Source organism: Macrotis lagotis, chromosome 5 (assembly GCF_037893015.1).
Source record: "Macrotis lagotis isolate mMagLag1 chromosome 5, bilby.v1.9.chrom.fasta, whole genome shotgun sequence".
Lineage (NCBI taxonomy): Eukaryota > Metazoa > Chordata > Mammalia > Peramelemorphia > Peramelidae > Macrotis > Macrotis lagotis.
This window is the reverse complement of record NC_133662.1, coordinates 133,639,553-133,711,641: the sequence shown is the minus strand read 5'-3', so window position 1 is coordinate 133,711,641 and position 72,089 is coordinate 133,639,553. Positions and strand designations below refer to the sequence as shown.

The following is a 72,089-nucleotide window of genomic DNA, read 5'->3' as shown; positions in this document are numbered from 1 at the left end:
AAACAAAGGACAAAGATCACTTTATAGTTGTAAAATCCCTTTCTGATTCTGAAGTGTTGAGGACTCAGTGACAGAAAATCAAAAAGAAGGTGTTATGAAGCACAGCTTTTGAATTGGTATTCTAAATGATTAGTGAGTGAAATTGGCAATCAATGAACCTTGCACTGAAAAATTCTAATAGTTTTATTCTTGACAGTATTGCCATAAATCAAAGGAGAAGTCAGATTAAATTTGCATCTAAATTAAAATAATTTAAAGAAAATTCATAGTTTCTTTGAGAGGCAAATTAAAAAGAAGGCTTTATAACATATTCAAAAGCAACAAAAATATTTACTTTCTTAATCTGTTCATCATGGATTGTCGGGCTCATGATAATTATTTCTGGAGTCCATCATGAAAAAAATGGCATATTAAGCTTCAACAGTTACATCAGATGACACAATAGAAGTCTATGAAGAACTCAATAAGACTCTAAATCAAAGCACAATTGTCTTTGATACTTAGTGACTTCAATGAAAGTGAATCTTTATAGATGAGGATGAAAAAATATATATTGCAGAACATTAGTCTTAAATTATGAATGAAAGTGGCCAAAATATGTAGCCAAAATATAACTCCTATTGGTATGCATATACATATATATGTATAATATTATATGGAAATACATTATGTATATATAGATATAGATATAGTTACATAGCTATATAGTAAAAGTAGCTTTTTGGGGAAATGATGCCCAAAGTTCTAGACATGGTGAATATCAAATTACATTATGAAAATAAAATTGATTACATTTTAACTAAGAGGAAATGATTCATTAGTTATGTAAGGGGTCATTCCAAAATCAACAGTATTTTCATAATCAACCAACATATTTGGAAAAATTTAATATTTTGTAGAGTTTGAGGAAATAATAAAAATGCAAACAAAATGTGGAATGCAATTACAAGTAAAACCTGACAAATTTAAGCAACTTAATAGAGATGAAAAATTAAATGATGATAAAATAAATGGCATAGAAAATGATTATAATTATTTCTGAGAAAAGTTAAATGCTTGTATATTAAATCCCCTAATGAGGAGCAAGAAAAAGACAAGAATTACTTAATAACTAAATATATAAATACTAGTTAAACAGAACATTTGGCAGCCAAAGGCAATACCATTTTAGAGTACAAAATAATTTTCAAAATCTTATGTAAAAGGATAGCAAGCAATACTTCACAAAACAGAAGATTGGTGGAAAATAATATAACAGATCAAGGAAAGTTAGGAAAATAGTGATGAAATTCAGTATGAAAAAGTAAAGGTAAAGAATGTCAAGGGAAATAATAAAAAAGGGCAAGAAAGAATTCTACCATATTTCAAGTGAACATAAAAAGGAGTATAATAGAATTACCTTGTAAAGTTTTTCATCAGAACAGTTTAATGTGGGTTGAGGAATACAGAGTTTAGTTGATGAAATAGATTAGGTAGAAAACAGTAAAGAAGTGAATAAACAATAGCAAAAATCCAAAGACTTCAGTGACTGAGAAAAGAACTTATTATTTGAACTTTAGTCAAATGCAGGGAAAATGGAAAGCAATATGACTAAAATTCCAGTAAATTAACCTCTCATACTGTATAACACTAGAAGATTCAAGCAGATACATGGCTTTGACATTAAAGGTGACATCAAAAATAAATTAGAGGAAGAAATCACTTTTCATATTTATGGGAAGAGTAAGGGTTGAAGATGAGAGATGGAGCTACAGACAATAAAGTTGACAGAAAAATATAGGATGATATTAGAGATAGAAAGATCAAAGGAGAGGGCTTTTTCATGGTGGGAGAGATATGGTCTAATTTGTAGGCAGTAAGTAATGAGCCAATAGATAGAGAGATTGAAAATCAGTCATAGACTGGGAAGGATTGAGGGGATAGTCTGTTGGAGAAAATGGGGTAGATTTGGATTGCTTATGCAGTAGGAGGGTTTAACTGAGTAAAACTCAAAAGTGAGATGGGGCAAAAAAAAGAAATAGAAGCAAAAGGTATATGAGTATTGTCTGAGAGGAAGAGGAGGGGAATATTGAGAGCTCATTTCATATTACCCAATTTTTCTGGGAAATATGAAGCAAGTTTTTGAGCTGAGAAAAAGAAGGAAGGCTGAACCAGTAGAAGTAGAATTCTGCCACATTTATTATCTTTAGCTTGATTGCATAAAATACTACTCAAACTTCTATCCTACAATATGACTAATTCTAAAAGTTTTTTGAAAGATTTAAAAAAGAGATAAAAATTATTCTATAACCTTCCTAATCATTAATATCAGCTCCTTTTTCAATGCAAAAAGCACAGAAACATATTCTGGCCAGTAGAATTTCCCAGTATGGTGAAGATTTAGGTTAGGGTATTCTGTATAAATCTTGGGATTCTTAAGAGACTCCTATTTATAGATACCATTATGACAATTTCATCAAACTGTGTAACTTTGCAGAGACTCCTGTGTAACCTGATCGTTAACCACTCAAAAATATTTGGCCTAAACAGTCACATGGGAAAGAACAAGTGTATGAAAAATATCTTTTAGACAATGAGATAAGACTAAAATGAGAGACTTCTGGTCAAGATGGCAGAGAGAAGATAGGCACAGTTCTAAAATCTCCTAATCTTCCCCCATATATGATATGAAACAAACCCCTTAACCCAAATCTGCTCAATAAAACCCAGAAGGAAAAGCCAGGAGAAAAACATCTACCTCAGGATTCATCTTCCACAATTGTGGATGAATACAAGTGCAGAGGGCAGACTCTGCCAGGAGCAAGGTACTAGGAGAGCCTGGGAGCCTGAAGGAGCCATGGGATTGACCTGATTATCTATGGGCAGTCCAAGAACCAGACCAGCCTGATCAGCAGTGGGGCTAGAGCCTAGTCAACTGTGGAAACTTGGATCAACTAGGGAAGCAGAGGCATTGCAAAAAGGGCTAGAGGGAGAGTTCTGGTGTGGGAGAGTTGCATTCATCATCCCTGGGCTCCTCTGGTCAGGAGAAACTCAGAGGCCACACCTCCATTTCAGCTGAAGCCTCTTCCCAGAACGAATTACAGACTACCTCTAACCCAGGATAAGGCCAAGCAGCAGGACCACCTAAGCTGACAACAGGGAGAATGATCAACTCACCCCAGTGTATAATACACTATTGATCAAAGACAAAAGTATTTAACAGATTCAATCATTCCCTCCAAGCAAAGGGAGAGGATTTCAATCAAGGTCACAGAAACTTCAGAGAAAGCATCCAGCACCCCTCACAGGCCAGATGAAGATATTACATGAAGTGAGTAGAACCCTCTAGGTATCCCAATACCAAACCTCTGTGAACCAGCCCCTCTCCAACTCAAGGTCTTAGTAAAATGAAGAAAGGCCAGTGGAAAGGAGGGTCCAGAGAAAAATTTTGGAAAGTAAAAGAACCTAACTCACAGAGAACTAGAACCTCTGAGGAGAATATGACCTGGTCTCCAGCACAGAAAGATTTCCTTGAAGAAATAAGGAAGGAGTTTAAAATCAGTTGGCGAATTTGGGAAAAGAAACCCAAGAGAAGATTAACACCTTGCAAAAAGAAAACAAATCATTGGAAAACACAATTGGACAAATACAAAATGAGAATAATTCTCTTAGATCCTCAGCTGGAAAAATACAAAATGAGAATAATTCTCTCAGGTCCTCAATTGGGCAAATGCAAAAAAGAAAATAATTCTCTCAAAACCTCAACTGGTCAAATGGAAGTTGCAAAAGTTAAATGAAGAAAAATCTTCTCTAATAAAAAAGACTGGAGTCTGTGGAAACTAATGACTTCATGAGACAGCAAGAGCCTGTTTAAAAAAAAAATAGAAAAATGAAAGAAAATGTAAAATATCTCATCAGCAAAAACCACTGACATTGAGAATAGATTGAGTAAGGACAACCTGAGAATTATAGGTCTTCCTGAAAACATTGAAGAAAAAACATTCTAGACTTACTATTACAGGAATTAGTGATGGAATATTACCCTGATATCATGGAACCAGAGGGAAAAGTAGTTATTTAAAGAATAAATCACCCCTCCAGAAAGAGAACCTAAAATGAAAACACCAAGGAATTTTGTGGCCAAATACTAGAACTATAAGATAAAAGAAAAAAATCCAGCAAGCAGCCAGAAAGAAATATACCAAGGAGTCACAGTAATGATTATGCAGGACCTGTTTGCATCAACATTAGGGGATTGAAGGGCCTGGAATGAGATATTCAGAAGAGCAAGGGAGCTTGGAATGCAGCCAAGAATCCACTACCCAGCAAAATTGAGCCTTTACTTTCAAGGTAAAAGATGGACATTTATCAAAATGTAAGACTTGCAAAAATTCCTGATGGAAAAATCCAAAGCTAAATATAAAATCTGGACATCAAACAGGAGTTTCAAGAGGCACATGAAAAGGTTAAAAAAGGGGGAGGGGGTAAAGAAAAAATCTGCTTTCCAATAAGATGAAACTGGCTATAACCCAGCATGGGAAAAAAGAGCCTCATAACTCTTAAGAATTGTAACTCTAGGGGGTGGCTAGGTGAGTATCTGAGTTCAAATCTGGCCTCAGACACTTAATAATTACCCAGCTATGTGGTCTTGGGCAAGCCACTTAACCTGCATTGCCCTGCAAAAAAAATCCTAAAACAAAAAGAATTGTAACTCTATTAGATAGAATATACTTAGCCAGAAGAGATGGATATTCAGAATTTTCTATGACTCAGAATTATTCAAAAGCACTTCCACTTTTAAAAAGGGAACAAGAAGGAAACAGAAGAAGGGAGGAGATTAAATGGGGTAAATGTCACTAAATTAAGAGGGACAAAAGACTTGCGGTAATAGAGGGGAAGAAGGAAGGAGAAGAGAAATACGTGAATCTTCCTCTCATCAGACTCGTATTTTTTTCCATAAAAGATTTTATTTATTTGAATTTTACAATTTTCCCCTAATCTTACTTCCCTCCCCCCACCCCCCCACAGAAAGCAATTTGCCGATCTTTACATTGTTTCCATGTTATGCAATGATTGAAATTGAGTGTGTTGAGAGAGCAATCATATCCTTAAGGTAGTAACATAAAGTACTAGAGATAACAAGATCAGACAATAAGATAACAGTTTCTTTTCTAAATTACAGGAAATAGTCCTTGGGCTTTGTTTAAACTCCACAATTCTTTCTCTGGATACAGATGGTATTCTCCATTGCAGACAGCCCAAAATTGTCCCTGATTGTCACTGATGAAGTGAGTGAGTCCATCAAGGTTGATCAGCATCCCCAGGTTGCTGTTAGGATGTACAGTGTTTTTCTGGTTCTTTTCCTCTCAGGGCTTTCTCAGTATCAGTTCATGCAAATCCCTCCAGGCTTCCCTGAATTCCCATCCCTCCTGGTTTCTAATAGAACAATAGTGATCCATGACATACATATACCACAGTTTGCTAAGCAGTTCCACAATTGAAGGACATTTACTTGATTTCCAATTCTTTGTAACCACAAACAGGGCTGCTATGAATATTTTTGTACAAGTGATGTTCTTACCCTTTTTCATCATCCCTTAAGGGTATGGACCCAGTAGTGTTAATACTGGATTGATTTTTGTTGTACTTTGGGCATAGTTTCAAATTACTCTCCAGAAAGGGTGGATGAGTTCACAGCTACAAATAGGAGTCTCTTAAGAATCCCAAGACTTATACAGAATCCCCTCCCTCCTCCCACCTCCTTTATGTCCCCCCTTTTAAGGAGGAGGTGTTTTTAAATCATTCTGAGTCATAGAAAATTTTGAGTATCCTTCACTTCTAGCTCAATACATTCTATTTAATAGAGTTATAATTCTTGAGAGATATTAGAGTCTTTCTCCCAAGTAGGGTTATAGCCAGTTTCATACCATTGGATTGCAGTCTCATGGATAAGTCATGAGTGTCCATAACTTCTGGCTAGGTACATTCTCTCTCTGTTAGAATTACAATTCTCAAGAGTTATGGGAATCTTTTTCCCATTCTGGGATATAGACAGTTTCATCTTATTGGATAGTATGTTTTTTCCTTTACCCCATTTTTTTACCTTTTCATGTGTCTCTTGAACCTCCTGTTTGGTATTCAAATTTTATAATCAGCTCTGGTCTTTTCATCAAGAATTTTTGGAATTCTTCCATTTCATTAAATGTCCATTTTTTTCCACTTTAAAAAGAATGCTCAGGTTTGTGGGATAGTGGATTCTTGGCTTCATTCCAACCTCCCTTGCTCTTCAGAATATCTCGTTCCAGGCCCTTTGATGCCTTAATGTTGATGCTGCCATGTCCTGTGTAATCCTTACTGTTCCTCCTTGGTATTTAAGATTTTTTTCTTTCTGACTGCTTCCAGGATTTTCTCTTTTATCAGATAGTTCTGGAGTTTGGTCACAACATTCCTTGCTGTTTTCATTTTAGGCTCTCTTTCTGGAGAGGATCGATGTATTCTTTCAATAACTACTTCACCCTTTGGTTCCATGAAATCAGGGTAATTTTCCTTCACAAGATCCTCTAATATGAAGTCCATTCTTCTTTCTCTCTTCAATGTTTTCAGGAAGGCCAATAATTTTCAGGTTGAGCTATTCTCTAGGTCAGTCATTTTGTTCATGAGGTATTTTACATTTTCTTCTATTTTTTTCTATTCTTTGGTTTTATTTAACAGGCTCTTGCTGTCTCATGAAGTCATTTGGTTCCACAGATTCCATTCTTTTTTTAGAGAGGAGTTTTCCTCATTTACTTTTGGCAAGTCCTTTTCCAATTCATGTATTCTATTTTTGAAAGAGTTTTCCATTTGACCAAATAAGGTTTTGAGAGAGTTATTTTCTTTTTGCATTTGCCCAATTGAGGATTTCAGAGAATTATTCTCATTTTGTATTTGTCCAATTGTATTTTCCAGTGATTTGTTTTCTTGTTGCAAGGTGTTAATCTTCTCTTGGGTTTCGTTTCCCAAATTTTCCACTTGATTTTTAAACTCCTTCCTTATTTTTTCAAGGAAGTCTTTCTGTGCTGGAGACCAGATCATATTCTCCTCAGAACTTCTAGGTCTCTCTGAGTTAGGGTCTTTTCCTTCCAAGATTTTTTTCTATGGATCCACCTTTCTGCTGACCTTTCTTCATTTTGCTCAGACCTTGAGTTGGGGAGGGGCTGATTCACAGAGGTTTGGTGTTGGGATGCCTAGAGGCTTTACTCACTGAGTTCAATACTTCCAGTTGGCCAGTAGGTGGTGCTGCTTGCTTTCTCTTTAGTGTCTGTGACTTTGATTGAGGCCTACTCCCTTAGCCTGGAGGGAGAGATTGAAGCTGTTAAATACTTTTGTCTTTAGTCAATGTTGGGTTCTAACCTGGGATGAGGTCAACCCTTTCCCTATTCTCAGCTGAGTTGGTTCTTCTGTTCACATAACCTGTGCCTGGGGCAGAAGAAGAATATATTTGTGTCTGTTCTGGGAAGATGTTTCAGCAGTAATGGAGGTCTGAACTGAAATTTCCTCCTCACCAGAGGAGCCCAGGGATGATGTACACAGCTCTCCATCACAGGACCTTTTCCCCCAGCCCTGCTGGCAAGCTCCAGAGGGTCAGCACCAAAAGCATTGCCTCTACTCCCTAGTTGACCCAAGCCCCCCACCCCCCTGCCCCATGGTTGACCAGGCTCTAGCCCAGCTGATCACTGATCAAGCAGGTCTGGCTCTTGGGCCCTCAGGCTCCTAGACCTCCAACCCTGCTGCTAATCAAGTTGATCTGTGCCAGATCTGCACTCTGTGACTGGACTCACCCAGGACCACAGGAAACAAATCCTGAGGTATATGTTCTTTATCCTGGCTTTTCTTTCTGGGTTTTATGGATTGGATATCTGTGAAGAAGTTTGTTTCATATTATAGATGGGGAAAGATGATGAGACTTCAGAAATGTGCCTGTCTTCTCTCCGCCATCTTGGCTGTAAGTCCCCCCCCATGAGACTTGTCTTAAAATTAACTTACACAAACACTCAGTTAACTTAAAAAACATCTTACCTTTCTAGTATTGAAAGGGGAAAAGAGGAAAAGAGGAAAAGGGGAAAAGGTAAGGGGGGTTGGAGACAGGGAGGGGAGAAAAAGGAGAACTAACAGAAAGAAGGGAAGGGAAAAGAATAAAAGTGAAAGGGGAAAGGGGAAAACAAGGGGAAGGGGTGGATATAGGAGGGTAAACACACTGAAAGGGGTGGTATTCAGGAACAAAATATTGGGGAATATGGTTAAATGGAAAAAAGTGTAAAAGACAAACAGAGGGAACATAGCATGGAAAGCAATAAAGAGTTAGTAATTATAACTTTGAATTTGAATGGGATGAAATCTCCCTTCAAACATAAGCAAATAATAGAGTGGATTAAAAGCCAGAATCCAACAATATGCTGTTTAGAAGAAACTCATTTGAAACAACGAGATGCATATAGAGTAAAGGTAAGGTTGGGGCAAAATATATTTCGCTTCAGCTGAAGTGAAAATAGCAGGGGTAGCAGCTGCAAAAATAGATAGCATTAAAAGACATAAAGAAGGAAACACTAAATCCTCCTAAAAGGTACCATAGACAAAAAAAGTGATTTCAATATTGAATATATATATATATATATATATATATATATATATACCCAATGAGATAGCATCCAAATTCTTAGAGGAGAAGCTGAAAGAAATACAGGAAAAAAATAGACAGCAAAACTCTACTAATGGGAGATCTCAACCTCCTTTTAGATTTAGATAAATCAAATCATAAAATAAACAAGAAAGACGTTAAGGAGGTAAATAAATTGTTACACATCCTAGATATGATAGAATTATGGAGAAAATTGAATGGGGATAGAAAGGAATATACCTTTTTCTCTGCAGTACATGGCACTTATACAAAAATTGACCATGTACAAGAGCAAAAAAACCCTAATAATCAATTATAGAAAGGCAAAAATAGTGAATACATCTTTCTCACATCACTGTGCAATAAAAAATCATATGCAATATTGGGCCAGAGAGACATAGACCCAGAAATAATTGGAAACTGAATAACCTCATATTAAAGAATGAGTGGATCAAAAAGACAAATTATAGAAAGAATTAATTATTTTACCTAGATAATGACACTGAAACTACATACAAAAACCTATGGGATTCAGTCAAAGCAGCTGTCAGGGGAAATATTATATCTTTAAATGCTTACATGAATAAATTAGAAAAAGAGGAAATCAATGAACTAAATATGGAACTAAAAAAATTAGAGAAAGAACAAATTACAAGCGCCCGATTAAATACCAAATTAGAAATTCTTAAAATTAAAGGAGAAATAAATAAAATTGAAAGCAAAAAACTATTGAATAAATAAAACCAAGAGTCTGTTTTATGAAAAAAAAAACACAATTAAATTGATAAACCTTTGGTCAATTTCATTAAAAAAAAAGAAAGAAGAAAACCAAATAGAGTATCATAAATGAAAAATGTGAACTCACCACTAATGAGGAAGAAATTAAAGTAATAGTTCATAATTATTTTGCCCAACTGCATGCCAATAAATTTAACAATCTAAATGAAATGGAAGAATATTTACAAAATTATAATTGGCCCAGGTTAATTGAAGAACAGATTAAATACCCAGACAACCTTATCTCAGGAAAAGAAATTCAACAAGCCATCACTGAACTCCTTAAGAATAATCTCCAGGGCCTGATGGATTCTCAAGTGAATTCCACCAAATCTTTAAGGAACAATTGGTTCCAAATCTATATAAACTCTTTGGAAATATAGGGGAAGACAGAATTCTGCCTAACTCTTTCTATGACACCAATATGGTGCTGATACCTAAATCATGAAGAGTTGAAACAGAGCAAGAAATTTATAGACCTGTCTCCTGTAGGAATAAATGGACTGTTCCTTAGAATAATCAGTATCTGTCTGAAACCATCAACAAGCATTATATTCAATGGGGAGAGGCTAGAGGCATTCCCAGTAAGATCAGGGGAGAAACAAGGATGCCTGTTATCACAACTACTATTCAATATCATATTAAAAATGTAAGATTTAGTAATAAGAGAAGAAAAAGAAATTGAAATTGGAAATAGGAAGGAAGGGACTTCTGGCCAAGATGGTGGAGAGAAGACAGGCACAGTTCTAAAGTCTCCTGATCTTTCCCCATCTATCATATGAAACAAACCTCTTAACAGAAATCCGACCCACAAAATCCAGGAAAAAAAAGCCAGGAGAAAGAACTTCTATCTACCTCAGAATTTGTCTCCCTCAGTGGCCTTGGACAAATTCAAGCAGCTGAGTCTGGGCGCACAGGGCAGATCAGCCCCAGATCATCCGGATTGGTGGCTGAATTGGATCCAGGAGTCTAGTAGCCTAAGACCCAGACCTTCTGGGGCTGGGTGGCTGGGGCTTGAGTCAACTAGGGAGCAGAGGCAAGCTAAACCTCTGGAGCTTGCAAACAGGGCTGGGGGGAGAGTTCTGGTGCAGGAGAGCTGCAGACACACCATCATTGGGCTCCTCTGTTCTGAGGAACTCTGAGTGCAAGCTTCCATTGTGGCTGAGGCCTCTTCCCAGAACAAACAACAGCAGACTACTTCTGCCTCAGGCACAGGTGTGTGAGCAGAAGAACCAGCCCAACTGACAATAGGGAAAGGAAAGACCTCACCCCAGAGTAAAGCCCACCATTGATTGAAGTAAAAAGGATTCATTAGCTCCAACCCCTCCCTTCAAGCTAAGGGAGAAGGCCTCAATCAAGGTCACAGACACTCTAGAGAAAGCAACCAGAACCTGCTTCTGGCCAACCAGAGAAATTGCACTCAGTGAGTAGAGCCTCTAGTGATCACGAGCCCCTGTGAACCAGCCCCTCCCCAACTCAAGGTCTTAGCAAAATGAAGAAAGGTCAATAGAAAGGTGGATCCATAAAAAAATTCTTGGAAAGGAAAGACCCTAACTCAGAGAGAGACCTAGAACCTCTGAACAAAATATGATCTGGTCTTCAGCACAGAAAGACTTCCTTGAAGAAATAAGGAAGGAGTTTAAAAACCAACTGGAAAATTTGGGAGAGACAATTAATACCTTGCAACAAGAAAACAAAGCCTTAGAAAATACAATCAGACAAATACAAAATCAGAATAAATCTCTCAGATCATCAATTGGACAAAAATACAAAAAGAAAATAATTCTCTCAAAACCTCAATTTGTCAAATGGAAAGCTCTTTCAAAAGTAGAATTGACCAACTGGAAAAGGAGTTGCAAAAAGTTAATGAAGAAAACTCCTCTAAAAAAAAGAATGGAGTCTGCAGAAACTAATGACTCTATGAGACACAAGAGCCAGTTAAATAAAATTAAAAAATAGAAAAAATAGAAGAAAATGTAAAAGCCTCATACACAAAACCATTTACCTTGAGAATAGGTCAAGGAGGAGCAACCTGAAAATTATTGGACTTCCTGAACACATTGAAGAGAAAAAAATCCTGGACTTAATATTACAGGATCTAGTGATGGAAAACTGCCCTGATATCATGGAACCAGAGGACAAAGTAGTTACTGGAAGAATACATCCATCCCCTCCCAGAAAAAGATCCTAAAATGAAAACACCCAGGAATGTTGTGGCCAAATTCCAGAACTATCAGATAAAAGATAAAATCCCTGAAGCAGCCAGAAATAAACAATTTAAATATCAAGGAGCCACAGTAAGGTTTACACAGGACCTGGCTGCATCAATCTTAAGGGATCCAAGGGCCTAGAAGGAGATATTACAAAGAGCAAGGAGCTTGGAATGCAGCCAAGAATCTACTATGCCACAAAGCTGAGCCTTCTCTTCCAGAGAAAAAGATGGACATTTAACAAAATGGAAGAATTCCAATAATTCCTGATGAAAAGACCAGAGCTAAATAGAAAATTTGGACATCATACAGGAGGTTCAAGAGACACATGAAAAGGTAAAAAGTAAAAGAAGGGGAGTTAAAAGAAAAAAAAAACTGCTATCCAATAAGTTCAAGCTGGCTATATTCCAGGATGGGGGAAAAGATTCTCATCAATTTTGAGAATCATAACTCTAACAGAAAGAATATACCTAGCCAGGAGTGATGGACATTCAAGATCTATCCATGAGATTGCTATCCAATGGGATGTAACTGGCTTTAACCCCACTTGGGAGAAAGACTCGAATAACTCTCAAGAATTTTAACTCTATTAGATAGAATGTACTCAGCTAGAAGAGACAGATACTTGGGATTTTCTAAGACTCAGATAGAATGAACTAAAAAAGCACTACCTCCTTTAAAAAGGGTACAGGATGGAGATGGGAGGAGGGAGCGGTTGAATGGGGTAAATCTCATTACACTAAGAGGCACAAAATACCTATGGTAATAGAGGGGAAGAAGGGAGGAGATGAGAAACATCAGAATCTTCTTCTCATCAGACTTGGCTTAAAGTCAACTTACACATACTTAGTTAACTTACAAAACATCTAACCTTTCAAGTATTAAAAGGGGAAAAGGTGAAGGGGGGACAGAGAAAGGGAGAGGGAGTGGGGAAAAGGGAACTAACAAAAGAAAGGGAAGGGAAAAGGGAAAAAGGGAAATGGGAAAGAAAGGGGAGGGGTGATATAGGAGGGCAAACACACTGAAGGAAGTGGTATTTAGAAACAAAATACTGGGGAATATGGATAAGGGGAGTAAGGGGAAAATACAAACAGAGGGAAGGTAGTATGAAGGGCAATAAGGAGTTAGTAATTATAATTTTGAATGTGAATGGAATGAACTCTCCCTTAAAATGTAATCGAATAGCAGAGTGGATTAAAAACCAGAATCCTACAATTTGATGCTGACAGGAAACTCATTTGAAGCAGTGAGATACATATAGAGTAAAGGTAAAAGGTTGCAGCAAAATATATTTTGCTTCAGCTGAAGTAAAAAAAGCAGGTATAGCAATCCTTATCTCAGACAAAGCAGCAGCAAAAATAGATAGTGTTAAAAGAGATAAGGAAGGAAACTTTATCCTGCTAAAAGGTACCATCAACAATATAGTTATTTCAATACTGAATATATATGCCCCAAATGGGATAACATCCAAATTCTTAAAGGAGAATCTGAAAGAACTGCAAGAAGACATAGACAGCAAAGCTCTACTAGTGGGAGACCTCAACCTTCAACTCTCACATCTAGATAAATTGAATCATAAAATAAACAATAAAGAAGTTAAGGAGGTAAACAGATTGTTGGAAAAACTAGATATAGCAGACTTATGGAGGAAATTGAATGGGGATAGAAAGGAATAAACCTTTGTCTCTGCAGTACATAGAACTTATACATAAATTGACCATGTACTAGGACATAAAAATCTAATGATCAACTGCAGAAAGGCAGAAATAGTGAATACATCTTTCTCAGATCACAATGCAATAAAACGTATATGCAATATTGAGCCAAGGAGATATAGACCCAGAACCAATTGGAAACTGAATAACCTCATTCTAAAGAATGAGTGGACCAAAGAACAAATTATAGGAATAATTAATCATTTTATCCTAGAAAATTATAATAATGAAACAACATACCAAACTATGGGATTCACTCAAAGCAGCTCTCAGGGAATATATTATAGCATTAAATGCTTACATGAATAAATTGGAGAAAGAGGAAATCAATGAACTAAACATGCAACTAAAAAATTAGAGAAAGAACACATTAAATATCCCCAATTAAATACCAAATTAGAAATTCTAAAAATTAAAGGAGAAATTAATAAAATTGAAACCAAATAAAACTATTGAATTAATAAATAAAACTAAAAGTTGGTATTATGAAAAAAACAATAAAATTTAGAAACCCCTGGTCAATTTGATTTAAAAAAAGAAAGAATAAAATCAAATTGTTAGTATCATAAATGAAAAAGGTGAATTCACCACCAAAGAGGAGGAAATTAAAGTAATACTTCGGAATTATTTTGCCCAACTCTATGCTAATAAAATTGACAATCTACATGAAATGGATGAATAATTACCAAAATATAAGTTGCCTAGGTTAAAGGAAGAGGAGATTAAATACCTAAACAACCCTATCTCAGGACAAAGAAATTCAACAAGTCATCATTGAACTCCCTCAGAAAAAAAATCTCCCGGGCCTGATGGATTCACAAGTGAATTCTAATAAACATTTAAGGAACAATTGGATCCTATTCTATATAAAATCTTTGGAAAAAATAGGGAAAGATGGACCTCTGCCTAACTCTTTCTATGAAACTCTTTCTATGGTGCTGTTACCTAAACCAGGAAGAGTTGAAACAGAGAAAGAAAAATTATGGATCTATCTCCCTGATGAATATAGATGCAAAAAATATTAAATAAAATATTAGCAAAAGGATTAAACCAAGTTATCACTAGGATAATACATTATGATCAAGTAGAATTTATCCCAGGAATGCAGGGTTGGTTCAATATTTGGAAAAATGTTACTATACTCAATTATATCAACAACAAATCTATCAGAAATTATATGACCATATCAAGAGATGTTGAACAAGCTTTTGACAAAATACAGCATCCATACCTACTAAAAACACTAGAGAGTGTAGGAATAACTGGACTGTTCCTTAAAATAATTAGCAGTATCTATCTGAAACCATCAACAAGTATTATATTCAATGGGGAGAGGCTAGAGGCATTCTCAGTAAGATCAAGGGTGAAACAAGGGTGCCCATTATCACCACTACTATTCAATATTGTATTAAAAATGTTAGGTTCAGAAATTAGAGAAGAAAAAGATATTGAAGGAATTAGAAGTGGGAAGGAAGAGACAAAACTCTCACTCTTTCCAGATGACATGATGCTCTACCTAGAGAATCCCAAGAAATCTTCCAAAAAATTATTGGAAACAATTAGCAATTTTAGCAAATTTGCAGGTTATAAAATAAACCCTCATAAACCCTCAACTTTTCTATATATGTCTTAGCAAGATACAGAAGGAAGAACTAGAAAGAGAAATCCCATTCAAAGTAACCTCAGACAATATAAAATACCTGGGAGTCTATTTGCCAAGACAGACTCAGAAACTTTTTGAAAACAATTATAATACACTTCTCAAACAAATTAAATCAGATTTAAATAACTAGGCTAATATCAACTTCTCATGGATAGGTCTAGCTAATATAATAAAAAATGACAATTCTACCAAAACCTGTTTAGTGCCCTACCAATCAAATTTCCAAATAATTAGTTTAATGAATTAGAAAAAAAATTAAGTAAATACATATGAAGAAATAAAAAGTCAAGAATTTCTAGTAGTTTAATGAAAAAAAGTGCAAAAGAAGGGGGCTTAGCCCTACCTGATGTAAAATTATATTATAAAGCATCAGTCATCAAAACTGTTTGGTATTGGCTAAGAAATAGAGTGGTTGACCAGTGGTATTATGAAATGGAATAGACTAGGTGCAAAGGCAGGAGACAATTATAGTAATCTACTGTTTGATAAACCCAAAGAGTCCAGCTATTGGGATAATAACTCCCTCTTCAATAAAAATTGCTGGGAAAATTGGAAGTTAGTATGGAAGAAACTTAGATTAAACCAAAACCTAACCCTCTTTACCAAGATAAGATCGAAATGGTTGCAGGACTTAGACATAAAAAACAATACTATAAGCAAATTAGAAGAATAAGGACTAGTTTACCTGTCAGATCTATGGAAAGGGGAGCAGTTTATGACTAAGGAAGACTTGGAGAACATCACCAAAAACCAACTAGATGATTTCGATTACATTAAATTAAAAAGCTTTTGCACAGATAAAACCACTGTAACCAAGATCAAAAGAAATGTAGTAAATTGGGAAACAATCTTTACAACTAATGATTCTGACAAAGGACTAATTTCTAAAATATACAGAGAACTTAGTCATTTCTTAAAACAAAAAACCATTCCCCAATTGACAAATGGTCAAAGGATATGCAAAAGTACTTCACAGCCGAGATCAAAGCAATTGAAAGCCATATGAAAAATTGCTCTAAATCATTACTTATTAGAGAAATGCACATTAAAGCTTCTCTGAGGTACCACCTCAAGCCTCTCAGATTGGCCAATATGACCAGAAAGTATAATGATCATTGTTGGAAGGGTTGTGGGAAATCTGGGACACTATTACAATGCTGGTAGAGCTATGAACTCATCCAACATTTCCAGAGAGAAATTTGGAACTACACCCAAAGGGCAAAAAAAATGAGCATACCTTTTTATCCAGCAATACAACTACTATGCCTATACTCTGAAGGGATGATGAAAAATGGTAAAATCATCACTTGTACAAAAATATTTATAGCAGCCCTGTTTTTGGTTGCAAAGAATTGGAAATCAAGTAAATGTCCTGCAATTGGGGAATGGCTTAACAAACTGTGGTATATGTATGTCATGGAACACTATTGTTCTATTAGAAACCAGGAGGGAAGGGAATTCAGGGTAGCCTGGAGGGATTTGCATGAACTGATGTTGAATGAGATGAGCAAAACCATATAAATATTGTATACCCTAACAGCAACATGAGGGTCATGATCAACCTTGATGGACTTCCTCATTCCATCAGTGCAACAATCAGGGACAATCTCTGGCTGTCTGCATTGGAGAATATCATCTGTATCCAGAGAAAGAACTGTGGAGTTTGAACAAAGACCAAGGATTATTATCTTTAATTTAGAAAAAAAAACTGATATCTTATTGTCTGATCTTGCTATCTCTTATACTTTATCTTTCTTCCTTAAGGATATGATTTCTCTCTCATCACAATCAATTTGAATCAATGTATACCATGGAAACAACAATAAGATTGGCAAATTAGGTGGCTAGGTGGCACAGTGGATAGAGCACCAGCCCTGGATTCAAGACTGCCTGAGTTCAAATATGGACTCAGACACTTAATAATTACCTAGCTGTGTGGCCTTAGGCAAGCCACTTAACCCCATTTCCCTTGCAAAAACCTAAAAAAAAAAGATTTGCAAATTGCCTTCTGTGGGGGGGGGGGGGTAGGGGTAGGGAAGCAAAATTAGGGACAAAAAATCATAAAACTTAAAATAAATAAAATCTTTATTATTTAAAAAAATAAAATAAAGTCAGCGGCTAATCCGAAAACAACTCTAAAATTAAAAAGCAAGGTCAATAAAATATCAGACTACCTAAGAGAACCTCTGGAACTCCTTTAAACTTTTCCCTGAAGAGAAGGCTCAAATATTTAATTTTCATACTCTAACCATGTTGTATGACTTTGAGTCCTGAAACATCAGTGTCTCTGAGAATTTAAAACTTGGTACCACCCTAAGGGCAGTGATATATATATAATAAATAATGAGCTACAAAGAGAAATAATCTAGAAAAACACCATCAAATAAATTATGATTCAAATAGAAAATCAGCTGGTCATGTGTTGAGAATGAGTGATAATCACTGATTGATCTATTTATTGGATTTAATGTCTATTGGCAAATTGGATCCCTGGAAGGGAAATTACTATTTTGATTTAAGAGTTCTAAGGCTAATACTAAAGGCTTGCTTCTTTGAATATTAACATTCTCAGATCTTCATTTGATATTACTCAGTTATTATCCCAACATCAATGAGCTAAAGAAACTCTTTTAACTTCTAGAAAGTGTTGTTTATTGAGAATGTATTGTGAGAATAGTAGTTACAACCTTCCCTCCCCAATCTGGGATACTTGCCCCATGCACTGTCCCTGGAGAATGTAGTCTCCAAACTGAAGAACAATGGAAGTGAGGTAAAAATGTAGAGACAGCATTGACTAAGGGCTATCTCTTAATTCCTGGCCCTCAAATGTTTCTTCTTTATTGAATCTCCATGAGATTTTCTTTTGGTGTAGCTGCTTTTCTGCTGGGTTTGATGGCTTCTAGATGATCTGCTAGAGCCCTGAAGCATAATTCTTCCCCATAAAAAAAGGATCTTGCCAAATTAAGTCATGATCATTTTCAGGGAAATAACTTTCCTCATTAGTCTACTACTTCAGGGGAAGCAGTTATCAACTCCAAACCCAAGTAGAGCTTCTTTAATGGCTCCAATTGAACTTCATAAATCACTATTTTCCTCTGAACTTCTGTGTTAGAATACTGATTTACTCCAAAATTCAAAGGAATTCTCAAAAACAATTAGGGGAGAATATAAAGTGAGGCTAAGAAAAAATTATCACTGATCTATTTGACAGCTTTCCCATCTACATTAAATTTTTATGAGGATAATGTACACATGCATATAAAAATATCCTTTATCAAAGGAACTGGCAAATTTTTGCAAGTGATCTTCCATTATACATTAAATCTTTACCTCTCAAAATTAAACAAAGGATAAAGGTGCCATAAGATTTTATTGTGCTTATTTTTGTTGACTATAAAAGTGAATGAAATAAACAAAAAAACTTTGAGTTTGGTTAAGCAAAATGTCATCTAAAAGGCTTCATGCAAGATGATTGCGTGTTTTCATCAAAATTCTAGATCACTTGAAAGATTTAACAAAGGCAATAAACTAGAATACTATGACACTCAAAGTTTAATGTAAAGCAAAACATAAGTCATAGAAATTAAAATGATTCATGCAAATTGAATTCTAACAGCTTCTCCTGAGCCATCAGTCATTTCATCTTTGAAATCAGTTTTGCATTATCATATCTATACTGTATAATAATTGGAGGCAGGAAAGAGATATCTGTTCATATCCTATAGAACTCTCAAGAAAGGCCAAACCTAAGCATGCTCCTTGCTACCCAACACCCTCCCACACTCCACACCCCACATATAATGGATGTCAATGAATTTGTTGAAATGAATTTTTTTCTCCTCATTCTGAATCTCTTGCTCTAGAAAAACATTATTAGAAACTTTTCGTTAGGCAAAAAATAAGGGAAAAACCTTTGGAAATTAAAAGAAACCAATTTGATTAAAACAAATTCTGTGATCAAATGACAGGTGGTCTGTGCCACAAAAACCTCATGTAACACTTCATTGTTTATTTATTTGAATTGTAAGAGGGGAATGAAGCTTTACCTTTTTGAAACCCAAACTGTGTGCAGTATGGAAATTTCCTTTTCTAAAACAACTGTGACACAATATTTATGAGAAAACTATTTTCATGTTTAGTACAAGGTAGTAGAATTTATCCCTAAGTGGAATCATGTTTATGGTTAATGGTTTGGATTGCACTGTATCTGACCTTTACTCATAAGAAAAAGCATGAGTCTCAGCTCTTTTCATATCCCCATTCTTCTAAAGGATTTATCAGCTAGCCAGTATCAGGCAAAAAGCAAGGAGATTTTATAAAGCTGAACTGCTAAAGAAGGTGTCAGGGAGTCAATAAATTGGCATCATTCTTAACCCAGATATAACTGGGATTTCTTTGGTGGCTGTGAGTATATAATAGCATCTGAGGGAGCAAGCTGAAGAGTATAGGATTGCCTCACACACATATGGCAAACTTTCCTGAATTTCACCCAGATTTTTCTATATGGCCCATTAATGAAGATAGAAAGGAAAGAGTTGTGGAGCAGACTGGTATAATTCATTTGCACACTAGATATGGTTGTTATGATGACCTTTTCCCCAAGGTTCAACTGTATTCAATAAATTTCCATCCTGATTCTTGTCAAAAATCCATGTAGAAAATCTGGGCATTAAATTGTTTTTTTCCTCTTTGTTCCTAAGTCATCTGAGCAGTTCTGGAACTTAACTAAGAGCAGAGATCATATATATAGTATAGAGACTGTCATTAGAGTGGACATTTACATAGTGCCCTGAATAGCACAGAGGGGGTTTCCTTACAACAACCTTACAACAACAATTATTATTTCCCCGTCACAGAAAAGAAAATTGAATTTTGGCAAAGTTTCATGACTGGCTTAATGAAAACTCATTTGATTTTTTAACCCAAGTTATAGATTTGGAAAAAAAAAACATACATTTTAAAAGTGCATAAAAATGGAAAAGAAAAGAAGGAAACATAATCAGCAACAAGTTATTAAAGGTAGAGAGATAGTGAGAAAGCCATGTCTAGGTTTTCCTCTGTCTTACAGAAAAGAACAGTCACTAACCGGAATTTCATTATACTCAGCTGAAGACTAACTAAACCTTTGTAGAATTCCATGAATATTCAGCTCATGATATATGTTTCACAAAACAAAATCCACTAGTTCCTTTGAATGTAGATGACAAAATTCAACTAGCATCAGTTGGCATCAGTAGATATATGCATTTATCAAACAATATAAATAACACTAAAATCCCTCAAAAATAATATAATTACTTTCTATTTTCTTACATAGTCATAAAGCTACAAAAGGCTTTAACTTATCATCTAACTAATTTTTATATTGATTAGAAATACATTTTATCTATCCTCCTTCCATGCCCTCCTCCTGTTCATAATTTGGATTCCCCTGACATCTCTGCTAATCATCCAACATACACTTCACTTCAATTTTACACCTTGATTCAATAGCCCTCACATATACTTTTTATTTTCATGTCTCCATGATTTTCCTCACATTTTCCATCTGTTTTTCCTGAATATACTTAGTTCTAACCTATAAAATACAGATTATTTCCAACTTTCAGAAACATCTTTCAATGGTTCTCCAACTATTCTCACCCACCTCCAAATTTAAATAAATTCATTATTTTCTATGACAATTTCCCAAATTACAGTTATATGAGTTTTTCAAATTCATCTAGATGAATCACTTAAATTTTATAAATAAGAAACTTGAAGCTTAAGAGCATTAAGTAATCTGTCCAAATCACTATAGCTAATAACTTGAAGAGAGAACTAGGATTTACATCTCCTGACTACCAATCCATACTCCTTCTAATACATCATGTTCTTTCTGTCTTTAGTCATGAACCAGTGTTTGTGATATCTATTTTAAGGTTGTCTTCAACAAATATATTGAATTAAAAACAGACATTTATTATGTGCCTACTATGTGTTCTTGTAGCCTATCCTTTGAGGCACTATTTTTATTTCTATACTAAAATCAAATTCAAAGTACTTAGCAATTTCTGAGATTTTTTTCAAATGAACACTGAAATTTTCAGTAATTTCTTCTCCAACGTAATGTACCATGCACATAACTTTCAAGAAATGAATGGGTAATTGAAGAATAAGTTTAATGCCTTGTTATTCCAATCAGTTCAGAACTATAATTATAAATATTTTCTAAAAGAAATAGTAGTTGTATTCGTTTCAGGCATTAATATTATAAAGGAATAAAAAAGACCATAAAATTTCCCCTTTTCTAAATGAAATATAATAGCATGCTTTTTTCTCCAAATAATAATGGGAAAAGTGCTTCCCTTCATCTCATTTGCATAGTACTATTTAGATAAATTTATATAATATTCCATTGAGGGAACACAATGAGAGACCATATATTTCTGCTTAAAGATAAGATTAATTATGAATACTATGATGAAAAACTAAATGATGGGGAAAAGTTATCATATATATAGATTCAATATTCAATATATAGAGATTCAATATAGATTCAAATGAAATTTGCCATATATATATATATGGCAAATTTCATTTGAATCTATATTCTATGCTAGCAAAATTACAGTTTATGGGGGTGGCTAGGTGGCGCAGTGGATAAAGCACTTGCCCTGGAGGCAGGAGTATCTGGGTTCAAATCTGGTCTCAGACACTTAATAATTACCTAGATGTGTGGCTTGGGCAAGCCACTTAACCCCATTTGCCTTGCAAAAACCTAAAAAAATACATTTTATAGACTTCTGTTCTTTTCTTCATTGAAACTTCCAGTTCAAGATGTCCAGTAAGGAGCTGGAGATGGAGAACTGTAATTCAGAAAAAAAAAGGATTAGAGTTCTTTGAATAAAGAGGTCTAGAAATCATCTGCAAAGAAATGATAGTTGAACCAATGAGTTGATGAATACATCAAAATTGACAGTTCAGGGTGGAGCCAAGATGGTGACATGAAGGGATCGAATCTTAGGAGCTCTCTGATAAAAACTCATAAACTAAGGACTCTAACTAAACTTTCGAGAAATAGAACCCACAAAGGGACCGAGTGAGGCAGTTCTCCTACTCAAGGTAACCTGGAAAAGAGCAGAAAGGCTATGCTCCCCGGAGCGGAGGGGCGGCCAGCCAGAGGGGTGGCCCCCCAGAGCAAAAGAACTTCAGCCTCCCAGAGGCAGCCCCAGGACGCTGGGGGTCTCAGCTCACAGCAGCGGGGGGGGGGGGTGTCTCCTGAACTGCACCCCGGGGGAGCACCCAGAACAAAGTGGGGGAACAGTGGGGGACCTCTGCCAGAGCAAGTATGTGGAGCCCAGCCCTCAGGGCACACAGGGAGCAGCTTTGTCTTTCTGCAGCCCAGACCCAGAAACAGAAGCAGGTGGAGCCTGTAAGCAGGAGCCCCCAGGGCATGAGCCCATTGAGCTGAGGGAGGGGAGTGAAGAGAGACTGCAGAGCTCTGTCCTCTGCCCCTGGAACAGGACTCTGGAGCTCTGACCACATTCAGATCATGATCACAGTCTAGGCCCCCCCATAGAACAGCAGGGCTCCCCCCGCCACCTCAGCCCCGTGGCAGAGGGGGGCACTTATGGTCATTCACAGACCAGGAGGGAGGACAGAACCTCACACACTGAGACCCTTGTGGGAGTGTCCCAAAAGCTCAGGAAGTACCCCCAAAAAACAGGCTTAGGCTGGGAAAATGAACAAAGAAACAAGAGGAAGACCATTGAGAAATATTTTGCAAATGAGCCCAAGAAGGATCAAAATTCTCAGTCTGAAGATAAGTAAGCACAAGCTCCTGCATCTAAAGACACCAAGAAAAACAGAAATTGGGCTCAGGCTATGACAGAGCTCAAAAAAAGACTTTGAAAATCAAATGAGGGAGTTGGAGGAAAAACTGGGAAAAGAAAGGAGAGAGATGCAGGAAAAACATGAAAATGAAGTCAGCAGCTTAGTCAAGGAAATCCAAAAAAATGCTGAAGAAAATAGCATGCTAAAAACCAGCTTAGGTCAAATGGATAAAACAGTTCAAAAAATTGAGGAGAAGAATGCTTTAAAAAGCAAAATTGGCCAGATGGAAAAAGAGATAAGAAAACTCTCTGAGGAGAATAAATCCTTCAGACAAAGAATAGAATTCAGGGAGATTGATGAATTTACCAGAAATCAGGAATCCAAAACCAAAAAAATGAAAAATTAGAATAAAATGTGAAATATCTCATTGAAAAAACAACTGATATGGAAAACAGACTTAGGAAAGATAATTTGAAAATTATTGGAATACCTGAAAGTCATGATCAGGAAAAGAGCCTTGACATCATTTTCAAAGAATTACTACAGGAAAATTGCCCTGATATTCTAGAAGCAGAGGGCAAAATAGAAATGGAGAGAATCCACTTATCCCCCTGAGAAAGAGATCCCCAAAAACCAACCCCTAGGAATATTATAGCCAAGTTCCAGAACTCCCAAGTCAAAGAGAAAATATTACAAGCAGCCAGAAGGACACAGTTCAAATATCATGGAGCTGCAGTCAGGATCACACAGGACTTAGCAGCAGCTACACTGGAAGCTCGTAGGGCTTGGAATACAATATACCAGAAGGCAAAAGAGCTTAGAATGCAGCGAAGAATGAACTACTCAGCAAGGCTGAATGTCCTCTTCCAGGGAAAAAGATGGACTTTCAATGAACCAAGGGAATTTCAAAGGTTCCTTTTGGAATGGCCAGAGCTGAACAAAAGGTTTGATCTTCAGATACAGGACTCAGGTGAAGCATGGAGATTGGAGGAGAGTGGGGAAATAGGAGGGACTTAATGAGGATGAACTGCATATATAGAAAAATGATTCTGATAATATTCATATGAACCATCTCAGTTAATAGAGCAGGTAGAGGGAGCTTTTATAGTGGAAGCACAGGAGAAAGTTGAATTCGAAGATAGAATATGGTGTAAAAATGGAGTCAATAAGAAAAAAAGGAAATGGAATGGGAGAAAGAAAAAGGAGAGGGGGAATAGTCCAAGATATTTCACATAATAAGATTTTTTTTATTACAATGAGCTATTGCAATGATATGGAAGGGGGGAGGCAAGGGGGAATGAGGGAACCTTTGCTCTCATCAGAGATGGCTAGGAGAGGAAACAGCAAATATACTCAATGGGGTATAGACAACTGGAGTAAGAAGGAGGGGGGAGCAGGGGGAAGGGGTGGGGATGTGAATAAAGGAGGAGAGGATGGACCATGGGGGGACAGTGGTCAGATATAACACATTTTCTTTTTTTTACTTCTTGCAAGGGGCTGGGATTGGATGGCCTGCCCAGGACCATAGGGCCAGATGGATTCTGGGCCTAAGGGGTGGTATGGGGGCTCAGAGCTTCTTGGCCCCAGGACCAGGGATCTGTCTGCTGTGCCACTCAGCGACCCTACATCAGAGTCAGAGTGAAAGGAGAGAAAAAATATAGTACATGGTAGTGGAGAAATAAGAAAGGAGGGAGTTGCGATCAGCAATGGCAACATTGGAAAAATATGGAAGTAACTTTTGTGATGGACTTATCATAAAGAATGTGATCCACTCACGACAGAGTTGATGGTGTTGGAACAAAGACTGAAACACATTTTTTGTTATTATTTGGGGGAGGGTTCAGGGAAAGTGGGGCTGGGTGGCCTGCCTAGGGCCACATAGCAGGGTGATCTTTGGTTGTCTGGGGCCGGATTTGGACCCAGGTGCTCCTGGCTCAAGGGCCAATGTTCTGTCTGCCACCCAGCCACCCCTACTATTATTACTATTTTATTTTATTTTGGGTCTTCTTTTTTTTTCCTTCTTTTTGGTTTTTGCAGGGCAGTGGGGATTGGGTGGCTTGCATGTCACATGGCTGGGTGATTATAGAGTTTACGAGGCTGGATATGGACTCAGGTGCTCATGGCTCCAGGGCTGGTGCTTCGTCCATTGCACCACCTGGCCATACCTACAATTATTACTATTATTTTTTTTAATTTTAATTTTTTTCTCCCCCTTTACTTTCTTTGCCCAAGGAAGTTATCTATATTCATGGGGGGAGGGGTATTTTGTTTACTTGTAAAAAAGTATATTTTGTTAATGTAAAGAAAAACATTTGTACAAAATGAGAATAAAAAATAAATTTAAAAAAATTGACAGTTCGGAGGGAAAAGCTTCTATGACTGAATCGTGAATAAATTGGAATCATCAGATAGATAGGAGAAGAACTAATTAAAGAGATGGGTCATAAGAACCTAGAGGGAGTCTAGAAGATAGTCAGTATAGAGGTAAGCAATATTTTCAAATCCTGAAAAGACTCCAAGAATGAGAATTGAGAAAAGACCAATAAATTTGATTATTAACAGAGTGCTTGAAACTTTAGAGAAAGTATGTTAAGCTGCATGATGATCTTGAAGCCAGATCATAAAGATTTTGACAAGAATTAGAAGAAATAATTGGGGCAGAAATGATTACAGACATTTTTTTTTCAAGTTCAACCAAGAAAGAGAATAGAGATATGGAATGACAGTTGGATGGAAATGTAATCCCAAACATCTTTAAAGGAAGACTAGTTAGCAACAATCTATATTAAGCAAGGAATTAAAAGATAGAAGAGATAAAAATGTAGAGAGTGGAAATGATAGAATGGACAGTTCTGTCTGAGTATTCTAATAATTTCAGGAAGTGAACATATATCTCAGATTCAGTAACATTCAACAAGCATTCATTAAACAAATACTAAGTGCAAGTCACTGGGGAAATAAAGAAAAGACCAAAAATAGTCTGTTTTAAAGTAATTCATATTCTATTTGAAGAACCTAGATACAAAGTAACACAAAAATATCCCCAAGGTAATTTTTAATCTAGTGTTCCTTATACAGCAGTGCTATGGACTATTAAAACCGCCTTTGCCTTTTCTTTTTTTTTTCCCCCAACACTAAAAAAAGAGCGAATTGAGTGGTAAATTTGCCTGGAGTAAAAAACAACAGAAAGAAAAAGAACAGAAGAATCAGATAAGGGCAAAATAGATTATTAGTCCCTGAATATTTGATAGCTGACTGAATTTTTACTTCAAAATACATACAAACAGTGTATTTTCTCAAATATAAAAAATGGTTTGGTTAGAAAAAATATATATAACTGAATCATGTTCCAAAGCAAACTTTGATCAAAATGAATAAATAAGAGATATCTGATTTAAGGTATAAATATCAAAATTAAAACAGCTTTCTTTCTGCTAGTCTATTCAGGATATGCATCAAATAGGTAAAAATATGTTTCTGAAGAAGTCTTAAAGCCATCCAGAGTGGAAGAAAGGAGCCAACTGCCAAAGACAAATTAAAGTAGAATCAAAAAAGAGAGGAAAAACAGTCAAAGGCTGTGACTAGGCAGTGCCAAAACAAATAGTTGAAAAGTGAAACCTTTAGTCAACCAACTGGTTGTTTTGTCTACCGTAAAATAAACAAATGGTTTGATATCCCCCCCCCCCCATCAATTGACTGAATGGAATAGTTGTTTTGAAATTATGTTGACACAGAAGAAAAGAGTAAAGGAATGGAAGTCAAGAAGATATTTGGCCTCAAAAGAAAATCATTTCCTCTTCATAGCAAGAGTAAAGAGATTACAGTAAATTGTGAATGGCAAAGGGAATGAGTTTTATGAACCGCAAAATACCATAAATAAGAAAATTATGAATATAAAATTGAAGATTTAAAATAGTTGAAGAGCGGAGCCAAGATGGTGGCAAGAGAACAACCTTTGCTAGAAGTTCCAAAATATTTCAAACACCTTAAAATTATGACTCTAACTAAATTTTCAAGAGACAGAATCCACAGAAAGATCCAGTGAGGCAATTCCAAGTAACCAGGAAAATAGTGGGAAGGTTCTGTTCAGTGGGGTTGGAGTGGGCAGCAACACACCTGAGCAAAGAGCTTCAGCCTTTTGGGAACAGCTCCAGGTCACCTGGGTCCTTAGGAGCCCCAGCTCCTGGCAGCAGGAGGAGCTTCCTGACCTTCCATCCCAGGGAGCATCAAGCACAACTTGGAAGATCAGCAGGCAGACCTCTCCCAGAGCAAGAATGAAGGCCAGGCTACCATTGCCCTCCTCAGCACAGCCATGGCCCTCAGCACAGCACAGATCCCAGGAAACAGACACAGGACCACAGAGCCAGCTAAGGAGCCACCCAGCAGCTGGAGGTCTGCTGAGGTCGGTCCTCTATCCCAGGGACAGGACTCTGAGGATTTGACCATATTAAGATCCTGGTCACAGTCTGAGTCCCCATACTGTCATAGAGCAGGGACCTTCCTCACAGCCCTGTGGCATAGGGGTGTGCTTGTGGTCCTTCAACAGAACAGTCAGAAACTCCTAAAAGACCTTTAAGGAACTAACATACTTCCAGGGTGTCCCAATAATACTCAAAAGCTCAGGAAGCACCCCCAAACAAGGCACAGAATGGGAAAACAAGTAAACAGAAAAAAAGAACCTGACAATTACTTTGGTTCCAAGGAGGATCAATACACAGACCTGGAAGGTGAGAAAGTCCAAGACTCTACATCTAAATACTCCTAGAAATATAGAAGTTGGGTTCAGGCTATGACACAGTTCAAAAAGATTTGAAAATCGAGTAAGGGAGGTAGAAGAGAAATTGGGAAGAGAAATGAGAAAGCTGCAGGAAAAACATGAAAACAAAGTAAGCAGCTTAATCAAGGAGATCCAAAAAAAATGCTGAAGAAAATATGTTAAAATCCAGTTTAGGCCAAATGGATAAAACAGTTCAAAAAATTTTTGAGGAGAAGAATGTTTTAAAAAGCAGAATTGGCCAGATGGAAAAGGATATAAGAAAGCTCTCTGAGTAAAACAAGTCCTTCAAATGTAGAATGGAGCTAAAGGAAGCTGATGAATCTGAAAGAAATCAAGACAATAATTCAACAACAAAAGAATGAAAAACTAAAAGAAAATGTCAACTATCTCACTGAAGAAATAACAGATCCAGAAAAGATCATTTAAAAATTATTGGGCTACCTGAAAGTCATGTCCACTGATTCTTTAAAATGTTTAAATAATTTCTACAGGAAAATTGTCCTGATATACTAGAAGCAGAGGAAAAAATAGAAATTGAGAGAATCCACTGATCTCCTACTGAAAGAGATCCAAAAAACCCAGAAATAGAATAACCAGTTCCAGAACTCCCAAGTCAAAGAGAAAATACTACAAGCAGCCAGAAGAAAATAATTCAATTGTCAAGGAGCTACAGTCAGGATTACACAGGACTTAGCAGCATCCACATTAAGGACTCATAGGGGTTGGGATATAATATTCCAGAAAACAAAAGAGCTTGGAATACAACTGATAATCAACTACCCAGAAAAAACTGAACATCCTCTTCCAGGGGAAAAACTGGACTTTCAATGAAACAGGAATTTCAAATGTTCCTTTTGAAATGGCCAGAGCTGAACAGAAAGTTTGATCTTCAAGTACACAACTCAAGTGAAGCACAGAGAGGGTGGACAAGAAGGGTAAATTATGAGGGATTTAATGATAATGAACTGCCTGTATTCCTGGATGGAAAGATGATACTGATAATACTCACATAAATCTTCTCATTTAATAGAGCAGTTAGGGGGCAGCTAAGTGGCGCAGTGGAGTCAGGAGTACCTGAGTTCAAATCCGACCTCATACCCATAATAATTACCTAGCTGTGTGGCCTTGGGCAAGCCACTTAACCCCATTGCCTTTCAAAAACCTAAAAAAAATAGAGCAGTTAGAAGGAGCATATATAGACAGAGGTAGCTGAAATTGAAGGTATAATATATTGTAAAAATGGAGTCAATGGGTGAAAAGGGAATGGACTGGGGAAAAAAAGAAAGAAGAAGTAGAAAAGACTAAGATATTTCATGTAAAAAAGTCAAGAAATAGCTTTTGCAATGGTATGGAAAGGAGGAAGGTGGAGGGGGATGAGGAAGCCTTCATTCTCATCAAAAATGGCTCAGAGAGGAAATAGCATACATACTCCATAGAGTATAGAAATCTAAAGGCAAAAGGAGAGAAGAGGGTCAGGGGGAAGGAAGGGGGGGTGTGGTGATAGAGAAGAGGGTAAATAATAGGAGAGGATATTCAGATATAACACATTTTGTTTTTTACTTTTTGCAAGGTGGTGGGATTGGGTACAGGTCATTGGAACCATGGGGTAAGGTGGTTGCTGGGTCTCTAGGGTAGGATATAGGCTTGGGGTCTCTTGGCCTAAGGGCTGGTGCTCTGTCTACTGTGCCACTCAGCTGCCCCACAGCATATTTTTAAAGAGGGACAGAGTGAAAGGAGAGAAAAAAAATATAATAGATGGTTGTGGGAAGGAATGGATAGAAGGAATTATAATCAGCAACAGCAACTATGGAAAAATATTGAAGTAACTTCTATGACAGACTTATGATAAAGAATGTGATCCACCTAAGACAGAGCTGATGGTATCAGAACACAGACTGAAACACATTTTTTCTCATTCCTTCACTTTATTTCTCATGAGCTTTTATATTTTTGTGGGGGGTGGGGTATATTCTTACAACAAGAATATTTTAGTAATGTGTAAATAAATTAAATTTTTAAAAAAGTAGTTGAAGAAAATTAGTTGAAATTTTTTTCCTAGATTTGGAGAGATTTTTACTTTATAGAATGCAAAAAATAAGATTTATACTAGAGAATTGGGTTCATCAGAGTAGAATTCAGAAAATTATGGAGCCAAACAGAAACTATTTTTGTCTTCTGTACATTAAAATAAAGAACATATTTATTCTTGCTTATCTCACAATGATATCCAAATGTGCTTTAATGACAGTCATTTGTCCATCCATTCTCTTTTTTTATAGATTGGCTAACAAGACTCCCCTTAGGAAGAAGTACATAATAATCAGAATATGTAAGTGAAAGAATCAACTCTTTGTTGAAATAGAGGGTGAAAGTAGAATCATCTTTTACGAAAAAGAGTTTTCAAGACAACCCAAGGTTTTAAAATTGCTTCTTATATAGTCCTCTCCCTTTGCCTTCCCCCACACCAAAAAAACTTCCTTGTATATAGAAAATTTCTGTGTAGAAATACCATTTAAAGGTTGTGCAAGAAATAATTTTAAGAAATTTAGGGGGGGAGTTATATAGAAAAATATTTACAAGACAAATCCAGCAATACCAGAGTAAGATATGAGCCAGGAGAGTGAAGGAAGGAAGTCTTGATAGCTGTTTTAAAGACACCTTCTCTGAGGGTACTCTGAGTTCCTTTTCCACTGATCATTAATTAAATATAATTCCAGAGGAACTGAACTTTATCAATCTAGATATTTTCATAATAAATGAAACTAGACTACAAAAGGTAATTACAGCTAAATATAAGGAAGTATTTCAGATGTCCCTTGATGAGGTGAATAAAGAAATTTACAATGTTTATTTTCTCATGTCTAAAGTAAACTAGAAACAACAACATGCAAGTTGCTTATCTCATATTACATTGTTTCTGATGTGTATCTGCAGAAAGACTACATCAAACTAAAGGTAGTTTATAAACTGCATGTATAAAGTTATGAGTTTAATGAAGATAATAATAGACAAAGAAGTTCTATATAAAGAACTTGATGAACCTTAGAAAAACAAATCACCATATAAAGCAATATTCCTTGATATAAAATAAAAACTATGTATGAAGAAGATGACAAAAATGTGTTGAAAATATTGTCCATGAGTAAGAAATGAGAGGTAAAAGGTTTGTAGAGTAAACAGAAGCCTCACACTTATAAATCATGAATACTTTCTCTGAGAATGTGGTAAGGGAGTGTTTAACTTGTTTTTTTTTTATTTTTAAGACAGATTATAAATTATTTTATTTGTTTTCCAATAATATACAATAGTATTTTCTCCCTATCATTTTTTGGTAAGATTTTGAATTTTACACGTTTTCTCTCACCCTCCCTTTGTTTCCCCTTCCCCCCCTCACCACAGAAGGCAGTCTGATAATCTTTACATTATTTCCATGCAATGCACTGATGAAAATTGAATGTGTTGAGAGAAAAATCATATCCTTGAGGAAAAAATAAAATATTAGAGATAGCAAAATTATGTAATATATAAGACAGCTTTTTAAAATTGAAATTAATAGTCTTTGGTCTTTGTTTAAACTCCACAATTCTTTCTCTGGATACAGATTATATTTTCCATTGCAGATACTCTAAAATTGTCCCTGATTATTGCACTGATGGATTGAGCAAGTCCATTAAGGTTTATCATCAGCCTCATGTTTCTGTTAGCATGTACAATGTTGGAAGTGTTTTAACTTGATGAGTATCAAACAGTAACAAGCTAAAAAATATAATGCTTTAATAGAAATGCAATGACTGATTATTGAACTATGAATCCACAATGTGTAGTTAGAACACAACTTATTATAGCAAATATCAAAATTAATACCAACATAGAGGATAGATTAAGCTATAGTGGGCTCTATTTTGATCTACTGAAACAAGATTTTGATTCCTTAAAATGGGATATAGGTAAAATGGCAAAGAAATATTATTCCTAAGAAAGTATAACTAATATAAATCAATGGTTACAACAAAAAATAAAATAAGAGCCTAAACATTATTTAGCCAGGCACATTAACCTGTCAATTAAAAGATAAGGCAGCCAAACACAACATATTTAGAATATAAATAGTAAATACTATAGTGGTTTATTATATGAAGTATTACCTCATAAAATAGCAAGAAGCAGATGGCAAAATGAGTGCGCAGAATGTTTGGCAAGAGGCAAGTGTAAAAATGGTGTAAAGTTGCCCCAAGAGCATATTTTTTCTCTTATTTTCTGAGTGAAAGATAATGTCATTGGCTCCACCCCCAAACATATGAACCCTTATTTTCCCATCAATCCAAATATTAGCTAATCATTTGGACTTTATATTATGAAAGGATTAAAAAAGTATCTATTACACATTTACAAGACATTGTGCTAAATATCATTAGAAAGAATAAAAATAGTTTACTTAAAATATCAATCATTATGATAACAAGAAAATTCAAGGGGGTGGTGTAGAGGCAACATGGCATAGTAAGGGCAGGAACTCAACTTCCCATCTAAACAACCTTAAAGTAACACTTTTAAAAGAATTCTGGAGAGGCAGAATAGAGATGGGTGTGGAGTGCAGTCCAGGACAGGCTGCACTGGTGGGAAGAAGTCAGCAGTAGGCCTTGGGGGTAATTGAATGTTGATTAAGGCTTCTGGAGCTCTCATCCTGTAGAAAGTAAAGAAGTTGGAAAAATAATCAGAAGGAAGTTATAGGACATATATTGTTGACATTGGGAATAGGACTTGGTTTTATTGCCCATACACAATTATGGGAAGAAGTACCAGGGTATGTAGAAACACTAGCATAGCAGAATATCTCACCATAATGTAGTGGAAATCCTAGTCACAGTTCCAAGGTAGAAAAGAGCACCTGTGGTCACTCACAGACTAAAGCACAGGTCAGGAGAGCAGTCATAACAGCTCTTCCCAAATTCCATTACCTGTAAGAACTGATAATTTACAGTTTCATAGTAATAGCTCTGAAAACAATACCAAAAAAAATTCCCTGAAGCTTGGGGCAATGTTCCCTTCACTCCAGAAGCAGAAACATTAAAAATCAATAAATCGGCCATAAAAATGAGCAGACATACAACCAAACTCCCTCCCCCCCAAAAAAAATCCCTTGACCAAAGAAATTTACTATGGTGACAAGAAAGCTCAAAATACAAATGCAGTTGAAAATACAATTGAAACAGCTAAATCCAAAGTCTCAATTAAAAATAATAATTCAGGGAGGCTAGGTGGTACAATGGATAGAGCACCAGCCATGAAGTCAGGAGCACCTGAGTTCAAATCTGATCTCAGATACTTTGTAACTACCTAGCTGGGTGGCCTTGGGAAAGTCACATAACCACATTGCCTTGCAAAAACATAAGGAGATAAAAATAAAAGTTCTTCTGAGGCCCCAAAGAATTCCTTGAAGAGCTCAAAATTGTTTTTGATTCAAATAGAAGAGGTAGAGAAAAAATTCAAAAGAAAGGGAAAAAAGGAAGGAAAGAAGGTAGGAGAGAAGGAGGGCAGGAGGGAAGAAGAAAGAGATGGTGTCTGCTCTCTTGAAAGAAAGAAATGAAGAAAAGATGTTAAGAAAAGATAACATAACAGGTGTGAAGTCCAGTTTGCCAGCAGTGTGGCCACTCTTCACAGAAATAAAACCTGGTTCTTTTCAAGCAAGGGCTTTCAAGTGGCAGACAATGTTTACTTTAATCAGAACTGACTCAAAGATGGAATGGCATACACACTCATTTGGGTACAGAAATTTTCTTTTCCCTATAAATAGGAAGTAGAAGGGATAGAAGTTAAGAAAAGGTGTGACATAGAAGAGAGAAAGCAGATTGGAGGAAGTGGTAGTCAGAAGCAAAATACTTTTGAGGAGGGTTAGAGTGAAAGAAGAGATAAAGAAGAAGGAAACGGGATGAAAATACACAAAAATCATAACTGTGGAAAATAATTATATCGTTTCTGTATTATAGGTCTCATTTCTTTAAAATATAGAGAACTGAGTCAAATTTCTAAGAATGCAAGTCACATATCAATTGACAAATGATCAAGAGATATGAACAGGTTTTTTTTTTTCTAGATGAAGGCAAAATCATCTATGGTCATGCCAAAATGCTCTAAATCACTATTACCTAGCGAAGTGCAAATTAAAATGTCTGAGGTACCACCTCACACCTATCCTATTTACTAATATCCCAGAAAAGAAAAACAACAAATATTGGAGAGAAGGTGGGAAAATTGGGGGCCCTAAAAGTACTAATGGGGGAGTTGTGAGCTGATCTAACCATTCAGGTGACTTATTTGAGAGTGTTTCTAAAGTATTATAAAATCATATATGCCTATTGAGACAGCAGTCCCACTACTAGATTTAAAAAAGTAAGAAAAGGACCTATATATACAAAACATAATAACTTTCTGATGTAATAAAAAATTAGAAATTGAAGGGATTCCCATCATTTGCAAATTCAACAAGTTGAGGTATATTATTCTGATGAAATATTTATTATACAATAAGAAATGACAAACATGATGCTTTCAGGAAAAAAGCTCAAGCAGACTCACATGAACTGATGCTAAGTGAAGTGAGAAAAACCAGGAGACCAATATACACATTAATAACAAAATTATATGGTTATGAATTATGAATTAATCTCACAGCAATACAGTGATATGAGACAATACAAAGGACTTAAGATGAAAAATGCTATACACCTCCAAAGAAAGAACTGAATAAAGATCAAAGCATTTTTCCTTCTTTATTTTTCTTTGAGTTTTTTCCCTATGCTTTCTTTCACAACATAGTCAATTCAGAAATATGCTTTGTAAGACCACACATGGATAAACTACATCAAATTGCTTATCATCTCAAGAAGTAAGGAGGAGATGGATATTTGTGAGAAAGTTTAACATCCTCTTTGGGCTACTTCCACAGAGGCTAACTGTTACTTCCATAGGTCATAGGGGATAACCCTATGGTCTGTCATACTAATACTATAGTTCTTCTAGTGCCCTTATTGTGCTTTCATTAAGAATCAACCAGTAGCCACAGTTTTTTAGCAAAAGATTTACTAAGAGGTCATAATGCAACAACAGAAGCAAATTCTTTAACCTTCACTCTTTCTCACAAATATAGAAAGGGTCTATGACAAGAACATGTACAAATGTAGAGTTCTACCAAAATAGGGAACATATGTAGAGAAAACAAATGACAAAAACAATTGCCAGTTCTAGAACCACAAGACCTTAGTTTCTTTCCTCTTTTCATAGAGTCCTTGTAAACCTCTCTAGTAGTTATAACAACTATACTGTGAAGCTGTCTCAGTTGGACTTGATCCTCACAGGAAACAGCATCTCTACTGGATGTGTCTATCAGTTGATTGTCTACACCTACTCTTTGATGGACATTGTGCTCTTCAGCATATAAAGCTTCAGGTTCAGCTGCAAATTCTAAACTGGAATACCAACCACTGTGTTCTTTCCAAAAAAGCAGAGGTCCTTATAATCTAAGGCCTACCTCCCTTGAAGGCTCAGTTAGGGTGCTACCTCCTGTACCAGGGCTACTTAATATTCTTAGCTGTTAGTGTTCTCCCCAGATGAACAAATGATTTAGAGCTATTTTTATATACTTTGTATTTACATGTGTACATTTTCTCTCCCTAGGAGAAATTTTTGTGAAGATACCGAGGAGAGGGGCAGCTAGGTGGTGCAGTGGATAGAGCAACTGCCTTGGGGTAAGGAGGACCTGAGTTTAAATCTGGCCTCAAACACTTAATAATTGCCTAGCTGTCTGCCCTTGGGCAGGTCACAACCCCATTGCCTTAAATAAATTTTAAAATTTTTTTTAAATTTTAGACAGAGATAGGAAACCGCTTTGGTAAGAAGTGGCGCAGGCCCGGCAGAGGCAGCAGTGGGTGAGGCCCAGTAAAATCCCACAAAAATGTCTTTGTATCCATCACTTGAAGACCTGAAAAGTAGATAAAGTAATTCAGGCTCAGGAATCCTTTTCTGGGAACCCTGCCAGTTCAGCAATTTTGTTAGATGTCTCTGCTCCTGTTTCTCAAGATGGAAGTCTCTATCCTAAACTTTACCCCGAACTCTCTCAGTACATGGGCCTGAGTTTAAATGAAGAATAAATATGTACCAACATGACCCTGATTCCTGGAACATCTCAGGGGCAATTGATGGCCAGGCCTTCCTCATATGAATTATATGATAGCTCCCATAAATGGTAATGATGTTAGATTGTGAAGAGCAGAAATAAACAAGAAATCTGGGAAATCATTTTGGGTAAACATCAAAAAGGAAAAATTGGCCTTCAACTTTAATCAATAGATAATGGTGTGTTTGTTCAGCTAGTCAGGGCCAATTCTCCAGCATCTTTGGTTGGTCTGAGATTTGGGGACCAAGTTCTTCAAATTAATGGTAAAAATTGTGCAGGGTGGACCTCTGATAAAGCTCACAAAGTTCTCAAACAGGCTTTTGGAGAGAAGATTACAATGACTATTCGGGACAGACCATTTGAACGAACCATTACCATGCATAAGGATAGTACCGGACATGTTGGATTAATTTTTAAAAATGGAAAGATAGGTCAAACCTAAAGAACTCTCGCATTTTCCATTGCCATGGAGTTTCCTCCTGTGATCTCCTTACAAATGGGCTCTGTGGCCTAGCACCCCTTTGCCCCGAGCCAGGTCACCCGTGATTGTCCCCCGCAGCCCTCTGCCTGACAGGGGCTGCTCAGGAGTCGCCACTAAGATTTACATCATCACAAGAAGAACAAGCAACATGGCAGCAATCCCGTCCAGCGGTTCACTTGTAGCAACCCATGATTACTACCAAAGGCGTCTGGTTCCACTTCCAGCAACAGTTCCTGTGGAAGTGCTGAGTACTCTGGGGAAGTGATCCCCCACCATCCAGGTCTTCCTAAATCAGACCCAGGCCACTGGTGGGCAAGTTTATTCTTCAGAAAGTCAAATCATTCATTCATGACAACTATATTGGAATCCCCAGAGAACTCAGGAACTTTCCAGGTTGCTCAAGGCACGATCACCTGTGACCTGGCTCAGGTGGCTATGAGGAAGTGGCATGTCAGCGAGCCCAGTAAAACCAACACAGGGCCTTCTGCATGAGCAGCAGAACTCTACTTGCTGCTCCCCCACCCCACCCCGCTTCTGAAGTGTGCTAGGCATCAGAGCCCATTTTCCCCTCCCTTCCCCTCCCCCTCCCCTTTCCTCTCCCACCTATTCCCTTAGAATAGACAGGCTGTTTAAGTGTAGAAGTAGTTGCGATGTGTGTGTGTTTTTTTTTAAAAAAGGAAAACAAAAGAAAAACACCAAAAATCAAATAAAAGAAACCACAGTTTTCTTTTACAAGAAAAAATGGAAAGATAACTTCTATAGTGAAAGACAGTTCTGCAGCAAGAAATGGTCTGCTCACTGAGCACAACATTTGTGAAATTAATGGTCAGAATATAATTGGCCTAAAGGACTCTCAAGTTGCAGATATACTTTCAACATCTGGCAGTGTAGTTACCATAACAATCATGCCTGCTTTCATCTTTGAACACATAATCAAAAGGATGGCATCAAGTGTTATGAAAAATCTAATGGATCATGCTATCCCAGAAGTTTAAAATTCGAGCAATTATATATAGAAACTCCACTGAACTTGGGCAATTTACTCAGCATCTTCTGTATTAGACACATGAATCTTAGTGGAGCCAAGATGCCTATACTGCATGAGAGCCTTTGTTATTAATAGTATCATGGCTGAGAATATAGTGCTTGACACAGTTGTGTGTTCAAGCTGTAAATTGTATTTGTAACTTTATACTGGTTTTTATAGATGTGAACCTTTCAAGAGTTTTCACTTTCATGGCATCAAGTTTCCAGTAGTTTAAAAACTACTCTTTCTATATAAGCCATTATAGTTAAGATAACTAATACAGATTTTTTTAATGTTATAATCAGGTTCCTGTATTTTAGATATCCTAGAAAGTCATGTTGTTCCTCTTCTGGTGGAGTATTTTTAATGTTTTGCTATATTGTACCTCTAGAATAACTGTTTTTCTACTAGTTTCAATTTTGTTTTTAAAAAATGCAATTAAGCAAACTTAGTTTCATTCCACTTGAGCATTAAAAATGGCAGAATGTAGAATTGCACAAAATTGTGATAATCTTATCTTTATTAATGTATAAACTAATGCTTCAATTGTCGCCTTAACTGTATTAAAGGAAAATTCTGAAATAAAAATCAAATAAGTTAACTCTTAAAAAAAATTTAAAAATTTTAAAAAGATACTGAGGAGATCTTTTGGTCTCTTCAGCTTGTCTTCTGTTTATTCACCTGTCTGGATAAATGTTATACCTTCACAAGACTCATAAGATTATAACATATAATTAACAATTGCTAAAACAGCTAGCTCCATACCTCATGGTATTTTGAAGAAAGTAAAGAAACTTCAATTTTCTTATAAAAACAAACAAATAAATAAGCTTTTATTAATCATATGCTATGTACCACATTGCATCCCAGGTGTGAATACTTAATTGATAACTTTAATGAAACTATGATGATTTGATTTTGTATGATGTTTTGTCTCATGAAGATTGTGTCAATGGAGGGTTCTTGAAAAGAGGGAGTGGTATGAATCAATTATAATTTGATGTGATTTATGACTCTTGAGAAGTATATTTCTTTTTTTTTGCAAGGCAAATGGGGTTAAGTGGCTTGCCCAAGGCCACACAGCTAGGTAATTATCAAGTGTCTGAGACCAGATTTGAACCCAGGTATTCCTGATTCCAGGGCCAGTGCTTTATCTACTGCACCACCTAGCCACCCTGAGAAGTATATTTCTAATGGGACAGAAGAAAGGAGTGTATTAATTGACTGTGAGAGAATGCTGTTTATAAATCAATCAAACAATCAATCAATCAATCAACCATTTAGAATGGTCCATCCCTCAGATCAGATAAAAGGAGTATGTTCTGTCAAGGCCGGTTCTAGGTACACATGGTTGAAACAATGAAAACATTAAAAAGAACTATAAAAAGAGAAGCTGAACATTAGTGTATAAATAACACCAGGTGAAGAGGCACAAAAACCTATTATGGTAGTGAGAAAGAAGACAGCGTGTGAACACTGAGTAAATTCTGCTCTCAATAGATTTGGCCCAGAGAAGGAATAACATATATTCCTAATTGGATTTAAAAATGTCTCATATCTTACATGGAAGTAGGTGGGTTAAAGGGAAAGAAAGCAGGAAGGAGTTGTTGATAGAAGGGAAGATTAAAAAAAGGAAAGGCAAAAGAAAAAGTAAAAGTCAGAGTTAAAATTTTTAAGAAAAGTTAAAGGAGAAAGGGAGCAAAACATTGGTGAGAAAGAATAAGAGGGAAGCAAAGAGAAAAGTATAAGTGGGAAAAGATAATGTGAAGAGAAATACAGAATTAATAATGTTAACTGTAGCTGTGAATGGGAGGAATTCTCATAAAAAGGAAGCAGAAAGCAGAATGGATTAAAATCTGGATTAAAATAGAATCTCCCAATATTCTGTTTACAATAAACACATTTGAAGCAGAGAAATACAGACAGGGTAAAGTAAAAAGCTGGAGCAAAATATATTTTGTTTCAGCAGAAGTAAAAAAATCAAAAGTAGCAATCTTGATCTCAGAGAAAGCAAAAGCAAACAGATCTCATTAAAAGGAAACTATATCTTCTTTTTGTTTGTATGTTTTTGAAGGGCAATGGGATTAAATGACTTGCCCAAGGACAAGTAATTATCCAGTATTTGGGGTCACATTTGAACTCAAGTCCTCCTGATTCCAGGGCTACTGCTCTATCCATTATGCTACCTGGCTGCCCTCAAACTATATCTTCTTAAAAGACACCATAGGCAATAAAGTTATATCATCATTAAACATATATATACACCTAGTGTTATGGATCCAAATTCTTAGAAGACAGGCTGAACGAATTTTGAGGAAATGCAGACAACAAAACTGTAATAGTGGGGGACCTCCACTGTCAGGGACCCAGCTCTAGACCTTGGCCACCCCTGGGCTAGGAAATGCCTGGGGGTTTGAACCCACCCACATGGGTACTGGGAACACCCCAGTAACAGGAGTGGCTCTGCCCATGAGGGAGGAACAGGGGAGGAGCTCGGTACTATAAAAGGGACAGGGCTGGGGAAGACGGGAGCCATTTTTCGCTGCTATATAAGCAATAAAGACCTGCTTGTTAGACTGCTACCAAGTGCACTGTCCAGTTATTGCCCTCCTTCCCCAAGGAGGGTCCATGCATCCAAAGACCAACGGGTCTGTGACATCTGAAGACCTGGGAAAGGTATGTATCCAGGTGAAGGCCCAAGCAGTTGGCGCCCGAACAGGGACAAAGGGAATTTCCACTTGGCCTCCCTTAATAAGGGGGAAGAGATGGACAGCCTCAGATTAATTTGAGATTAATCTGGGATGAAGTTATGGGGCAGGGGCTAGGTTTTCCCCTGATTAGACCCGAAGAAAAGGCAGTTCTAACTTGTCAGTTATATAAATTAAGCAAACAGCATCAATTTAAGCCACATTTTGTAAATACGGTGTGGGAGGTCTCCCCATGGTTAGAACATTCGGGGATTACAAAAGAGAATTGGGAGACAGTTGGGAAACAGTTGGCTTCTTTTGATGAGTCATGTCCTGTAATCTTAACTGACCAGGATTTCTCCTTTTATTCTCTCATAGAAACAATGCTACAGGGGGCTTCTCATCCCTGTGGGTGAGAAACAATTGGTACACAAGTAGGAGAATCATTAGGAGAATCTTCTGAGGATGAGAACTGTAATTCCCCCCCATCCTCCTCTGATTTATCCTTGGGCAGAACTTAGAGAAACTTATAAGAAACATAATAAATATGGAGTCGAAGAAGGAGGAGGAAGTAGCCATTCGGAGGGTCCAGTAAGAGCAGGGTGGGGTAGGGAGGAAGTCAGAATCAGGGTTGTGGCACAGCAGAAATTAAGACCCAGGGCTGTGGCGCAGCAGATATTGAGAAAGGAGGAAGTGCTTATGCCATGCCCATGGGCAGAGAGTAGTGAGGAAGAGGTCTCCGCGCCTCTGTCCTCCTTGATTCTGAAACACTGAGCCAATTTCACTTTTGGCTCTTCCAGGGGCCCTGCTCCAGAAAGTCTTGTAGCACACAGTCTTAAAGTGGCTGCTGAAGAAGGGGAGATTGTAGATTGGGAAGATTGGGGTATTACTCCAACTCTTTGTCCTGTTTTTGATGATGGCCAGGGTAACAACCACTGTCATGAGCCAGTTCCTTTTAAAGTATTGAAAGAGCTCAAGTCAGCTGTTGCAAAGTACATCCCCCTTCGCCATATGTGAAACATTTATTAACTAATGGCACTGCTGCATGGCCTTGGATCCCTTATGATTGGCAAGAGGTTGTGGGTTCAGTGCTCACCCCAGGACAAGCAGTCATTTTCAATGCCCTTGTAAAGAGAGAGGCAGAACAGTATATAGAAGAGAGGGGTATCACCAACCCCAATGAGGCTTTTGAGATGATTACAGGGACAGGAAAATGGAAAAGACCTAGAGACCAAATACATTTACAACCTATGGTATTTGCAGCTATTCAACTTTGCCCTGTCAGGGCCTTTGGGAAGTTAGAAGCCCAAGGAACTTATTGGTCTTAAACAAAGAGCCAATGAAACCCCTACAGATTTTATCACCAGGGTAAAACAGTCATACACATTTTAGGACATGTAACTGGTGCCAAACTGCTTATTCTGCAGTTGGTGTAAGAGGGTCTTTGCCCTGTGTACCAACAGCTCTTGGCTGGTTTGGGCGCCAATCCCTCCATAAATGATATAATCGAGTGCCTCCTAGAGGCCCCCCCTAAAAGTAGAAAACATCAAGCCATGGTGATGGTGATAGCTCAGGGGATTGGTGAAGGCCTTAAACAATGAAAGAGCGCTTGTTTTAATTGCAGAAAAGAAGGGAATTTTAAGGCACAGTGCTGTGCAGGTCAAAAGAGGGGCAATAAACAGTCCACTTGCTATTCCTGTGGAAAAATTGGACATATGGCAAGGTTCTGTAGATCTAAGAAAACATCGGTTCCGGGAAATGGGAAGGGGGCCCATCCCCATGGGGGACCCAACACCAGAGCCTACCTGATCACAGTAGCTTCAGAGATGCCCATGGGGCCAGACCCAGAACTGAAAGGGTTGCAGGAGCACTATCAGAGGGAACTACAAAACGAAAGGATCTAGGTGAAAATATTCTAACAGTTTCTGAGCAGGGAAAGGAAGAGGATTCATTAACAATCACCCCCTGGAGTACTGCCTCTATAGAGATGGTTCTGGCCACATTTCCCTGATTAGTAGTGGGTGCTACAGGATACTCCCCTGTATTCGTCCACACCCAACTACTGCCATGTGGTCACACTACTGTGTACCTTACCAACCCACACTGCTACCCAGTAACCCTTCCCCCCCTGGCATGACTATTGGCTGAGGAATATCTCTGCCATGGATTGAGAGTGAGAGTGTCCCACATGTAAATTGGTGTACTGAAGTCGGGTTACCGTGGCCCATTATACAGATAGATATAAAAGGCAAATTAGTATCAGAAATGATTGACACAGGAGCTGATGTGTCCATTACTGATTCAGAACACTGGGACCCCTCCTGGCCACCTATGTCATCTACCACCCCTATTCTAGGGGTGGGAGGCCATCAAGGCACTAGAAAAGCAGAGCACCACTTGAGATGGAGCTATGAAGGACAAAGTGGCTTTATTCGTCCCTTAAAGATTATAGGACTAGGCTCTGCCCTATGGGGTAGAGATTTGTTACATCAGTGACAATTGTATCTTACCACCCCTGAACATTTGACAACAAGCTTCTAGGGGCTACTGTTACGGTGAGCTGCCCAAAGATTACTTGGAGGAGTGATAACCCTGTGTGGGTAAAACAGTGGCCCCTTTCTATGGAGAAGCTCACCGCATTAAAAGGTATAGTTAAGGAATTATTGTTACAACACACAATTGAGCCTACCACCAGCCCTTATAATTCTCCTGTATTTGTGATAAAAAAAAAAAAAAAAGAAATCCAGCACTTGGAGAATGCTTATTGACTTACAGGCGGTGAATAAAAGAATGGTCCCTATGGGCCCACTACAGACGGGTCTTCCTTCTCCTGCTTTTATACTTAGGGAATTTGTCATAAAGATAATAGATATCAAAGATTGTTTTTATAGCATTCCCCTTCACCCTGAGGATAGGGATAAATGTGCATTTATGGTACCATCAAAAAATTTTCAAAGCCCATCAGCCAGGTATAAATTTACTGTGTATTACCTCAGGGAATGGTCAATAGTCCAACAATGTGCCAAGCATATGTTGCAGCTATCATTCACCCACTGTGTAGTAAATATGCCAAGGCTATCATAATCCATTATATGGATGATATTCTCATGGCTACTAAGCAATACTTGGAGCTAGAAGAGTTAACAAAAGAAATGCTCCTTTCTTTGAGTAAATATGGTCTTCATGTAGCTCCTCATAAGATACAAGAAACTATCCCTTATCAATATCTTGGTCACACCCTTAGTGAAGGACAGGCATCTAGAATACCCCCAAAGGTGAATTTAGAGAAGTGTAGGACCCTTAATGATTTCCGAAAACTGCTTGGCTCCATACAATGGATACATTCTACAGTTCCTATTCCTGATGATTTGATGTATCCTCTTTATGATATCCTGAAAGGAGATTCCACATTGACCTCCCCCCCGCCAATATTGGACCTCGCAAGCAAAGGAGTCAATGGCACAGATCCTTTTCCAGGTGTCATGAGTCCATAGTTCAATCTGATCCTGAGCAACCTATATTCGTCACCATTTTAAATCAAAGGTCGCATATTGGTTGTCTCTATCAAAAGCAAGGTGTTATAGAATAGCAATATTTCAAGAAAAGTAAAAGAAGCATCCCTTGTAAATTCATGATGCTAGCAAAATTATTCCTAGCTATGCCTGATCATTGTCTTTGTATGTTTGGAATATATCCTGTTTTAAATATTTGTACTTCTGAAGATGTTCTTCATTATTTTACTGACTCTATCCCCGAATGGGGTGCCCTACTCACTTCATGTGATGTCATTAATTTTCCATTACCCCCCAATGCTGCGTGGATGGGACAGCCTTCCATTACAACCCCCACGACGAATTATTTCCTCTACCCCTGGTGATGGACCAAATTTGTTCACAGATGCCACCAAAAATAAACGAGCATCCTTTTACATCCCACAAAAGCAAGTATTGCGAGTTTTTACCACTGAGTATACCTCAGCCCAGAAAAATGAACTCCTTGCTGTTACATGTGTTCTTGCTTATCTTGTCAACGTGCCTGTTAATCTTATCACCGACAGTCTCTGTTGTGCTACAGCACTTCGAGAACTCCCTACGGCTTTTATCAATCCTCATGTTAGTACTATTGCTTCTTTGTTGACAGATCTTCAAAATCTTCTCCTCTCTCATCACTGTCCTGTGTTTGTGTTGCATGTCCATTCCCATGCCTCCACTGTTGGTCTCATCTACAGTGGCAATGATACAGTAGATCAAGCATTGCTATGCCCTTTACTCTCAGAAGCCCATCATGCACATGATAAGTACCATCTCTCAGCTTGTTCTCTTTGTCATCTGTATGGCATCACTAAAGATCAAGCCAGGGACATAGTTAAATGATGCCTTGGCTGTGCTCCATTTCATCCCCCACCTATTGATTGTGCAATTAATCCCCACGGAGACCGTCCTAACACTTTATGGCAGATGGATGTTAACCACTATGGTAAAACCCTTATTCATGTCTCCATAGACACTTTTTTCCAATTTTCTCATGGCGTCAATTCAACCTGGTGAGGCAGCTTGCCATGATATATCTTTTGTCCTGTTTTTCCACTTGTGGAGTTCCTACAGCTATAAAAACAGATAATGGCCCTGCATATTCTTCTAAGGCATTTGCAGTTTTTTGTCAAGAATTTTCGACAGTATTGGCATTCCATACAATCCCACCAGCCAGGCCATAGTTGAACGTACCAACTGTACCATCAAGATACTCCTCATTAAACAAAAAGGGGGAGTCAGTGGTTGTGGCCTGCCTTATACATACACAATTAGCACAGGCCATATACACCATGAATTTTCTTCAATTGAGAGATTACTTACTACCCAGCTTTCCACTTTTTCACAGCAACTTCATGCATACTCCACACACATGCAACTAGCCATCGCACTCCCTGCCCAATAGGTAACCAAGTACTTTGGAAAAGCCCAGATGGCCAATGGCATGGCACGGGCTTGGTAATTATAAGTGGACAAGGGTATATTTGTATTCAACCAGATCCATGTCTGCATGGCGAGGAGAAGGAGGAACCAGTCTGGGCACCAACCAAATGGGTCAGAGACCTCAGAGAAAAAGTAAAAAAGGAGAAGACAGGGACATAGAGGACGGTGACACCCAAGGATAGAAAAGAGAATAAAGACCTTAGCTCTTGCCCTCCTTGCCCTGAGTCTACTACCCAGGACACAAGCTCTCAACAGTAGATGGTACAACCTTACTGAGTCACACAGAGTGCAGGAAGATCAACAAAGGTGCATGGTTCTGGGGGCTGGTGGTGGACCCACCAGCTCTTAAAGCTTTAGGATGGCATGACAAGACATCTCCATTTAAGATAAAAGGGAATGTCACCAAGTTAGTAGGGAGACTGAACACTGAGACACACAGAACGTACAGGAAACTGACATAATTAAGTACAACTTTACAGTATATGCTTCCAATCTGTTGATATGTCTTTATACAGACGCCACACTCCTGGACAATATAAGCTTGGATAAGACATGTATCAAATTAGAAAGTAAACTTTTTTCATCCTTTTTTCATCATACACAAGAACTAAAGAATCATACTACCCGCCTAAGCATAACTATGTTATCCATCCCTTATTCCCTGAATTGCACCCAAGATACATCACAGACGTATATGCAGTTTGCCTCTTATCATAAGGGTACAGTGTCCTTCTCTGCCTGCCCCGAAGGAGATTGAGATAACTGGGTTCTGGTACATAATTGCTCTACCGGGGTTCCAAAATGTGGCCCTACAATGTACAATTCCTCTGTGCACCTGCAATTTTGGGATTATATCACCTCTACAAAGAAATACAAACATATAGCAGCTCCTGCACCAGTTGCCTTTCCCCTGGGAACTGCTCATCCACATTTGTGGTGATTGGGTCTACCATTTGCACCAATAAATAAATGCTTCCATCCATATATTCCCCTGCAATCAAGGTACATCCTGCTCGGACTTTACATTTGCGACATGGAATGCTATTTTTGGCAATTTGAATTCGATCTGCCATGGCACTCAAGGACATACTGATAAGTTGTGTTATGGATTCACAGCTGAGACTCATGCACCTCCAGACTAGGCTTTCCTCCTTTGTCATCCCCAAAACATCTATTGGAAAACATGATCAACAACATGTGGGCCTTCAACCTTACTGCATTTCTTGTCTTAATGCCACACTCACCAATGCTTTGACTCTTCGGCATCGTGGTCATGCAATATTTATCCTGAAACACCAAAAATATCAACTTGTTCCAGTGAAAGCTAAGCAACCATGGGCACAACATCCTATGGAAGAGTTGTGGAATGAACTTCGTGGGAATCTTCATCTGCAACCATTGCAAAAGCGTGAGGTGGCTGATCTTGCTTTCAATATCATAAACTTTACTTTCTCAATTTATGAAGAATTCCAAATTCAGGACCTTTATCAACAACAAGGATATCTGACATCTGTATTGCAAAAATTTTTGGCCCAGCAGTCATCCATGTGGACCACCCAAAATCATATAAACTGAGCACTTCAAAAGGAAATAGATGCTTCGGCCCCTGTAGTAGTTTACATCGGGGATGAGCTTGCTTACCATGAGTTAATCACCCAAATTCTTTGTCAATACAGATATAAACCATTATGTGTCACTCCCTTACAGGTAAATCTTACCAACTCCTCCTTTGTTGGTTCATAGCTTCAGATATGGGCTGCTTTACAAGGTGCACTATTATATCAGACATTCATCAGTTAGCTTTACTGCTTCAAGAACTGAGAAATATTTCGACCTATTTTTTGAATCATCAGACTGCTGCCTTTAACATTGCTAATTATCTCAAGCATTTACAATTCTTAGAATGGTTATTCAGCTGGCTAGGTCCTATTGTCATATTATTTCTTCCTTGTATTTTTGGCCCCTGCTTACTCTGGCTATTGATATCCCTAATGAAAGCCACCTTGATCAGCATCAAGGTGGATAATATGTCTCTTGTACATCGCACCCCTCATTCAGTGCCAATATAAATATCTACCGCTCTGCGTTACGCATCTCCCGGTGAAGGCGACCACAGGCAGCTCTTTCTCTGGGGATTGAGGCCCATCTCCTGCAAGAACTGTCCAATGTCACTGAGAAATATGAAGAAGAATGCACCTCAACAATGCTTGTGCTTATAACTACATCTCTGTACTAGAATAGTTAAAATTGAATTTTATAGAGTTACTTAAGAATGCATTCAATTTTGAAATTAATTGGCTATTTAAAAATCTTAATGAATTTATACAAGAGGTTCCTCAAGACATTCTGATTGATTCTAAAAGTTATTTTTTCTTGACTGGTCTTAATTGATTCATTCAAAAATATAAGAAATATGTGTAAATGTGTAATTAAACTTCAATGGGACATTTTCACATCTCTCTACTGGCCTGGAAGCATAGGAAAATGTTCCTATATTCTGGGATTTGATGCTGGCCAGGGCATCAATCTCAGCTTGGTAAATTTTACAAGAAAAAGTTGTTTCTGTGTGTTTGTACCTGTGTCTGTGTGTGTGTCTAATTCAGATCTGAAATAATTTCATTGCTGTTGGTTATTAAGCAAAACAAGATCCCCTTCCTGAACATGTTGAGCAAGATATTCCTATGACTATTTCTATCTCTCCTCCTTTGCTGCATCTGTTTGTTTCTAAAGCATGCTATTGGAGGCAAAGGCTGACCTTCATGTTCTTCTCTAGAACCCCAAAGAATGCCCAAAGATGAACAACAACCCGTCTAAACAAAAAGGGGAATTGTCAGGGACCCAGCTCTGGACCTTGGCCACCTATGGGCTAGGAGATGCCTGGGGGTGTGAACCCCACCCACATGGGTGCCTTGAAACCCTGGTAACTGGAGTCGCTACACCCATGAGGGAGGAACAGGGGAGGAGCTCAGGACTATAAAAGAGATGGGGCTGGGGAAGACGGGAGCCATTTTTCACTGCTATGTATCAATAAAGACCTGCTTGTTAGACTGCTACCGGGTGCTCTGTCCAGTTATTGCCCTCCATCCCCAAGGAGGGTCCATGCATCCGAAGACCGACGGGTCAGTGACATCTGAAGACCTGGGAAAGGTATGTATGGAGGGGAAGGCTTGGGATAGGTCCCCAAGCACTCTACTTCTCTCTCAGAATTAGACAAATCTAACCACAAAGTAAGCAAGAAGGAAGTTAAGATGAATAAGTTCTTAGAAAACTTAGATATGATAGACCTCTGGGAAAAATGAATGGGGATAGAAAGGAATATACCTCTTTTTTTTGCAAGGCAGATGGGGTTAAGTGGCTTGCCCAAGGCCACAAAGCTAGGTAATTATTAAGTGTCTGAGACAGGATTTGAACCCAGGCACTCCTGACTCCAGGGCCGGTGCTTTATCTACTGCGTTACAAACCTGCCCCAGGAATATACCTTTTGCTTCAATAAATAGCACCCATACCAAAACTGGCCATGTAGTAGGGCATAAAAACTTTACAATCAAATGCAGAAATGCAGAAATAATAAATGCATACTTTTCAGATCATGATCCAATAAAAATTAAATGTAATAAAGGACCATGGGCAGATAAATCAAGAGTAAATTGTAAGCTAAACAACCTAATGTTAAAGAATGAGTGCATCAAACCACAAATAATAGAAATAATCTACTCTTTCATCCAAGAAAATGTCAGCATCTGAGAAAAACTAATGGAATGCAGCCAAAGCAGGTTTTAGGGGAAATTTTACATTTCTAAATGCTTATATGAATGAACTAGACAAGAGGTCAATGAATTGGGCATACAACAAAAAATAGCTAGAAAAAGAAAGAATTAAAGATTCCCATTTCAATAACAAATTAGAAATTCTTAAAATCAAAGGATAGATTAATAAAATTGAAAGAAAGAAAATCATTGACCTAATAAATAAAATAAAGTGTTTGTTTCATTCAAAAATACTAAAATATGTAAACCTTGTTTAATCTTATTAAAACAAAGACAAATATTAAATTACCAGTATCAAAAATGAAAAGGGTGATTTCATTACCAATGATGAGGAAATTAAAGAGATAGTTCAAAGTTATTTTCCCCCAACTGTATGCCAATGAATTTGACAATGAAAGTGAAATGAATGAATATCTACAAAAGTACAAACTATCCAAATTAGCAGAGGATGAAATAAAATACTTAACCCATTTCAGAAAAAAGAAATAGGAAAAACATCAATAAACTCCCTAAGAAAAAGTCTGCTGATCCAATGGATTTACAAGTGAATTCAATCAAACAATTAAGGAGCAATTAATCTCAATTCTACACACACTATTAAAAAAAAAATATGAGGTGTTCTGCCAAATTCCTTTTATGACACAAATATGGTCCTGATACCTAAACCAGGAAGAGCCAAAACATGCAGAAAACTAAACAACATCTCCCTAATGAACAATGATGCAAAATTACAATAAAATTTTACCAAAGAAACTAAACCAAGTTATTACTAGGATAATACAATGTGATCACATATGATTTACACCAGCTAGGAAGGGATGGCTAAATATTAGGAAAACACTAAAAGTAATTGAGCTTATCATTAACAAAAACAACAGAAATCATGATTATCTCAATGCAGGTTGAAAAAGGTTTTGACAAAATACAACTTCCATTCTTACTAAAAAATTGGAGAATATAGGAATAAATGGAATTTTGCTTAAATTAAGAATCAACAAACATGCAATGGGATATAAAGGAAGAACATTTCTAATAAGATTAGGGAGTGAAAAAAAGGTAACCATTTTGATCATTACTATTCAATATAGTATTAGAAATGTTATTTTTAGCAACAGGGGAAGAAAAAGAAATTGAAGGAATTAGAACTGACCAAGCAATATTTTCACTCTTTGCAGATGATATAATAGTATACTTAGAAAATTCTAGAAAATCAACCAAAGTACTACTTGAAAAATTAACAACTTCAACAAAGCAGCAGAATATAAATTAACCAACATACATCATCAACATTTCCATATATAAACAACAAAGTCCAAGGGTAAGAGATAGAAAGACAATTTCCATATAGAACAACATAAAATAATTGGGAATCTGTCTTCCTATCTCTCTATCTTCCTATCTTCCAAGGGAAATCCAGAAACTGTATGAATGCAATAACAAAATAATTTTCACACAAAATCAGATCTAAACAATAATTGGAAAACCATCAATTGTTCATGGTTAGCCCAAAGTAATAAAATAAAAATTATAATTCTATTCAAATTAAATTGCTTATTCAGCACTACACCAACCAAACTACCAAAAAACTGTTTTATAGAATTAGAAAAAGTGCTAACACTATTCATCTAGATCAACAAGAGGTCAAGAATATCAAGAAAATTGTAGGTGGCACAGTGGGTTGTCTATCTGTGTGATCTTGAGCAAGTCACTTAACCCCATTGTTTTATTTTTTTTTGACCAAAAACAAATTTTTATTTTTACAACTAAATAAATGTAATTCAAATGTGTCCATCACTAGTTTTTTCCCCCAAAGTAACATGCTATAAATAAGCAAACTAAACCTGAACATTGATGTATATGGACTCCCTAGATGTCTCACTGGGCTTAGTTACAGAAGATCACTCACAGTAAAAAGATATTTTGAGTACAAAGTGTAGCATGATAAGTCTTTTTTTTAGCTTCTGCACATACATGTTGCACTTCTGGCTGAAAATGCAGAGAAATTCAAAGCATTACACTGTAAGCTCAGTTGCAGTATTAAATGGCATCAATATCAATGTCATCATCCTTGTTATCAGCAGACTTCACAGTTTCAACTTTAGGTATGCTGGCAGTCTTAGAATACACCACCTCAATATTTTCATCTTCATCTTCCTCTTCTCCACCTGAAGATTCTTCTTCTGCTTCCTTAAGCCCACTTTGACATGAATCTCTTTGGCAAGTTCCTTTGAGACATTTCTTGGAGGCCTTTTCTGACCAGCTAATGATGACCTCTTCTTCCAAAAGGTCTGCATCATACATTTCCTTCAAGATATGTGGAATTTTGGAGATGAGCTGAGCTTGATGCATAGCTACCACACACTCCAAACTGTGAAGAAGGTATCTCTGAGCTTTTTTGTTATTGTGGCAGAATCATAGAAAATGACGTCTATACTTCTTTATTTGTTCTCGAATCTTCTCATTAAAAAGAACTTCAGTCAAAATGAGTGGGCCCATAGCTTTTACATCCAGTCTTTCTGCTTCTGCAACAATTTTTTTGTCAGAAGACTCGATAATACCTTCTTCTTTCTTTTTCTTCACAAAGTCAAATAAAATATTGACTCTTTCTTCAACTGTCCTTTCTAGGTCATCACTAAGTGTCAGAACTTTTGCATGATCACTGATTTCATCCATTCTGAGCCTTTGAGCTTCTTTAGTTGTGTCCTCTCCCCAATCTTCATCTTCATCATCTTCCACAGCATGTGGAGGGTTAAGTTCATTGGTTGGTGGTGGTGGTGTTGTCTCATTGCTGGACACAGAACCATTTTCTTTGTCTTTGCCCTTTCTATTTTTCTTTTCTTTTTCTTTTTTTTCCCCGTAACACTGTCACTATTCTCAGGTGGATTCTTGAGAATGAATGTACAGAGTTTATGGTTTGTGTCAAGCATGCCTCGATAGCCACAGGCTTTGCAAGAGTTACCTATTGTTTGTTTCTTAGGATTGACATGCAGATCAGTTTCAGGATTCTCACACTCAGAACAGAGAACAAATTTTTTAATGAATCCATCCAACATGTCTTGCAGCTTATTCGCCTCATGAGAGGCGAATTGACAATGTAACGGTCATTCTTAACATCAAACTGGGTCTGTGCTCCCAGTTCACAACCAAAATATTTGGTGGGATACATTGGAGGCCGATTAAGAGCCTTTGCAACATCAACCATGTTGACTATAACTGTCTTTATTCCATTTCCTTTGCCCTCAACCTTAGCAATCAGACAGGGCATTTTGTAGCGATAGAACTGATCTGAAATGCTGCGGTTGACATTGACAGACATTTTGGCTTATTAGTAGTAGTTTTATCAATAAGGTGAAGAGATCTTTGATTGAAACTTTTTGGTATCTTCTGTCTGGAGAAGAAGGGATGACATAAAAGACTGCAAGAGTTCTTGGTCTCTGACCTGAAAAAGTTTTTGCCACAGAAGCTGTAAGTGTCTTGCTTGTATGCTATATTTCCCCAATACAGGTACCAATGGCTACGCAACAGCTCATTTTCGTCAAATAAAGATAGAAACCCAACGCCGCTCTCCCGGGACTAGGATGAAGTGTCTGAGGCACGGTACAAACAAGAGTCCGAGTAGCAACAAGAGGTGGAGGAGGAGGAAGGGAGGAGGAGGAGGAAGGAGGAGGAGGAGACGGAGCGGGAGGAGCGGCCCAAGCCAGGTGCCACCGCCGACCAGCGGTGGGGAAGGGCGGGAGGTCCCAGCGAAGTCCGGGGAGAGGCAACACCCTTCGGCACCGGGGAGCCTGGTGACCTGGAGGGGGAGAGACACGGGTGCCATTAACAGGGGCCGGTTCCCGGGAGGGAAAGCATCTGCTCCGCCTACCTGCCCCACCCGCCCCACCCGCCCGCCCGGGGCTCTGCGGATCGCTTTGGTGCCCTGCGGATCGCTTTGGGGCCCCGGCCCGCGGCAGCCCCACTGGCCGGAGCCGAAGCCACTGCAGACTCCAACCCCACTGCTTTAAATAAATAATTTTTTTTAAAAAACGTATACCAAGAAAATTGATGAAAATGATGCAAAGGAAGGTGCCCCACCTGCACCAGATCTAAAACTATTTTATAAAATGGCAGTCACCAAAACTGCCTTGTACTAGTTAAGAAACAGAGAAATGGACAAGTATGGATTAGAATGTGTGCAAAAGAAACTGTAGTAAATGACCATATTAATCTGTCATTCACAAACCCCAAAACATTAATTTCTACTTGAGAAAAACTGCTGGGAAAACTGGAAAATAGTATGGCTAGACATAGACCCATATCTCATCCTATACCAAGATAGGTCAAAATGGGTAGAGGATTTAGACATAAAGGGCGATTCTATAGACCAATTAACAGATCAAGAAATAATCTGTCAGATGTATGGAAAGGGGAGAAATTTAAGACCAAATAAGAAATAGAGAATATTTTAAATTGCAAATTGAATGATTTTGACCATATTAAATAAAAAAGGTTTTGCATTAACAAAATGAATGCAAACAAGATTTGAAGGAAAACAAAAAGTTGGAAAATAAATTTCATAGTTAGGGATCTGATAAAGGTCTCATTTCTGAAATATATAGAGAATTGAATCAAAGTTATATAAGTCATTCCCCAATTGTTTAAGGTTAAAGGATATGAACAGGCAATTTTCAAATGAAGAAATTTAAACATAATCATATGAAAAAATGCTCCAAATCATTACTGATTAATTTTATTATTTTATTAATTTTATTTGGATATTTTATTTTTATTTTCCCAACTACATGTCATGAAAGCCACTCAACATTTATTCAGTTGCATGTTCACAAGGTGCATATTTGCCCACCACCCTCCCTTTCCATAACAGGTCCAAAGGGGTTTTCCTAGATCTTTGCACTGTTGAGAGGAGCTGCATCTATCATAGTTTATCAATTCATAATGCTGTTTTTAATGTTAAGAATATTTTCTTGATTCTACTCCCTTTGCTCAGAATCATATCCTGTAATATTTACCATTCTTCTCTAAAGTCTGACCAATCATTGTTACTTTTTTCATTTTTATATATTTTATTTTTGTATAAATGTTTGTATAAATTATTTTTTATACATTACCAAAATATTCTTGTTAAGAGTAAACATAATACCCCCTCCCAACAAAAAATATAGCCCCTTATGAACAATAAAGGAAAGGAAATAGAAAAAGTAAAAATTAAAACTAAAAAAATAATAATAATAGGGACAGCTAGGTGGCACAGTGGACAGAGAACTGGACATGGAGTCAGGAGCACCTAAGCTCAAATCAGGCCCAAGTCAAACAATCACCCAGCTGTGTGACACTGGGCAAGGCACCCAACCCCATCTGCCCCGTAATCCCCCAAATAATAACAATAATAATAATAATAATGATGATGATGATGATGATGATGATGATGATGATAATAATAAACGTGTTTCAGTCTGTGTTCTAACATCACTAGCTCTGTCACAGGTGGATCACATTCTTTAGAATAAGTCCATAATAAAAGCTACTTCCATAGTTTTCTACTGTTGTCATTGCTGATCACAATTCCATCCATTTGTAGTTCTCCACTACCATATATTATTTTCTCTCACCTTTCATTCTGTCCTTCTTCTTAAATGTGCTGTAGGATAGCTGAGTGGAACATCAGCCTGATCCCTGGCCCTGGGGCCAAGAGGCCCCAAACCCACATACCACCCCTAAGACCCAGCAACCCCGGCCCTGTGGTCCCAGACAGGCCATCCAATTCCAGCACCTTGCAAGAAGTAAAAAAGAAAATGTGTTGTATCTGACCACTCTTCCCCATGGTCCATCCTCTTCTCCATCACTCACATTCCCCTCCTTCCCCCTGTCCCACTTCTCTCCTTCTTATGCTAGATGTCTATACTCCATTGAATATATATATATATATATATATATATATATATATATATGTATATGCTGTCTCCTCTCTGAGCCACCTCTGATGACAGTGAAGGTTCCCTCATTCTCCCTCACATTCCCCCTTCCATATCATTGCAATAGCTCATTTAGTAAAAAAAAAATCTTATTATATGAAATACCTTAGCCTATTCCACCTCTCCTTTCTCTTACTCCCATTACATTTTCCTTTTAGCCATTGACTCCATTTTTACAATATATTGCATCTTCAATTTCAGTTCTCCCCTGTGCTTCATGTATAAAAGCTCCTTCTACCTGCTCTATTAAATGAGAAGTTTCTTATGAATAATACCAGCATCATTTTTCTATGCAGGAATCCATGTAGTTCATCATCATTAAGTGCATCATATTTTACCCTTCTCTTCCACTCTCTATGCTTCACCTGAGTCTTATATTTGAAGATGAAATTTTCTGTTCCACTCTGGCCATTTTAACAGGAACATTTGAAATTCCCCTGGTTCATTGAAGGTCCATCTTTTTTCCCTGAAAGGGGATGTTCAGTTTTGCTGGGTAGTTGATTGGTTGCATTCCAAGCTCTTTTGCTTCCGGAATACTATATACCAAGTACTACGAGGCTTTCATGTAGTTGTTACTAAGCCCTGTGTGATCCTGACTTTAGCTTCATGATATTTGAATCATTTCCTTCCGGGTGCTTGTAATATTTTTTCTTTGACTTGGGAGTTCTGGAGATTGGTGGATTCTCTGAATTTCTATTTTGCCCTCTGCTTCTAAGATATTTGGGCAATTTCCTTGTAGGAATTCTTTAAAAATGAGGTCAAGGCTCTTTTCCTGATCATGACTTTCAGGTATCCCCCAAATTTTTTAATTATCTTTCCTGAATCTGTTTTCCAGATCAGTTGTTTTTTCAATGAGATGTTTCACATTTTCTTCTAATTTTTCATTCTTTTGGTTTTGAGGTATTGTGTCTTGACTTCTCATAAAGTCAGCAGCATCCTTTAGTTCCATTCTACTTCTGAAGGATTTGTTTTCCTCAAAGAGATTTCTTATATCTTTTTTCCATCTGGTCAATTCTGCTTTTTAAAGCATTCTTCTCAATAACTTTTTGAACTGTTTTATTTATTTGACTCATGCTTGTTTTTAACATGTTATTTTCTTCAGCATTCTTTTGGATATCCTTGACTGAGCTGTTGACTTCTTTTTCATGTTTTTTTTTCTTGCATTGCTCTCATTTCTTTTCACAGTTTTCCTTCTATATCCCTCACTTGACTTTCAAAATCTTTTTTGAGCTCTGTCATAGCCTGAGCCCAATTTCCATTTTTCTTGCAGTCTTTAGATGTAGGAGCTTGTACTTCCCCTTCTTCAGAATGAGTATTTTGATCCACCTCGGGATCACAGACAATGTATTTCGCAATGAAGTTCCTCCTTTTTCTCTGTTTACTCATTTCCCCAGCCTGTGCCTGGTTTGGGGGTGCTTCTTGAGCTTTTGAGTATTATTGGGACACTCCCCATCGAAAGGATCTCCATATGTGAGGCTGTCTTCCCTCCTGGTCTGTGAATGACCACAAGCACACCCCTCTGCCACAGTGCTGAGGTGGGGGGGGGGCTGCTGTTCTATGGGGGCCTAGAGTGTGATCAGGATCTGAATGTGGTCAGAGTCCCCAGAATCCTGTTCCAGGTTTAGAGGACAGACCTCAGAATTCTCTCTCCACTCCCCCTACATAGGCTGAGCACTCAATGCTTAGTTGCCTGGGGGTTCTTGCTTACTGGCTCTGCCTGCTTCCAATTACTGGATCTGGTCTTCAGGGACCACTGTTGCTTGCTGTGTGCCCTGAGATCTGGGCTTCATGCATTCACTCTGGCAGAGGACCCCACTTATCTTTCAAGTTGTGCCTGGTGCTACCCAGGATGTAGTTCAGGAAACTGCCCCCTGCTGCCATGAGCCGTAGCTCTCAGGAACCCTGGGGCTGACTCCAGGAGGCTGAAGTTCCTTCACTTTAGGGGATGACTTCTAACCCTTTGGAACTCTATTTTTCAGGTTACATTGGGCTGGAGAATTGCCTCACTGGATCCCTCTGTGGGTTGAGTCTCTCAAAAATTTAGTCTTTATTTTATAAGTTTTGAAATATTATACAGAGAGCACCTAAGAGAGGTTCTTCTCCTGTCGCCATCTTGGCTCCATCACCCCATGCATTGTTTCTTATAGAACAATTGTATTTGATAACATTCATATACTATAATTTGTTCAGTCATTCCCTAATTGATGCACATCCCCTAAACTTTCAATTCTTTATCAGTACAAAAGAGATTTGCTATAAATATCTGTGAACATGTGGAACATTTTCCATTTTTTTATGAATTTTTTTGGATACAGGCCTAGTACTGATATTGCTGGGTCAAAGGGTATGTTCAGTTTTATCATTTTTTGGGGGGTGGGATAGTTATATACTGCTCTACAAAATGGTTGGATTAGTTTAACAACTCCACCAATAGTGCATCAATGTGCCAATGTTCCCATAACTTCTCCAACACTGATCATTTTCCATTTTTGTCATCTTAGCTAGTCTGATAAATATGAGGTGGTACCTCACTTCAACAAAATATTCATAACAGGTTAACCCAAACTGCAGATTGTGGCTTTGATAGTAGTTAGAAAACTGTAACTTAATAATTATAATTATTAAAGAATATTCATAAATAGTGATCATTTAATTTTGCTATTAATACTTAATACCTTTAATATCTTTTCTGATTGACCTTCCTTAAACAATATTATATATAAGAATAAGATAATAAAATTGTCAAAAACTACCTTGCTTTAAAAGATATATCTGCAATTCAGGGTTCAGGTCTAGTTCATTTTCATAATAATATTCTCAAGGGCAAAGGGTATGATTATTTGACATTGTGTAACTGTGAAAGGAGTGTAGTTGACCTGAAAGCCTGGGACAGAAGAGACCTTGCTTCTTGATTCATAAGAGGACATGTGATTGCAAACACTCTTTGGGGAAGAACTTGGAGAAAAGGAAAACTCTGAGAAGAAACAGATATATAAAGGAGCTGGCATTCCATGTGCCCTTAATTTATCTCTTTCCTTCCTAGAGGCTTTATTAAATTTCTCTTTGTATTATATCGGGGGGGGGAGAGGTCTGTCTTGGTTGAATGGGGAGACAACTGGAAGAAGTCAACATTATGCATTTTCTGCTATACTCTGTCAATATATAAATTCTCTGATCTTTACTTGCAATACATTTGTAGGAATAAGTTTATCCACTATCTTAGGTGATCTAACTAACAAACATTATAACTAAATAATTAATTAACTTTTAAACAATAATGTTTAATCATTTCCACTTTTAAATTTATTTATTTTGTATTTTGCAATTTTTTCTCCTAATCCTGCTTCCTTCCTTGAATCTCCCACCCTCCACAGAAGGCAATCAGTTAACCTTTACATTGTTTCCATGGTAAAGATTGATCTAACTTCAATGTGATGAGAGAGAAATCATATCTTTACAGAAAAAAATAAAGTATAAAAGAACAAAATTACATAATTAAATAATGTTATTTTTTAAATTAAAGGTAATAGTCTTTGGTCTTTGTTCAAACTCCACAATTCTTTCATTGGATACAGATAGTACTCTCCATCACAGATACCCCAAAATTGTGCCTGATTGTTGCACCAATGGAATGAGAAAGTCCATTAAGGTTGATATCATCACCCCCATGTTGCTGTTAGGGTGTACAATGTTCTGGTTCTGCTCATCTCTCTTAGCATCAGTTCATGGCTGCTAAAATATTTTTGTACAAGTGATGTTTTTACCCTTTTTCATGATCTCGTCAGGGTATAGACCTAGTAGTGGTATTTTTGTGTAAGTGCCATCCCCATTCAATTTCCTCCATAGGTTTAACATGTCTAGGCGTTCTAACAATCTATTTACCTCCTTAACTCCCTTCTTATTAATTTTATGGTTAGATTTATCTAAATCTGAGAGTGGGAGTTTAAGGTCTCCCACTACTAGTGTCTGTGTCTTACTGTAACTCCTTCAACTTCTGCTCTAAGAATTTGGATTCCATACCATTTTTTGCTACATACATATTTAGTTTTAAAATCACTTTATTGCCTATTATAACTTTTAGGGGGATATAGTTTCCTTCCTTATCTCTTTTAATGATATCTATTTTTGCAGCTGCTTTTTCTGAGATAAGGATTGCTACCTCTGCTTCTTTTCACTTCAGCTGAAGCATTATATATTTTGCTCCAACCTTTTACCTTTAACCTATGTATATCTGCTTCGAATGGGTTTCTTGTAAGTAGCATATTGTAGGATTCTGTTTTTTTTTTTAAATCACTTTGGTATTTGCTTACTTTTAAAGGGAGATTTATCCCATTCACATTCAATGTTATAATTATTAACTCTTCATTTCCTTCCGTGTTATCTTCCCTCTGTTTCTATTGTTTCTATTTTTCCCATTTTTCACTTTATCCATATTCTCCAGTACTTTGTTTCTGAATACCACCACCTTCAGTGTGTTTGCCCTTCTATAGCTAACCCCCCTCCTCTTTCTCTCCTCTTTCCCTTTGCTCCTTCATCCTTCTATGTTTTATATTAGTTCTGCTTTTCCTCTGCCCCTTTACCTTTCCCATTTTAATACTTGAAAGGTAAGATAAGTTTCTTAACTTAAATTTAAGCCAAATCTTATAAGAGAAAGATTCAGGTGGTTCTCACCTCATCCCTTCTCTCCCTCTACTACAATAAGTCCTTGGTACCTCTTAATGTGATGAGATTTATCCCATTCAGTCTCCTCCATCCTCCTGTCTCATTACTGTCCCCCTTTTTAAAGGAAGTATTGTTTGTAAATCATTCTATTTGAGTCACAGAAAAGTCATGAGTGTCCATCACTTCTGGCTATGTTTATTCTCTCTAATACAGTTACAATTCTAGAGAGTTATTAGAGTCTTTCTCCCAGGTATAGCCAGTTTCATCTTATTGGATAGCAGTTTTTTTCCCCTTTACCCTTTTTTTAACCCTTTTCATGTGTCTCTTGAGTCTCCTGTTTGAAGTGAAAATTTTCTATTATGCTCTGGTCTTTTCATCAGGAAAAGTTGAAAGTCTCCTTTTTCATTAAATGTCCATCTTTTCCTCTGGAAAAGAAGAATCAGTTTTGCTAGATAGTGAACTCTTGGCTGCATTCCAAGCTCCCTTGCTTTTCAGACTATCACATTCCAGGCCCTTTCATCCCTTAATGTTGATGCAACCAGATCCTGTGTAATCCTTACTGTGGCTCCTTGGATTCTAAATTGTTTCTTTCTCAATCCTTGCAGGATTTTCTCTTTTTTTTGATAGTTCTGGAATTTGGCCACAACATTCCTTGGTGTTTTTATTTTGGTATCCCTTTCTGGAGGGCATCGATGTATTCTTTCAATAAATATTTTGTCCTCTGGTTCCCTGATGTCAGGGCAATTTTCCATCACTAAATCCTATAATATTAAATCCAGGCTTTTTTTCTCTTCAATATTTTCAGGAAGTCCAATAATTCTTAAGTAGTCTTTTCTAGTTCTTTGCTCAAGCTCATTGGTTTTGGTGATGAGGTATTTTACATTTTCTTCTATTTGTTCAATTTTTTGGTTTTGTTTACCAGATTCTTTGTTGTCTCATGAAATCATTAGTTTCCATATACTCTTTTAAGAGAAGAATTTTCTTCATCTACCTTTTTGCAACTCCCTTTTCAATTGGTTGAGTCTATATTTGAAAGAGTTTTCCATTTGAGCTTTTGAGATAATTATTTTCTTTTTTGCATTTGTCCTATTGTTTTTTGCAAGCATTTGTTTTCTTGTGGTAGGGTGTTAATTTTCTCTCCCAAATTTTCAAATTGATTTTTTAAACTCCTTCCTGATTTCAAGGAAGTCTTTTTGGGATGGAGACCATATCATATTCTCCTCAGAGGTTCTAGATCTTTCTGAGTTAGATTCTTTATTTTCTAGGTAGTTTTCTATGGACTCCCCCCCTTTTCAATGGCATTTCTTCTTTTTCCTGAGATCTTGTGTTGGGTGAGGGGCTGGTTCATTGAAGTTTGGTGTTAAGATCCCTAGAGGCTTTACTCACTGAGTTTAATAACTCTAGGTTGTCTGGCCAGTAGGAGGTGCTAGAGGATTTGCTCACAGAGTTAATAACCCCAGGTGGGTCAGCCAGTAGAGGGTGCTGATTGCTTTCTCTGGAGTGTCTGTGACCTTGATTTGAGGCCATTTACCTCAGCTGAGCGAGCTCTTCTGCCCATGCCTGAGCCATGGCGGGGAGGCATGTTGAGGGGGGGAGGAGTATGGCGGGGGACTGTTATGGTGTTTGTTCTGGGAAAAGGGTTCAGCTGAAATGAATGTATAAAGTATGAGGTCTTCCAGACCAGAGGAGCCCAACAGATCGATGTCTGTGGTTCTCCAAGCTGGAACTCACCCTCCAGCCCTGACACGGTGCCCCAGACCATCAGTCCTACAGCCAAAGCCTCTGTGCCCCAATTGACTCTTGGACTGTGGCTCCCACAGTCAGTGCCTCCTTGACTGATCTTAGGTTAGTCTGGCTTTCACCCCAACCCAAAAGATTCTCTGCTCTCTGCCCCCAGATCATCCATGATCCCTGAATACAAACCTTAAGGTAGATGTTCTTCTCCTAGCTTCTTTTTCTGGGTTTTTTTGATTGAATTTCTGTTAAGAGATTTGTTTCATATTATATATGAGGGAAGATCAGAAAACCTTAGCACAGTGCCTGTCTTCTCTCCACCATCTTGGCTAGAAGTCCAATCTTTTCCACTTTAACAGATAATTATGAAGGTATCTACTTACACCATTTCAAATATACTAACAATATTTAGAAATAATTTAGATATTACTCTAACCCTGAATTCCCCAAGAAATGAATTGAGTATTAAGGTTCATCTTCTATATTCTAGCTTTACTCCAAGCAAGAATTGAAATCATCCTTTAAGAAGGGTGGAAAAAATTGCAAAGATATCTTTCTTCATGTTTTACCATGAGCAACAGTGCAAAAGTTGGGGGTACAAGTTCTTCAGTTTAAAAAAATTCAAATTTAATTATTCTCAGAACTTTATCCTGTGTCATCTGTTTTTGCTCTACAATGTCTAACTTAGTGAGCTCATCAGCATCCTACAAATCAATTAACATTTTCATGTATATGATATCTCGAGCTATACATTGAGACATACTGTCTTTTCTAAGTAAAAATATGCATAGCCAATTGCATTTGCAAATTCTCAAAATGAGGGCTTCATTGGTATCTGAAACTCTGAAAAACTGAAGTCATTATTTAGCATCCCAGTCCCTCATTCCCAATTTTCTGATTACTGTCAAGAATATCATCATTTTACCAGAACTGCAACCTTATTGTCATCCTTGACTTCTTACTCTGACTCAGCCCAGATATCCTCACTAATGTGAAATTTTGTCTTTTCTTTAACTTCCACAGTATTTCAAAATTTTCTTTCTATTTACTAAGTTAATAACCCAATTCATGTTCTCGTCAAAACTCACCTGGATTTTTACAATAGCCAATAATCAAAGTGATTTTTCTAAAGCATAAGGAATGACAATATCACTCCTTTGTTCAATGAACTTCGGTAACTTTATATTATTTCTAGGATTAAATAACCTTTGTTTCCTATCTTTCTTTGTCTTCACAAATTTGCCCCTTTCTACCATTCTGGTGCTATTATGAATTGTCTCCTTCCCTCCCATTAAATTTATTATCCAGCTATACTTGTCTGCTCCTCAGTTCTAGAACAAAATGCTAATCTCCTATATGTGCATGCCTTTGAATTGGCTTTCCTCCAAGTCAGAAATTATCAACCCTGTTACCTCTGTTTCTTAGTTTCCCTAAATTTCTTTAAAATTTATCTCAAATCTTACTTTCTAAAGATCTCTTCCCAGTTCCTGTTTCTGCCTGCCAGTAGTGTTCCCCTCTCAAATTACTTTCTACCAAATCAACATATCTACATACATGAACCATATGTATGTATAACTGTATGCATGTGTGAATATGTGTGTATATGTACATGTGTGTGCATGGATACACATATGTGTATATATTTTATCATTTATATATTGCTTCTCTCATTGGAATGTAACTTTCTTTAAGGAAGGGACTGTTTTTCCCTTTATTTATATAATCAGCATTTAGTACAGTGTTTGACATATAAGTGTTTAATAAAGGACAATTGATTGACTTATTGAGTATTATTGTTTGCCAGAAAACATTTTAAAATATTTTTAAATCCTGTGAAATACCATTATATGTAGGTAATGAATGAAGATTCCCTAGAAATGGTTGTATTAACAAAGTACCCTAAAGTAATGATAAAGTATGTGAACAGTAATTTTTTTTTGCTGACATAGAGTAATGGATTTTATAATTTCCTATGTTCTTGCAATGACAAAAACCCAGTTATCAATCAACTAAATCATACCATCCTAATTACTATTGAATAACAAATATTTCTGCTAATAGTTGACAACAATGTCAGTCTTTTTCTTAACTTGCTTTCAAATAGATCATGAGAATAAAAAGTAGAAGGGCCTTTAGAGATCATTTAGTTTAATCCCTTTCTTTTATAGTCAAAGAAATTAAAGATTAAGTAACCTGCTCATGGTTGAACAAGCAGTAAGTGTCAGGGAGAATAAAAATCAGAGACTTTGAGAATGAAACTAGTACTCTTTCCACTGAACAATGCGGAGTTTCTCTCTGGGTACCTAATAGATGTAAAGGAGTATGCTGGTTAATTTTAACAACCAGATCTCTAGAAAAATGCTCGCATGACATACTTTTAATTTTAATCTGCATCATTAACATTTTCCTCTCACCTTAGTCTAGAAAAAAATCAACAAAACAATAAATCAAGTCTTGATTTTTAGTTGTGTGATTGTGTCCACATCTTCATTAGCACACCAGGCCCTTTTATCCTTCTATCTTTAAGTGATCACCCTGTCAATTCTGGATACAGATGACCAGGTACGGATATTTATTTCTTATTTTCACCCAACTTGAAAATGATTTATGGTTAGTAGAATCACAGAACTGAAAAAACTGCCAATATCTATCTAGATCAACCCCTATGTGAAAGGAATCCTCACTACCAAAAAACAAATAAAAAAATGAGTAGTTGTTCAACCTCTGATTGAAGACCTCTAAGGAGGGTTACTCCTGCCTTAATACTACTTCTTCAAGACAATCCATTTCAGTTTTAATATTACTGTGATTTTATCTAGTTTTTGAAAGACGTTAATTCTATTCAGCATGACTGGATATAGGCTCAAAGTATCAGAAATTGTAAAGGAAAAAACATTTACCAATTATGAGAAAATAAATTGAATATAAGTTTAATGGATGGGCAGAAAAATAATGGTAGTAGTTGTAAAGTTATGTTGTAAAAATAATTTCTAATAATCATTTTGTGAGATAAACATTATTTTCTTTATATAGATGATTTATACAGAATTTAGAACTGGACTGTTGTCCTAATTCAAATATAGAAAACAAGTACCATAGGAGATGAAATGATTGGTCCAAGATTGCAAAAAGAGATTGTATAGAGTGTTCAGAGAGCACTAGCATCTATGACATGAAGGCTTGCTGAACTCTTTTTAGGACTATTCATTTCATCGTCACCCAATCTTACATGTGGGTCCAAGGTGCTATAGCATGCACGGAGGTCACACCCAGGTAAATCATCTTGGCAGATGGGATAACCAAGGCTCAGGTTAACAGGCAGGCCCCAAATCTGTTAGTGACTTAAGAAGATATCTACGCCAAGCAGGTAAAGATTTCCCCACCACCACCAAGGAATAGGTAGATGAGAACAATTTGCTACAATGATCAGAAAGACTTTTGAAACAATTACAATGGAGACCTTAGAGTTTGATCAGGCATTGAAGATGCAAGGTCATGCAGTCCATCATGAACCATTGCCAGTCATCTTGACTTTGCCAAAGCCTATCATTGGACTTTGAAGGTAAAATAGATCATTTTAATTACATGAAGTTGAAAAGGTTTTGTACAAACAAAATTAAGATAACTTGGATAATTCAGAAAATGGTTAAATTTGAAGAAACCATTACACCAGTTTTCTCTTCTAAGGGTCTTATATACAAGATATTTAGGAAATTGATACACATATAGAATAATAATAAAAATCACTTCTCATTGAACAAGTGATCAATGTATATGAATAGATAGTTCTTTAAAGGAGTTTCAAGGTTCCTTCCAGTCACTCATATGAAAAAATATTCATCAAAACAACTTTGAAGTTTTTTCTCACATCCAACTTACTAGAGAAGATGACAAAAATAATAAAATAATAAAAATAAAAAATAAAAAAATAATAAAAGTTAAGTTGTTTCAAAAATAATAAATTTTTGGTGCAATTGTGAATTGGTCAAATATTCTGAAAAACAATCTGAAGTTATGCTAAAGATGTGAGTAAAGTGTTTATTGATACCTCTATATATACAGAGATACCATTATAAGATAAACATTCAAAGTAGATCACTATAAAAATAAAGGTTGCATATATATATATATATATATACATATAAAATATCTCAGCACTTTTTATAGTGACACAATTATTGGAGAAAATAGCAACCTATCAATTAGACAACATCTGAACAGATTATAAAAGAATATTACTTGCACATAATCTGTGCAAGTGAGGAAATAAAAAGCAATGACTATAACAATGCATGTCATCAATAAAGTATTTGAAATTGAAACTGTATGTTATGAATTTATAAAAAACTATACAGACTCCATAAAAGAGAATTGGCAATGTCCTCCCTCCATTCGTCACAGAGGTGTCAGATAATGAATATGATACTCTGTATATAGTGTCATGAATGCATCATTAAACATTTTTTTGGCAATTTTTTTAATGTTATGTGGAAGAGGAACTGGTAATAAAAAAGGTCCTTATATAGGTTGAGTTGCTTTCCCTTTAGGGAGAAAAGAGGAATTCTTGTGATTTGATTGTTCTGCAGAATGAGAGCCACTGGCATGGCTTCCTTATCAAATAAGGCATAAAGAATCAGACTTTGGGAACCAGGGATGCCCAGAGGTTTAGTGAAATCCCTACTGCTTTGTGAATTTCTTTCCAATAAGTTTTGTTGCCAAGATAAATGAGGAGAAAGGAAGCAGCAGCATCTATTTTAGTCATTATAAAACTACCTTTTCAAACTTTTTTTTATGTAATCTTCCAAACAGACTTTAAAGCTATAGTGATTTTTGATCCATCAGTGGACCATGGTCCATGAGTATTTCATTTAATTCCAATCCTGAGATTGAATCTCACTGGGTTGATTAAATCAAGTCCGGTCAAGAATAAGAAGAGATGGATTGGAAAATGTAAATGATATAAAAATAAAAGATAAAAATATTTAAAATGTCAGAAATATTTATGAACAACCCTTAAAATAAGAGCTATACAAAATATATGTGTCTTTATCTGCATATTGTTTATCTATGTATAGATATGTATTATATATTTACATAACTATACACATATAGGCTTACATAGAAAAATAAGACTATTACAGGATGAATTTAAGTTTTAGATATACAATATTTGGAGAAAAGAGTTGGCTTATTTTCAGATCAAAAGGGTGTTCTTTGAGCACCTACAATATATTAATCAGTGCCCTAGATACTAAGAGGCTAGGGATTTAGAATACAAATAAGAAATTGATTTTTTTCTACCCTTGAAAATTTACCATCTATTAGAAAAAACACTAATTGGTACAATTAATAAACTATGTGAGGCAACATACAATTAGTTGGTAAATTATATTTTGGAAATTGAAGGAAAGGAGAGATGAATATTGGGTGAAGTAGTCAATGAAAACTTCAAAGAGAGGAATCTTTGGCAAGGCCTAGATAAAAAGAAATAGAAGTAAGAATAGGCATGAGATGTGCTTGTATGACAGTAAGGAGAGGGAGCAGCTAGTTGGAGCAGTAGATAAAGCACTGGCTCTGGAATCAGGAGGACCTGAGTTCAAATTCAGCCTCAAACATTTAATGATTTTCTGTGTGACCTTGGGCAAGTCACTTGACCCCATTGCCATAAATAAACAAAATTTTTAAAAAAGAATGTGAGGAGAAACTGGTATGATTAGAACAGAGAATAGACATTAGAAAATAAAGTTTGGATTTGTCTAGAAATAGAAAGGCAGAAGAGGTAGAGTTGGTTATGAAACAAACTAGCTTTGACTTTTTTTTTACTAGAATTGACATAATGAAAGTTATTGTTAGATTAAGTAGGTCAAACAGCCATATGAAGATCAAGATGGATTGTTGCCCAAGGTTTATTATTGGTTAATTTTTATACATAGTCTATGTAATCTTTCAGCACATCAATTTCCTCCTCCTCTAGAAAAGTGGAATAATAGATGTACTACCTGCCTTGTAGCATTGTGAGAAATGCTCTAAGTAAATAATAAAAGAGTTATCTCTATTGAATCTAAATCAGATTCTCTGCTCTGCAAGATGTCTGCTTGTTCCTTGTGATAAACTTGCTAACACATAAACACACACACACACACACACACACACACACACACACACACAAATTCTACACATCCTAATCTAAACTTTATACAATAAATCAGTGGTCATGATCTAGTATAGTCATTAGAAATACCTAATATACTTTTCTTATTAATGAAAACCAGAGAAATATGAATCCTGCTTCCAATGATATTACACGATTCCCTACCAATTTAGTCTCTGAATCATTGACTCCCTGCCATATTACTAACAATAGGCCTTATAAATTTGCATTTGACTCTAATCTTCAAAATGATAGATATTACCTTTTTAGCAAAAAATAAAGTCTTACCTAAAATATGCTTATATAAAATGGGAATGGACACATGTTTTAGTGTATACTAAATAAGTTGTTAATATAAAGATAATATTTCAATTTTGAAGATAACATAATTATTACCTAAAGTATGCATTACTTCAAATTCCAAAATACTATAAATATTTCATTTTCTTCCCCTTTTTTCTTTTTATTACAAAAAATTTGCAAGCAGTATGTGTATGAGTTTAATGGGTCCATGATTTAAGCCAGAAGTATCAAATTCAAGTCTTGTAGAAATATAGTTGATGAAACTCCTGGGTAGGTTAAATTAAATTGCAATTGGGAAATATTCAACAAAATTAATATACAATAGGACATAGATAATTTAATATTCAATTTTCTAAGTCAATATCCTATCTATTTAAACTTGATACTACTTTAAGATGTTAATTTCAATAATTCTGAAGCAAATATTTATTGTTGCTATGGTGTGTGTTGAGGGAAACAAAAAGTTCAGAGAATACGTGCTTTGTGCTATCAAAGAGGACATGGACTGAGATAGACAGCAAAAGACACAAGAAAACTCACTACCAATTTAGGAAGATCAGGTAAAAATAAAAGAAAGTAGAAGACAAATCTTTGCTTTCAAAGAATTAACAATGCAATGATACAAGAGTGGACAAAGATAACTAGACAGAAAGCAAGAAGAATTGATTTGAAGTTGGTTGTTGTACTTTGTTCTCAAAGAGAACCAAAATGACATCACTATGTTATAGTCAAGGTATAGTGTACAAATTCTCTTGGGGGTAGGTTCTCTTGAATTGATTTCATGATATGGGGAGAACTAGGATGGGGCATCCTCATCAGAGCATATATTGTGCTCCATGAGTAAAGAAGTCCAAAGGAAACATTAGATGCACAAATGTAGAAAATCCACCATAAATGTTTGTACAAGATCTTGAGACGGTTCTTGTTTCATTTTTCTGATAATTATGTGAGTGCTTCTTAGTGTGAGTTCCCCATAAGATAGTCTTTTTAGAAAGCATATGTTTGTCATTCAGAAAAAACATGGCCAGCCTATCAGAGTTTGAAATGGGACCTCAAGGTCTTCTATCTTCTCCTGCCAGGTGATCTTCAAAAATCTTTCTAAGACAATTCAAATGGAAGTGATTAGATTTTTGGCATAGTACTGGTCTATTGTACAGAATTCATAGGCATAACACAATGAGGTTAGCACACTTTCCTTCAGAGTCTCTCAAAATTGAGCTAGATCTGGCAACTTGTTTGTCACCTTCATTATACTTGGCATTATACTGTGAAGGAAAGTGAACTTATCCATAGCACTAAAAACTTCTCTATTAGCTATGATTGATAGTTCCACATATGAGTGGTTTGGTACCGCCTGATGGAGCACATGTATTTCCTTGATGGTAATTGTTAAGTCAAAATCAGAACAAACAGCAGAAAATCATCCCAAACTTCATTTCATGTCAATTTTAGAGGTTTCATTAAGTGCAGAGTCATCTGCAAAAAAAAAGTCATGCACTAACACGCCTCCCATTTTGCCCTTGACTTGTAGCCTTTTCAAGTCAAAGAATTTGCCATCATTGTGGTAGCTGACTTTGATTACATGCTTGTCCTCATTGAAGGCATTTGCCAAAATGACTGAAGACATTATTCTACAAAGCATGGAAACAAGGACCTCTGGGGTGGAATCAAGATGGTAGCCTGAAGTTAGCTTACTCCTGGAGTTTTCTCCTACACAATGTTAAATGAATCCTCCAAACAGACACTAAAGCTACAGATCCCATCAAGAAAAGACAAGATCAAAACAAGTTTTCAACTGTAGACATCATGGAGTCTGTCCCCTTGGTGGGGGGGGGGGGGGGCGGGCGGGAAGCAGAATAGAGAGAGAGGCTTTAAGCCACAGTGTAGTCCAAGTCCTGATAGCCGGACAACACCACAGGTCCTGGCACCTAAATATCAAGCCATCAGGGAGGGTCCCAATGAAAAACAAAGTCTGAAACCTAGGAACACTGGGGCAAAGACAGGACAGAGTTTGATACAAACCATTGCATAGGTAGAGCCTGGGCTGTTTGGGCAAGACCTTGGTCAGGGATTTGCCAGAGATCAGACCCCACCCAGTACAAAAAGTTTGGGTATATATTACTTCAACCCTAGGAACAGGGTTCAAAGAATCAAAATGAGCAAAAACTAAGAATGCTAATCATGGAATACCATTATACAGATAAAGAATGTAAAAATACCCCCTCAGAAGAAGAAAACAGAGAAGTATGGGAAGTATCAAAGGATTATATGAATTGGATTCCAAACCAAAACCTTATAGAGGGGGGTTTAAAGAGAATTTAAAAATCAAAAAAAGAGAGGAACATAAATGGAAAAAAATGAAAGCTATGCAGGAAAATTATGAAAAATTGACTAAATAAATCAACTCCTTTAAAAAAAAATAACCAATTAGAAAAAGAAAGTAAGTCCTCAAAGTAACAACTGGAAAAAGAATGAGTCATCTAAAACTCAAACAACCAATTAGAAAGGAAATACAACTGAGCAAAAAAGTAAAATTAACCAATTGGAAAAGGAATCAAAAAGTAAAGGAATTAGATATGATGGATATACTTAGAGAACCTGAGAAAATCATCTAAAAATTCCATGAAACAATTAACAAATATAACAGGATATAAAATAAATCCACATTAGTCAACAACATTTCTATATATATATATGAACAACAGAACCTAAGAGTAAGAGCTAGAAAGAGAAAATCCATTTAAAGTAATGGCACACAATATTAAATACTTGTTAATTTACCTTTCAAGACAAACCCAGAAACTGTATAAACACAATTATAGGAAAGCTTAAACAGCTGGAAAAATGTCAATTGTTCATGGTTAGAATGAGTTAATTTAATAAAATGACAATTCTACCTAAATTAAATTACTTGTTCAGTGCCTTACCAATCTGCCAAGTAACTATTTTATTGAGGTAGAAAAAAATAGTAAAGGGGGTGGATCCAAATGGAGGAATGGAGACAGAAATTCCTACAAGTTTTCCCCAATACCACTCAAAATGCCTTTAAATGGTGAATGTAACCAATTCTAGCGTGGAAGAACTCACAAAAAGACTATATGAAACAATTTTCCAGCCCAAGACAACTTGAAAGGGTCACCAGTGTTAGAAAGGGCCATAGTTCATCCCAGACTGCACAGAAGAGAATTGCCTCCAGATATCTAGGCACAGTCCCATGGAATACTTGTGCCTCTGGGGTGTGCCTCAGTCCATGTAAGCAATGGTAGTCTCCAGACCTCTCAACCCTGAGATTGTCAAGGATAACTTGGATGCTCAGTAGGAAAGTTCTGTTGCACCAAAGTGAGAAGAGAGTCCTGTTTAGCACAGGTCTCAATGCAGACATGACCCCTGGGAACCAGGACCAGACCTGAGAAGCCACCCAGCAGGGAACTACCTGGAAACTGCTTCCAGAGCACTTAGGTGATTAGGTTGGGTGTTGGGGAGTCTGCAGAGGTCTCTCTACTATCTATCCCTGAGGCAAGATTCTGTGACTTTCCTCATGCTCAGATCCAAGCTGTAGTATGGACCCCAGACTATACTGCCATAGTGGGGGGAGGGAGAGCAGGTGCTTGTGGTTATCCATAGATCAGAGCACAGGCCAAGAGAGTAGTAAGAACCTCTCATAAGAACTTAAAAGAATTGAGGTGACAGAGTATCCCTAAATACAAGTGCAAAAACCCTCAGAAGTTTGGAACAGTGTATTCTCCACCTTGGGGTAGAGAATGTTAAAATCAAAGATTTAAAATCAAGTCATTGACTGGGGAAATGAACAAAAAACAGAAGCAAAAAATCCAACCAAGACAATTACTTTGACCCTGTTGAAGATTAAAATACACTCTCAAGAGATAACAAAGCCAATGCTTCTATATCCAATGCCACCAAGAAAATATAAATTTGTCTCAGGTTTTGTCAAAACTCCAAAAGGATTCTGAAATTCAAGTAAGGGAGGTAAAAGAAAAAACTGGAAAGAAAAATGAGAGCAATGCAGTAAAATCATGAAAACCAAGTCAGCGACTTGGTAAAGAGATAACAAAAAATACTGAAAAAATAATATCTTAAAAACCAGTTTGGGTCAAGTGGAAAAAGCACTCCAAAAGGTCAAAGAAGAGAAGAAAGCCTTAAAAAGTAGAATTGATTATATAGAAAGGAGATAACAAAAGTTCTCTGAAGAAAATAATTCCTTCAAATGTAAAATATAGGTAAGGGAAGCTGATGACCATGAGAAATCAAGAAACAATAAATCAGAATCAAAAGAACAAAAATCTAGAAGAAAATGCAAAATATCTCATTGGAAAAATACCTGATGTGGAAAGCAGATGGATGATTATGGTATATGAATGTTATGAAGTACTATTGTTCTATTGGAAACCAAGAATGGTCAGACTCTAGAGAAGCAAGGAAAGAATTGCAGGAAATTATGCTAAGCAAAGGGAGAAAAACCAAGAGAACATTGTACATATTAACAGCAACTTTGTGAAATGATCATCCTTCATAGATGCAGCTCCTCTCAACAATTCAGAGACCTAGGGCA

The 72,089-nt window shown here is 36.9% G+C and overlaps 2 pseudogenes; one reads left to right on the top strand and one right to left on the bottom strand.

Moving 5' to 3' along the window:
- The first annotated feature begins 35,540 nt into the window (after positions 1 to 35,540).
- On the top strand, positions 35,541 to 37,368 carry LOC141489889 (syntenin-1-like; annotated as a pseudogene).
- A 13,284-nt stretch (positions 37,369 to 50,652) lies between these two features.
- On the bottom strand, positions 50,653 to 52,136 carry LOC141489888 (eukaryotic translation initiation factor 5-like; annotated as a pseudogene).
- Between the last annotated feature and the right edge of the window lie 19,953 nt (positions 52,137 to 72,089).